General features: G+C 42.1%; 2 long non-coding RNA genes across 8 annotated transcripts; one reads left to right on the plus strand and one right to left on the minus strand.

Annotated features, from left to right (window-relative positions):
* Positions 1 to 13,127: 13,127 nt before the first annotated feature.
* On the minus strand, positions 13,128 to 19,328 carry LOC308485545. The gene is made up of 3 exons (XR_013990589.1): positions 19,220 to 19,328; positions 17,366 to 17,511; positions 13,128 to 13,883 (listed from the first exon to the last, which is right to left on the minus strand). It is a non-coding gene; the product is annotated as an uncharacterized lncRNA (long non-coding RNA).
* A 25-nt stretch (positions 19,329 to 19,353) lies between these two features.
* Positions 19,354 to 49,119, plus strand: LOC308485546. Of its 7 annotated transcripts, none has more exons than XR_013990590.1 (7): positions 19,354 to 19,657; positions 20,936 to 21,230; positions 24,725 to 24,863; positions 33,232 to 33,309; positions 34,782 to 35,029; positions 35,237 to 35,335; positions 46,870 to 49,119. It is a non-coding gene; the product is annotated as an uncharacterized lncRNA (long non-coding RNA). The 7 variants fall into 7 exon arrangements; XR_013990591.1 differs by having other exon boundaries at positions 20,939 to 21,230; positions 24,620 to 24,863; XR_013990592.1 differs by having other exon boundaries at positions 20,939 to 21,230.
* The last annotated feature ends 22,970 nt before the right edge of the window (positions 49,120 to 72,089 follow it).

The raw sequence follows: 72,089 nt of genomic DNA on the forward strand, positions 1-72,089 counted from the left end.
GAAATTGGATGGCCACAGGTTCCCCACCCGGAATAGGGTAAGCTGAAGCTGGGAGACAGTGACTTTGTCAAGAGAAGAGACTAAAGTCCTGCTCAGACAACAATTATGTGTAAAATGGAGAGGTAGGATTGGACCCACTGGTCTCATCTCTTGACCTTTGCACAGTCATCAGGTCTGATGAGCTGTGTTTCCACCAAAAAAGTTTATATTAGCATAGGATCTGTTCACAAAATCCAATCAATATGCAGTCTTGTACTCTTTGCATTGATTCTGTAAGAACATAAGAAGAACTTGCTGGATCAAGCCAATGACCCATCTATATGATTGTTTTCTGAATGGGGCTCTGGCGAATTCATTACTGAGGTGAAATTTGAATGGAAGAAGTCCTGGTTGGTGCTCTTAACCACTACATTAACTTCCTATAATTAAATAACAAGATAATCTCTGAGTATTTTCGCAGACAGCTTTCATAATTTGTACAGGCTAACAGATATAGATGTCAAATGATGTTTATCTCTTCCCCTATGGTCATGTGAATTGGCCCCTCCTGAATCCAGGGATAACTATGTAGCTGAGGTCAAAATGTTAGCCCTCGGATTGCACTGGCAGAGGCAGGCCGCAAAAAGCCAGCCATACAAGAGGGCAGAGCTGCATTTCCTCATGAGTAGGAGTGATCCTTCTGGCCTAGTTCTGGCTCTTGATGAGAGTCTACAAAGCACCAGACACACTGCAATCAGAGCACTAACATTAGCTCAGACAGGATGCATGAGTCAAGGATACTGAAGGAAATGGGGAAGATCTGCCACTTCCCAGTTGCTGACCACTATTTGCGAAAAGAAACAAGAACAGTTTAATTTGGATTTAGCAACTGAACCCTCCCCTGTGACTTACTGAAAAAGAAGAAGGGCTTAGCTGCAGAAAGGAAGACTTGTGAGATTCCGGTTGTAGCAGAAGCCTCTCCAGAACCATCCTTTTCAAATGACAGGGCCTTTTCCTGCTGCCTTTGATTTTCTGTGTCCACACTGTCAAGAAAAGAGTGTGTGCTAACCACCAAGGCTGCAGTAACAATTATGCTGTCTTCTTTCCTTTATAGCGGGCTCTTGGACTGGATTAACACCCTAGGTCAACACATAAAACCAAAAATAGAACCATTATAACAGGTCCCATTTATCTGGGTTGGCGTAGTGGCTGCATGGAGAAATAAAAAAACAAAGAGAGCTCAGCTGGTTGACCTGGGTCAGCCCCAAAAATAGATGCTTCTCTTCCAGAGCACACTTTAGCTTAAGTAAGAACACTTAACGGGGCATTTAGTGTGAAAGGATGGAGTCTGCAAGCCAATGAGCAACACAGGACATAGGCATTTTTATAACTCAGGTCCCTAAGCAATATAAAAATGTCATGTGATTTTGGGCTCCTTATACCAATAAAAGAATAATTGGGGAGGGGGAAGCAATTCCCTGGCTCCAGCCAGCGCTGGCCCAAGGCATTTTGTTGCCTGAAGTACAATCAAAATCTCTCTCTCTTCCTGACTAGGGCAAACACTTCAAAAAGGCTTACTTGCTCATTCAGGCACCAATTTCTGCCTTATCTATTACCCTCTCATGGTGCTGCCTGAAGCAAGTCACCTCATTCTACTGTACAGTCCAGGCAAAGAGGAAGACTTTGATGTAAGGTGCTGAGGTGGGTCTCAAAACAAAGCCTCCAGTAGCCAGTCTCCAGTATCAACTAGAGGCCTGTGGGAAACCCTAGAAACAGGATCTGAGCACAAGAGCACTTTACCCATTTGTGATTCCCAACAACTGGTATTCGGAGGCATACTGCCTTGTCCTCCATGGATTTTTCAAATCGTCTTTTAAAAACATCCATGTCTGTGGCCGTCACTATCACTTGTGGAAGCAAATTTGATAGTGAAAAAGTACTTTTCAAAGTACATTCAAAATTACATTCAGTTTCAAAGGACATTCCTGAGGGGGGAAGAAAATATATCCATTTTCTCCAACACCATGTATAATTTTATACACCTTTAATAACCCTCCCTGAACTCACATTTTCTCTAAACTATAAAGCCTGAAATGCACTCTTTCCTCATAGGGGAGTTGTTCCACCCTTGCTTTTTTTGCAGCTGTCACACACTGTGCTGAGATCTAAGTACACAATGTCAACAGGATCACCTCTTGTCTATATGCTTGTTGACGCTCTCAAATAACTCTAATCGGTTAGGGAGACAGGACTTTCCTTTTCAAAAGCCATGTCGGTTCTGCTTCCATCAGACTGGGTCTTCTATATGCATGGCTATTTTATCTTTAACAATACTTTTCACTGGTTCTTCCAGTACAGACATTAAGCTAACTAGCCTGTATTTTTGATGATTCCCCCTGGTGTTACCATTGGCCACTTTCCAGTCCTCAGGTATCTTTCCAGTATCCTCAGGTATCTTTGACCTAAAGGACAAAGTTACAGATTTTTGTTAGAAGACCAGAAATTTCACATTTGAGTTCTTTCAGAACTCTTGGGTAGATGCTATTCAAAAACGTCAATTTGTCAGTTTTTATTTTGTCAATAAGGCCTAGGACTTTGCCTCTTGTCACAGTTCCTTAGACTCCCTTCATGCAAAAGTTAGTTCAGGCATAGGTATGGTATCTTTTGTATATCTTTCACTGTGAAGACAGATGCAAATAATTAATTCTGCTTCTCTACAACCTTATTATTATCCTTGAGCACACCTTTGAATCTCTTGTCATAGGTAAAAAGGTAAAGGTACCCCTGCCCGTACAGGCCAGTCATGTCCGACTCTAGGGTTGTGCGCCCATCTCACTTAAGAGGTCGGGGGCCAGCGCTGTCCAGAGACACTTCCGGGTCACGTGGCCAGCGTGACGAAGCTGCTCTGGCGAGCCAGCACCAGCGCAGCACACGGAAATGCCGTTTACCTTCCTGCTATAAAGCGGTACCTATTTATCTACTTGCACTTAGGGGTGCTTTTGAACTGCTAGGTGGGCAGGAGCTGGGACCAAAGATGGGAGCTCACCCCGCCGCGGGGATTCGAACCACTGACCATACGATCGGCAAGTCCTAGGCACTGAGGTTTTACCCACAGCACCACCTCCCTAGTTGCTCTCCTGCTACTAGTGTATTTAAAACATGTTTTGTTGATCTTTACAAAATTTACTTTATGTCAGCTTGTTTATGTTGTTGGTCTTTATGTGCTCCTCAAATTCCTTTTTAGCATCCCTCATTGTCTGCTTAAATTTCTTTTGCCAAAGTTTGTGTCCTCTTTGTTCTCCTCATTTGAACAAAGAGGACACATTTTCTAAAGGATGCCTTCTTGCCTCTAACAGCTTCTTTAACTGTGCTCATAACTATATAGGCATCCTCTTGGCCCCGGTAGTACCTTTCTGATCTGCAGTATACATTCCAGAATGTGATTTTAGAAGAATTGAGAGAATGTGTTGCATGACATTACCAACACACATTATATGAACTTTGAAAATTGTGAGGCTTGTTAGGGCTATGCTGTGATTAAGAGCTATGCTGTGATTTTTGGGGATTTTTAAAAAAACCTTTTATACACAAAAAGTTTCCAAATAGCTGTTTCTGGGGGTGGGAAATGATCAGGTGAGATTCCAGCTGGTATTTTTAGATACACTGTTATATACAAAAGCTCATAATGCCAGCTTTAGGAGTAGAGCTTTAGCTTTGTGCGATGTAGCATATAATTTATATAATTTACTTTGATTTGCACTTTGTAGTGTAACCTTCTCAATCGCTAGTAGACTGTCATAGACCTTGCTCAGCTGGAGACACATTGTAGCTGCATAAATCAACAAGCTTGGAGTCAGTATGTCCCAGTCTAGTTAGGGTGATGTGTGTGCAGAAGTGAGCTTTTGTGTGTGCATCTCTCTTTGTACTGAGAATTATGTACACAATCAAATGCATCCAGGGCTGCTCTTAAAAGGCTCCATATCTTAAAATGGCAGTAGAAGCAGTTACCTGGCTTGGAGTGCTGCCTCTGCCCAACTCCATCACCAGGCAAGTCACCTAGCACCCCTGTTTGTAGGTTCACCAGAAGACATTTCTTAAACTTGGAGCTGTTCCTGTGTAGGTTTGTTTAGTGTAGAGGATCATGCAAGTGAGACTCCACTTGCATTTCAAAGTGATGCTAACCAGACAGATCTGTCACCTCACCTGCCCTTTCTCACTAGGCCTACATCCAAATGGTGACCACCTTCTTTCTTTGTAAGCTAAGCCTTCCGTAATAACTTTTGGCCACTTTGTTTGCAACAACACAGTGTTGTGAAAGAACTTATTAGGACATCTAATGTTTAGATCATTTATTGTAGAGGAACTCAGACTTGCGGGAAATGTGGAAACATTGATGTTACGTAGCAGCCAAATTCAATTGTATGATGTGATCTAACAAATCTAATCAAAGTCTTTTCAACACATACTCTCTCTAGTGAAACAAGAAAATTTCCAGAGCAAAGCAGCACAGTTTATGGAAGCACCACCTCTGCTGCCACCAGCACTTTCTCTAGTGCTGATGCACTAAACATATATGATTTTTACATTAGCCCGGAATGTTTTCTCTAATATAAAAAGGTGAGATTGAACACCAGTTGTAGGTTAGGGCTTTGACTAGGAGCCAATATGTCACAGAGGTTGACATGAAACCCTGACAAGGAATGAATGCGGCTTAAAGACTTTGACCAAATCAGTATCTTTCAGCCTGACACCCCTCACAGTATTAATTGAGCACAAAGAAATGAGTCATGCAGTAATCTAAATTATTGAGACATGGTATACTAACAGTCATACAGAGAAAAGACATAGTAATAAAGAAGTTGGACCTACAACTAAATATTGCAGTGCAGAGTGCTCCCTTTTCAGGATTCCAGCCACTCTGTTCCATCCCCAACCCCTCCCATCACAATCAATTAATCTCTCATCCCCATAGACCATGTTTGGTCCACATTGGGCTACTTTTAGGGGTGATCTGGAGGGACACAGGTTCCCCTTCCCTATTAGAGGTGTCTTTCAGAAACTGACACAAATAAGGAGTGACACCATTAGTAATTGGGTAAATGGTGTCTTTTCTACTTTGCCCATGAAATGCAGTAAGGGGAGGACAGAGCAAGGAGGGAACGGTCCTCACCTTCCTGGAATGGTGCCCAACTGTCAGAAAACATTTGCTTAAAGAGTAAGAAATGTGGGTGGTCTGCTCTTAAATAGGCAATGGAATTCACATTCATTTTATAGTGTTATGAATATAACAGACTTCTAACTGTTCCCCCAGTTCTGTACCTAAAAAAGGGAAAGTAAAATAAAAATCTGAAATTATTGGTGTTGTAATAATCTCAAGGAAGTATTCATGTCTCTAGCAGATTCAACAGTTCAGGACAATTGATAGAACTGAGTGATAAATGCACCTCCAGACATACTAGATATATGTCAAGGGGCATGTAAGTTGAGCAGTTAATGTGCATAATGACTGCCCATTGTGCACATTCTTCAGACCTCATGGAGAATGTGCACATAATCGATCCATGCAGTTACTGGTTATATATGAACATTTGCCAACATCATTTGCAGAAGAAATTATACAAAATTCTTTCATATATTGCTGCTTTCTTTTTGGAGAGTATTCTTATTGCATAGGTGAAGGGAAATTATGCACAGATTATGTTGAAGTATTCACATTTCTCAGTTTCATTGAGATGATATATATTTCTCAGAGAATGTACAAAACATTACTGATATATGGACAGAATTCAATGCTTCCTGAAGACTGTAAACACTAACTGGAGAATTTGCATATTGCCCAGAGAGTGTACAAAATACAGTCAAGATACACACATTTGCAAAGCCCAATGGAGATTACACATAATAGCCAGAGAATGTACAAAATTCAGCCAATAAATGCACACTCCTCTAGGGCTGTCGGGGTTATACATAATTATCAGAGAATGTGCAAAAATGAGTCAATATATGCTCAAGGCCTGTTGGGGATTTTGTATATTGACTGGGAAATGTGAACACGTTCCTCTTCATGGATGGACGATGTGCACATCTTTCATAAGGCCTGGTAAATGTGCACAATGGCCTGTCATAATGGGCATTAACTGCTCAACTAACTCCCCCTTTGGCATATATATTAAAAAGTTCCTGCTTTACATTTGTTTTTAAACTTGAACACTGGCACATTTTGAGTTAGCAAAATGGGAAATGTTGGCACTCTCCTGCAATCCTTTGGGAAAGCAGCCAGTTCAAACTTCCTGGAAGTGAGTTTTTCTTTCTTTCTTTTTTTCAAGTGGCTTAACATCTTGGACTAAAGACAGAATATGGCATTATGAACAAAGATGATACTTGTGTTCGAGGGAGGGGGGTGCTAAAACACTACAGATTGTGAAAGATTTGGCACTGCTAGGCATTGAAATGTTTAGCAATGGTTGCATCAAGATACAATCTCTCTTCCAGAATATTTTCATCACTGAGATGTTTTCTGGGCCAAAGGATAAAGACCTAGATAGGAAAAGTGTTTTCAAATATTGTAGTCAAACATTTATCTTTATAGACTTTTTGGAACAAAGTGCAATTTAACAGATTGCACCGATCGGACTAACTGAAAGTGCAAATATGTCCTTGTAACTTCAAATGTCCATTTAGTATCTATTTCGCACAATGGGCCTTTTTGTAATTTCCAGTAAGGTATGTGCAGTCGTAAAAAGGGCTGTACATGCCTGTTAAGAGCTGCTTTTTTTCTTTCAACAGATAAGGATCAGGTTAGCATTAGTAATGCCTGCAATCAGATAAAATTTCACTTCAAAACTTGAGCCTGACTGATCTACAAGCATTAAGTACACATAAAAGTTAATGCTAAGCAGGGTCAATATAGTGAACGGAAGGGGCATAATTACTTCCCTTGCCTTCCCAGCATCTGCCTTGCATGCAGGATGGGCTGGGAGAAGGTTTCAATCTTCTGGCTCCTTCAGAATATTAAAATGTACCAGCTAAAGGTAGCAGAGGAAAGGGGCTACTATAGCACAGAGCTATAATAGTGTACTCCCCTTCTATCAGGACTTGGAATCTGCATTATATACATGAAAGTGGAAAAGTCAAATGTAAAGATAGCACTAGTTACAATAATTTCACCTGTAAACACTCCCAATTCTATCACCCGTGCAAAGTCTAAGCATGTGATTTATAGCTGTTAAAAAATTGTGCCAGCCTAGGTTTGAAGGCACCAAATGGTTGACGGCGCAATATTGTTAAATTGTCATCTCAGTTCACTTCGTTCTTTCATGAGTGCTGACAAGATGAATCCCACTGCAGCTGTGCCTAGAACAGCGTTAGGACTAAGTTGCTTCTGCTGAATCTTGGAGGGCAGCCAGCTGGCAAGGGAGCTAATGAAGAAATGGGGCTTTGTAGGGAGCAGGGGGAAAAGAAGGCCTCTTTGCACACATGCACCCTGCTCCATGGCCTGTCAAGTGTGGGTGCTTGGCTCAAGGCTGATTTTGTCCCACTGGTGTCAAAAAGACAACTGGAGGAAGGACTAAGCATAAGGCAGATGATACCATATTGCTGTTTTTTTAAATCAGTGGTAGCCAAACATTTCCAGGATTTTTGCATTGTATTTTATTTATACAGTGGTACCTCGGGTTACTTTAAGTGGTAAATTAATGTTAAGCAAGAGGTTCCACTCTAGGTGAAAGCAGAAGGCTGGTGTTTTTCACAGCAGGAGGGGAAACTTGAGCAGTCAGTGATGGCTAGCAGTAGCAGTGGCAGGTGAAGCTAAGCTCCGCAGTGATGAACAAGCTTAGGATGTCTCTCTTGGATCAGAGAGAGGAAAGTTTACTGAACTGCACAAAGGACTGACTGAACAGCATTGCCTGTTACTTGAGTGTAATGTGTTACTTTGTATTTTGTTCCTGAAACACGTATCTTTTGTAACTAGTATTTAAGACTGTTCTGCAGTAAAGCTTTGAAACTCATTCTTTATTTCTACACAGGGTCCAGATAAGGGATTCCATTGAAAAATTCTAATAGGCTGTGCATCAGCAATGTGTCGTGTTTAAGTATCAAGGCAAATTCAAAGGGGATTTGGGGATGGGACAATAAACCTGCCTCTCAGAACCACAGAGTGCTATAGCTCACTTTTCTGTATTGATACAGGTCTGTTTTCCCCTATATGATATCTCCATGTTTCTCTAGATCCATGGGTTCTGCAAGAAATGAGGCTGTCAAAAATATTGTCTATGGTGTACTGAGGAGCTCTGGATTGTTGTTGTTAAAGCACAGCTTTGTTTTTAAAGATAAACACCTAATTAAGTTAAAAACAACAACCCTATGTTGCTCTGCTCTTAGCAGAGTCTGTAACCTGAAGCGTATGTAACCTGAAGCGTATGTAACCCAAGGTACCACTGTATATGTTTTGTAAGCTGGTTTCCACCTCCCAACTGGAGGACCACTTTGGGCACAGCTCACCATGGAAAGACAGCATAAAGCACAATAAAGATAGACTCAGACTCTTCATTCACTGCATCCACCACACCAATACTGGCTCTGTCTGTTTGTTTGTTTGTTGTAGGAGGGGAGGGGTGTTGGCCTGAGTCAAGATGCTCTCAGTGAACCCCTTCCCTGACTTGGCACACCTCCTCTTCACTGCTGCCCAGGCCCTCTCACAATGTCCAGAGAAACCTGGGCCACTTCCAGCTCTTGACACCTCTAATAATAATAATAATAATAATAATAATAATAATAATAATACCAGAGCATGTGTTTGTGGGGGATAAGGCACTAACAAAAGAGTGTGACATATTTTGCACACACACACACACACACACACACACACACGTTAAGTCTCTCTCTCTCTCTCTCTCTCTCACACACACACACACACACACAGGCTTTTCTAACCGAGGCAGTGTCAAGTTTTGGTCTAATGTGCAAAGAAATAGTTTGTGGAAGTCATCAAATGCCAAAAAATTAGTAAGTGTTCCCTTTGAGCTTGAGGCTTATTCCTTCCCACCCCCAGTCCCTTCTACTGGACCTGGTGCTGCCAATGTTGCCTATTCCTTTGCCCTCCTCCTTGGGCACATCACGAGAGCAAAGAAAGAGGAATAGTGAGGCCAAAGGGGCTTGGCAGGTCCCCAACAGTACCAACCCTTGACGATGGCCCTGAAACCACCTTTGGAAGCTTGAGACTCCTAAATCTTTTTATCCAGCAGTGATCTTTATATGTGCAAGTATTTTGTTCTGTTATTGGAACACACTGTCCTCTCTCCTCCTCCCCCCCTCCCGCCCATGACTCCCCTCTCTTAATTTTTACAAATCTCCAGAACATGATCCTGTTTTGCACAAAGTGTAAACGGCACAGTTGATCTAAGGCAACACATTTCCTGGAGAAGCCTTAACTGCACATTTCCAGGTAGCAACATCACCAGAGAGACTCAGAGTGCTAATTTGCTGGGCAGGCAATTAAATGAGAGGAAATTAACACTTAAGAGTGTGAATGATAGCAATGTGTATTGCTGAAGGGAAGAGAGGTGTAGTCAGTAGCCCAGAGACAACAGCTCCTTGTCTTCAGGGCTGCCTGCTCCTACACTTGAGTTTGGGACTGAATAAAATGAAGTGCTTTTCATTTCCACTTTATAGACAGCTAGATCCATGTCTCACTTATGGCCAATTACTTGGATTTAAGTTGAGCTTGAAGCCAATGGAACAAAAATGGGTTCATATTCTAGTGTTCAAGCTTAACAATGTTGTGGATCAAGCTATAAATTTGTAGATGTGAAACCTGTCAGTATTGATTGTGTTCAAATATCCATATGTCTCAAAAGGGTTTATTTTACCGTTTTCCAGCAGCTACCCAGGAGGTGAAAACTCTAATCCCCTTGAAATATAACACCGTTTCAGGCCAAGAAATTCATATCATTGTAGTGCTTATGTGCTTATTTAGTGGATGGGAATGTCAAAGTCTTATTTTACAGCCCCGGGCCCCCCCTCAAAAATCCATTTGAGTTTTCTCTGCCTTTTGTACATCACCAAGGGTGATGTTTGGTTGTTTTCAGATATAAGAATTTACAGGCTCTAAAGTACAATGGAGGGGTTTTTTTTGCAATGCCACCAAACAAATGGATGGATTAATTTACAGTGGAATAAAATGAAATCTTGGTGGTTACTAAGCAGGAAAAGTGGTATTTCAACTCTCCCCACAAAGCAACATGCCATAGTTTATACAGTGGCTGGTGTTCTGTTCATGCCAATTTAAGCATTAGAAAAAGCAATACATTACTATCTAGCTGGAATTAGTATTCAGTAAAAAGAGTGTGTCTGTCCAAAGAAGTTAAATAAGTTGTAAAATAGTTTAGGTGATCGCTTCTGCTTGACCAGTTACATTTAAAAGAGTTAGTTTAATGAGTTTTGAGTTTCATAGAACTCTGTCCATCAGCTCCTGAGTAAACATTAACATTCTTAGAGGAAGGAGCCTTAATTGATGCATCTCTCCCCCCCCCCTCTTTCTATGGCCATGATCAAAACAACCACTAAATGCCTAAATTAATTTCCCCCCAGATGTCCACATGTAGCAGTGCTGTTGCCAAAATTAATACAGTGGAACCTCGGTTTTCGAGTGTCTCGGAAGCAGAACATTTCAGAACCTGAACACTGAAAACCTGGAAGTAATGGCTTCCGTTTTTGAACGCGCCTCAGAAGTCGAACGGCTTCTGCCGCATGCTTTTCCATTTTCTCAATGAAAATTGCCAACAGCCCTTTGTGCCTCGATTGTCAGACGTTTCAGAAGTCGAACGGTCTTGCAGAATGGATTACGTTTGACAACCAAGGTTCCACTGTAGATGCTGTTCACACTGGTGTCCAAAAGTCCCACTCAAGTTTCTCTTCTTCACAATGAGTGGGGACAGGGAGTGTGTAGGAAAATACCTTCTGGGAATTAGGTATTGGTTTAGATGTCCCAGATCAATATGCCACCCACGCCCTCATGGGACTTCATTGCCTTTCTGTTTTTCTTTTCTTTTTTAAAAATGTATGAACCAGGGGCAAAATGTCTAAACTTCCCATTGGCACCATTGTGCAGATTGAGCACTTTTGCTTCAGCATGAATGCCGTATGTTTACAAATGAGGGAACCACAAAGAGTACTATTGCAGTCATGCTCTTTGGGTACATCCACACCACAGACTTAAACTGGTTCAACAGCCATCCCTCTTCCCAGGGAAATCTAGGAATTGTACCTCAGTGAGAGAGATAGGAGTCTCCTAACAATTCCCAGCAAACCATAGCAAACTACAGTTTCCAGGATTCTTCAAAGGGAAACCATGACTACTAAAGTAGCATACAATTGATATAAAGATATACAGTTATACCTTGGATCCCAAATGCCTTGGTACTCAGACGTTTTGGCTCCTGAACGCCACAAACCCAGAAGTGACTATTCTGGTTTGTGAACGTTCTTTGAAAGCCAAACGTCTGACAGGGCTTCTGCAGCTTCTGGTTGGCTGCAGGAGCTTCCTGCAGCCAATCAGAAGCCACACTTTGGTTTCAGAACGTTTTGGAAGTTGAACGGACTTCTGGAACAGATTCCATTTGACTTCCAAGGTATGACTGTCGTGTGGATGAGGCCTTAGATTTAATTAGAGGTATGCAAACAGTTTGCACAAATCATGACCCGAGGCTGGGTGTCTTCGAATAGTCAATACAGGAGGCAAAACAGAGTGGATTTCAAGGGAGAAGTCAAATCAGGCAAGCCACAAAGCAACAAATCTTGTGGTAGGTGGCACATCATGAGTTTTACTTCCTTTATTTTCTCCCTCCAATCCATATTTCCCTTCCTTGCTGACTCTTACCACCCTAATGATACCCTCTGTATTGCAACCAGACTGAATTAAGGAGTTTTTATGGACTATTATAAGTGTATTGTGGAGATCTCTGATATCATGTATAGTAAGTCTGAGTGCTGAAGAAAAAAATGGTATGTGACTTCTATTCCCAGTGTAGAATCCAGATTACGTGTGTGGAATCTTTGAGTTCCTTAGCACAACAAACCCAGCTGGATTGGATGAAAGGCCCATCTAGTGCAGCCTCCTGCTTCTCCAAGTGGTCAACAAGATGTCTCAAGGAAGCCCACAAGCAGGATATGAGGTCAATACTATCACCTCTAATTCCCCCCTTTTTAAAAAATGGTACTCAAAAGTAGATTGCCTATGATGATAGATGCCCCATACAGCCACCATGCAGACAAGCTACCTGCCTTGTACAAGGATTCAGTTTGCTACCATTTTCTCTTCTATCCAAGTTGAGTAAAAAAATAATAATAAAAGATTGGGGGAAAGACGCAAAATTCACCTGACTCTACTCCATAAGACAGCTTTATTTGGTAATGTAATTGAATATAAAATATTCTAAGTGCCGATTTTTTAATATCTGTACTTCCATTCTTGCAATTTTATGGTAGGCCTGTTAAAAAGGTGACCTTTGAAGTTATTAGCAGAACAAATTAAGAAGTAACATATTGATAGCTTCATCATGGATATTGATTTGCGCTCAGACATTCTTGCTTTATTGGTATGGTCCCCATGGGTGTTTCATCTGTATGATAAGTGAATAATTAAATGCTCTGCAGTTAAGAATGTTCTGTTCTGAAGTTGCTTACTTAGTCTAGGAACCTAGTGCTAACAGTACATACTACAATTGTGTTTGTGGGTTTCCCCCTTACATATTGCTGGCTTGCTGCTAGAAGCAGAGAGAGCTCTTGGCAATCCCCTTGTGGTGGCTTTTGGAAGAAGCGAAGATGTTAACAATTTGTTCACAAGATTTGCTGGGGGCCAGTTCCTGTCCTCAGTATTTTTATCCCTCCTCAATGCTGTGTAATATAAAGGGGAGGGGAGTTCTAACACACATCCAAGAATAGGAAGAAAGCGCCACTACATAAGCCTGAACATGCCTCTAAAAACATTCTCTGGATTCTGTATCTACAACCAATATTTTGGGAGTTTTTCCTTAAAAAAAAATTCATGCAGGAGTAATTAGTTATTTTCAGTGTATATTTGCAAAAGATCAACAGCTTAATAAAAAGAACAATGAATTTAGTTCCCCCCAAAGAAAGAAGCTACTCAAGAATGAAATGTATGGATGCAACATTTAACAGCCTTCGCTCACAATAAATGAAGATTGAATTTGAAGAATGGAGAGTGGATTTATAGCCTACATTTGGGCTGTGAAATGAGAATTCTTTTTATTGTTATACCAGAATACTGCTGGCCTTTCAATTACATAGATGGGAATTCATGGATGGAGAAAACTTTGGTGCATATGCCTCTCTTGGTGACAACTTTAGACATAGAGTCACAAGTGCACAATTGACTGTTGTATCTGTCCAACCATAGGGCTATAAAGTCATGCAAAATTTTGCCCAAACAAAGGATATCAGGCCTCCAAATATATACCCTATGTCTGGGACAGCTTTTTTCTGAAGGAACCAATAAATATGTACAGTACATAACTTAGTATGTGAGAATTGGTTTTTCTATTGAAATCAACAATGGGTCCTGCATAGGCACTGAATACATCCAGGCATCTGAGTGCATTTGGATCTGCATGACTGATGACAGCTGTTATTATTATTACTATCCTACAGCAACAACCATGATCAAGCAGTATTAAATAATACAACTGGAGTATTAATTGACAATCAGTAGTTCAAGGTGTAAAGATGAAGGATTCCTGCTTTTCTGGTTGCCACCAAAGATCTGCTTTCCCTTCTGAGGTTCATTAAGAAACATTAAGATAGATGCCAGCCCTGGTCTCTGCAGCCACAGCAGGTGCTGTGATTCTCAAGCAGTTTGAATTCACCCTCAGAGGATTGTTGACTGTTATCTGTGAAATTTTGAAGAAAGTACATATTTGGTACCTAAACAACAACTCATTTTTTTTCTCATGTAAAGATTCGAAACAACTACTTTCTTTACTTCCTTAAATTTAATGCAGGGTCAAGCTGATGCCATGTTAAGCACATTTTTGAAAAAGCAAACTTAACCCTGAGCACTTAATCTTTTGACAAAAAGCAGCCACTTGGGCTGTGCGTCTGGATCTAGACTGCAGCAAATGGGATGCTAACTCTCATAGAAGCTAATTCCTAGGGGCTGAGGTCCCCAATAAAATATTTGAGAGGGGTGCCCCCTCAGTTGATGGGCAGAATCTTTCTATTGAAGAATGGACCTCCATCTATTCCCATGAAAGCCAAAGGGCAAGGGATTCTAAATATGTGCATAATTTTGGTAAGGCTAGAAGCCATTTAGGGATCTCTTCACTAAGATTAGTCAGTAGCAGCAGCTGCTGAGTTACTTAAATTAACTAAGTCTAAAGCCTACAATCCCGAACTATCTTACTAGGGAGTAGGCCTGAACACAGTGAGACATCCTTTTGAGTAAACCTGCAAAAGATTTGTACTGAATTCTGAAAATAAACCCTAAACAGAAATGGTAGGAAGCCAAAAAGCCACCACCTTTGTGAAATTGGAGGAAGAAAGGAAGCTTAGGCTGTTTATAAATCACTGTTTCTACAACAAAAAAAGTTCCAGCATAACTGACAACAAGAATAAAATACAGTAATATAAATAAACTTATTAAAAACATAGACTAAAAAAAGTAGGGCAAAACTGATGCCATGTGGGTTTTCCTGGGGAGAGTATTCCATTGATGCTGTAAAGGTAAAGGACTCCTGGACAATTGAATCCAGTTGAATTTGACTATGGGGTGCTGTGCTCATTTCTACTTTCAGGTCAAGGGAACTGGCAGTTGTCCACAGACAGCTTTTCTGGGTCATGTGGCCAGCATGACTAAACCACTTCTGGTGCAAAGGGACACTGTGAAGGAGGCCAGAGTGCATGGAAACGCTGTTTAGACCACACCACCACCCACACCCCATTTTTTGATGTTGTAGCAGCCAGTGAGGCAGAATGGTGTGGGATGGCCAATCCACTACTCCTGCCACTGTGCCTGGACCACAATAACCTTCCTGCTGCCTCATCCCTACTCCTCTCACTCTCTGATACCAACAGCAACCTCCATATTGGGAAGCCAAGTAAGGAACACCACTTCACTCCACTGGCTGCCAGTACATAGATAGGGAGCTACTACACAAAAGCTCCATTTTATCATTACTACCTTCTCACCCTGCCTTGGCGATGGCAGACAGAGAGGGGCCTCTGATGACCATCTCAGAGTCCAGGCACGTTCATATGAGGAAGGAAGAGAAACAAAAAGCAAGACAAAAAAAAGTGGAATGTCAATGTCAGTCCCAGTGGGGACTCTTGGGGCTCAGAGGTACCAATAATTGCATGAAAATGTCTGATGCTGATGCCGGACCAGGTGCAAATAAACATCTGTATTCTGGTCCTGGACAGATGGTAGCACATAGTATTGTTGCATGTTTGAATTAAGCTTGGGAAAAGATTCTAATCATCAAATCAACTAGAAGAGAAAGGGGGAGGGATTAAGAATGTCAAGTCAGGAAAGTGGGTTGTGAAAAGATAAGGTACTGGACAGAGTGGGAGAGAATGAGTTGTGGGTCAACTAGCTGTATGCTCCAATCCCATTTAGTTGTCTGCATACAAGGAAACAGATGCTCACAGAATGTACATTAGTTGTATCTGGAATTTCAGATTGTGAGACATTCTGTGGCAAATGCTCCATTATATTTGAAGTATAAGATTACATCAGTTAGTTCACAGGCTAAGTGGAAGAATTATTGTCACTTGGCCAACACAGGACCCTTAGGACGCCCTTCATGTTTTTCCAGAAGTTTCTTCATTGCCTCAGAACTCTAGTTCCAGCCATGGCTCAGCTCCACCATGTTGTGAAGACCACAATGGCAGAAGAGACAGTGACCAGAGACTGACAAATTACAGGCCAGCTGAGCCAGCACCGTACTCTTATGTGGTGGTGCCCTGAAGCCAAGAAATCCCAGTTTTTGGTAACAAAGCCCTTCCATCAGATGCTGCTGCAAATTCCAACACCAGCTGCAATGAAGGGAAGACTGCAATGAAGGGAAGTAAGTCACTTTGAGAGGTTCTCATTGCAATGTACCCATGCACTTAATATTTGTAAGAGTGAGGGAACTGAAAAAAGTGAGTTCTTTTATATCATAATTTTATTTCATTCTTTATGATCCTGGTGGCCAATGAACAAAAAGTGTGTGTGTGTGTGTGTGTGTGTGTGTGTGTGTGTAAAACACAAGGCGTCTTACACAGATAAAACATAGAAGATGAATGAATTAAAATACAATTACACTAATAGAATTAAAATAGCATTAAAATCCATTAAACATAGACAATAACAATAAAAACATCACAGCATTGGCCCTTCCCTCAAATACATTCAGTTCCCAAAAGCCTGTTGTAATAGAATGGTCTTCAGCTGCTAGCAGAAGAACAAGAAGGGAGCCAGTCTAAATTCTCTAAGTAGTAAGTTCCAAAGTTTGGGGACAGCCACTGAGAAGACCCTCTCCTGCATCCTCACCAAGCATGTCTGTGAGGATGGCAGGACTGAGAGAAGGTCTCCTATCTCATAGCACAGGCAAGTTCGTGTGAGGAAATGCAGTCTTTCAGACCATCATCTATATCTATATCATTTCTTTTGCTGATTCCTATCATAGAGTTTGGTAAATAGCCAAACATTGACATTAACAGACTTCTTTCTTCACTGGAAAGAATAAAAACCTGAAACAATTTGAGCCTCTATGTCATGACATTCACCCAATTGCTCAGTTCAGTAATTATGCAGAATGGAATTAACATTCCAAGTCAAGTTCCTGTCCATTAGGATATGCTTACTGTGTGTGAATGACTAAATCTGTATACAAAGTCCTCTTTCATTTTGAGAACTGTATAAGCAAACTTTCTTGGATCCTTTTCTGAAAGAATTGACTGAGAATGATGGATAAATCCATTAGCAAACTGTGATAATGATAGCCTTACTTGGTCACATTACGAGATGTCAAACTACCATTTGCTAAGAGATGAATTGCTAAGTAAAGTGGTAACCGCCAGTAGGTTTTTAAGCAGAGGGAATTCAAATTTTAACCAGCTTCACCCCTCCTTTTAACCTGTGAAACTTGACTGCAATAGTCAACAGTGCTTTAATTTGGCCAATGTTACTAAAGGTTAAGATGTGCATTAGCTCAGTGCAGCAATTTAGAATAAAAATTGCAAGCTTGCTTGCTAGTCAGAATGAGAAATAGGAAATATTAAGTTTTAATGCAATTGCTGTTGAAGCGCCTGTGGAGGGCTCAAGCACAAATAAGGAAATTCTGGGGAAATAGGCATGAAAAATTGTTGGGTCATATATTTTGCTACTTACCATGAAGGTAGAGTTGAAGATCACAAGGGAGCTATCTTTCACTCTGTGGAGATTGAAGAGGCTGTACAATATTGTTAGGCTGACATCAGTCTTGCACCATCAAAATTTCCTTTCTCTGACTCAAATTCCCATAGCACCATGAGCATCTGTGGTGTGTGTGTGAATAATAAGAAGCCAGAATGGTCAGTTTCCCTGCTTTCATAAAAGCAAAACAGAACACCCTTCTAGCTTTTGTAGTACCTGAGAGATGAGGCCAAATGCACTACACTTCTCATCTTTTGTGCGAGAAACTAGTCTGCTCCCCATTTCAGTGTTTTACTTTGTCCCTCCCCACTAGAAAAACTCATGCAGTTGCTCATACATGGTATATTTCAAATTTAGAAGCAAGAAGTGACTATTCAGACTCTCTACACAGTTTAAATTTAAAGCATAGCTTATCTGCATTGAACTATACTAACTATGAACCCTTGCTTAAGTCCATGTGCCTTGCTGGTTCAGACCAAGGTCCTTCAAGTCTAGCAATTGCAAGAATCCTACCCAAAGAAATTACCATTAGTCCATCAGCAGTTTGTCTAAGATCAAATTACACCTCAGCTATGAATGTGTTTAGCTAGAATCAGGAGCTTACAACCTCATCCTTGATGCTACCATGGCATTCACTTACCATGGTCAAATCAGGACCATCACATGGGTATCTGTCATTTTGTCCATGTGCTACCTAGAACCATTGTGCTGAATGTTACAGTTTCAAACAGTTCCAAGTCCTGCTTTCCCTTAGCCATATCAGCATTACAATGGCTTCTATATGCTTGGGACAAGCCACAGATAAGATGCAGGTGTTGAGAAGTCTGTCCAAAGTGTTTCAGTATTCAGGTTGATCTTTATTTATGGATAGTAGAAGCAAAAATATTATGGAGCTGCTCATTTTACTCAGACTTTTAATTTGTGAAAGAAGCCCTGGAGCTTCATTGCCTTCCATCGTTGTAATATGAACCTACCTAATTTGTATGTCCTGAGCCAGGCAAAACACTTCTCTGAATATTTTGATGCAGTCCTCTCTCAACCAAAAATTCACACAATAGCATATATTAAGTGACAACAATATTACAAATGCATGAGAGGGGAAATGGCTTGCAAAAATGTGCGCTGTTAGGCAAAATTGCATACAAAAATGTATATAAGAATAAATATGGAAGAAAATTCATACAATTTTTCATCTAGACTTTTTAAAAAAGAAGAAAAAACATTCACAAACTGATATGGAAATGGGGTGCACTGAATTACAGAGTGGAAAACTGAGAAATTGGGAGAAACCAATATAGACAGATTCATTCCTCCCATCCCTACAATTTGTCGGGACTGTTAGAATTCCTGCTCCATGATTGCATTCATGGGATTGTTGTCTTTCACATGACGGTGTATGTTTTGACTCCACAAAGTGGGAAGTGACGGAGACAGGATGTTTGTGTTACTGTGTTCTGTGAAGTGGGACTATTGTCTTTTGTTCTTTCTCTTTGCTGTCTGATGCTAGAGAGACGGAGCCATGTTGCAGTGCTCCGTGTGTGTTTATATGTAAATAAAGTAGATTAGCTAACATGCTCTGAGGATCCCTAAGTGTGCCGGTGTCTGTTGGCATCGGTCACTGTGATGTTTGGGCTGAAGAAAGCTTTTGAAGCTCCCGAACAATCGACCAGGAGGGAGAGAACATGCCAGTTGGGCATGTGTCTCTACCAGGGTGCTACTCAAGTGTAGGATGAGCTCCTGACAAGGACAAGGCCCTCTTGGTCACTGACAGTGGATTGAAGGAAGGTTCTCCCCCCCTCCCCCAGTGCTCCTCCTCTTGACTGAGCTTACTGGATGGCTCTCTACATAAAGCTCTGGTAGGAAACCTCCTCAGCTTGCCACATCTCACACTTCATGAGTGGCCGCCTCAGCCACTCCCCAGTATGGAAGGGCATCCCAGTCACCCAGGCAACCTGGCCAACAATCCCCACCCAGCTGGAACCCTCATCATAACATGAGTGCGTCCCAGTCACTTTGACAACTGGTCCAGTGCTCTGTTTCACCATTTGAGGCAGCTCCTCCTGCATCATCTCCACTGTTGCCTGCCAATTAGCCTAATCCATTCCTCCTTCCAGCTTGGGTGGGGGAGCCACGACTGCCATCCTTCGCAAACACACAACCGCACAACTGACATCTGAGAGGCAAACCGTGGTGGCTTCATGAATTTGAACGTGCTCTTCCCTTGCACTGTAGATCAACCGCTGGGTTCCAGGCTGAAGGAAGAATGAGGTAGGGTTTCATCTATTTTTAAGTGTATATTCGGTGTTTTCAAGAGTGATTTCAGCCCTCATGACAGAGGGGGACTAAAACCTCTTTGGCATGAGCAGAACAGAGGGTGGGCAGGCATTGTGTAAGCTTCTCCATATGTCCCTGCCAAATCACATCAATCCTGACATGCAACATTCCTGCTGTCACCGTGCCAAGCCTTTCTTGAGCAACCATAATATGCAGCGGTTTTGTAACATATACAATTATCTTTGGGCCAGCCTCACAGAGCTACTGGTCACACAGCAACTGCCAAGAAAGCGGGGCTGGCTGCAACCACCTCACATTGACGCTAACCTTCATTTGGGAATCTCTCAGTCCTTATTTGGTTACTTCAGGACTCAGAGAGTGGATTTCTAAACTTATGGGACAGTTGTGAATCATGGAATAGATGTCATATTTAACTTTTCAAAGTAGCCGATATTTTCTCACAATGCACTGTTGTGTGTTGGCTGCAGCAATCCCACCGCCCGTGAGAGACATTAGTTTTGAGTACACATCCAATATGACTCCAAAAATACCAAGACCCTAAATAAATTTCCTCAGTGTGTTTTTTAAACAGCCCATGTCTTTAAATTGGGAAGTATTATCCATACCCTGCAAAAATAAAGAGATTTAACAGGGAAAAACCCCACCGTTGACTTCTGCATATTTTTAAGATTTAATCACTCCCTTGGTTATATGGAAGCTGGCAGACAGTTTTCACTTGCCTCATGAAAACAGCCCTTCAAAGAAAGTTGTCCTTGGCTGTGGGATGATTCAGAGCCTGACCCTGCTTTTGCTGAAGTCTGTGGCAGAACTTCTTATTGACTTCACAGAGTGGAACAAAAATCAGACTCTTGCATTAATCTCCTAAAGAGGCAAAGGATGGAATGTTATTGGGAGTCTGAGCAGGGCAAAGGTGAGGGGCTCAACCAGTGAGACCATCTGCAAAAAACCAAAAAACAAAAACCCAAAGAATTGCCATGATTCAGCAAGCTATAGTCCACAGTCTTCTTTCACACGATGCTCAAGAAAAGACCACAACAAAAACAACAGAACAAAGAGTAACAGATGATGAATTAACTTTGGGAAAGGGCATAGTTCAGTGGCCGAATATCTGCTGTGCATGCTGGGGTCCCAGTTCACTCCCTGGCATCTCTAGGCAGGGCAGCGAATGTTCCCTGTCTGAAAGCCACTACCAGTCAGTGTAGTGATTTGGTATAAAGCAACTCTCTGTGTTCTATTTGTACTTTGACCCAGCAGATCCTTTACGTTTCACCTTCATGATAGCCGCCTCAGATTGAAGAAAGAAAAGAGTTTTAATTCAGAATCCAGTTTCGTGTTTCTATCACGCACAGCCATGGTGGCTAGCCCCGCCCACACCACTACACCTGCTGTCCATGACCTCCTGCAGCGCTGAATATGCATAGGGTGCCTCCATCCCAGGAGGAAGCCTAGACCACCACAACCGCCCTCATGTGAATGTACTCTACATGGATACATCAGTAGGTGTTTGGGGCCGTTTCAGCCGCTTGCCAAATGCACAAATGGAAGGGTATGTGTCTGCATTAGTGGTAGGGGATAGGGCGAGCCCACACAGTACCACAACTGCCTCTCATGTGCTTTAATCAGTGAGGGGGTTTCATTGAACCGCACTAAAGGATGCTTATTTCATCCCTCTGCAGCCCCACACATCCATGGATTTCTTGCAGTTTCCTTTTTTAATTTTTGGTCGCTGTGCCCTCCTATGCACCACAGTACTTATTAACTATGTCTTTTGCTTATTTATTTATTTTAAGAATAATTTTTTATTAACCGACCAATCACATCAAATCAAACCAAATTACATAAATTCCAAATTACACAGCCGAATTTTAAATTTTTGTTGGGGGTACCCATATTTCAAGTTCTGAAGGGATCCAATCAACTTCTTGCTTCTTACTGCTGTTTTAATGTCCACAAATCTAACCTTATGATGTTCACAGTACTATCCAGTCCTTTCTTATTATTTTTCCACATCTCTTGTTGTTATTTTCATATATTTTTCCTTTCTCTTTGTGACCTCTGATAGTCTCCGCAAGCTGGTTAGAACAGTTTGTAATCCTGCGTGGATATTATTTTTTTTTATCCAGTAGCCATATCCAGACGTTTTCCATATAACATCACTTCCATACATCAAAACAGTCTTAGCGTCATTAATCTTCACCAATCTGCCTCCTTTCTCAAAACCTCTGAGGAGATTCACTAGGAATGCAGTCTGAAAACAAATCCGTTCTTCCTCCCGGCTGTAAATCCTTTGGCAAGATGGCGACTCCGAATTAATTGCTGCGCCATTCCCAAAAGCTCTTATTGCTTCTCGGTCTCCATAAAGCATACTTTTGGTTAAAGTTTATCTCCACACAGACCTTAATCATCCTGCTTGGGTCAGTTCAACCGATGGTTCTAATGAGGAGGGGTTCTTGTAAATCACATAGAAGGAAAGTAAAAAAGGTCCCCCCCCCATTCAGCCCCGTTGTCAACATACCCCGCCTTTGGTGTATCTTCATCGTAAAATATTCCTGTTTCTCCAGCCCATCGTCTTCTTTCGCAGAGGTCACTTAAATTAGCAGACTTCACTCCCCTTCTTCACTTGAAATATGTGCATTTGCTTCTTTTGTAATTAATTATTCCAAATTGCTGCAACTAGTGCGCGATCAGAGACAGCGTCCAGGAGAGCCGATGTCCACACGGGGGCATTCTGCCTAGGGCCCTCACCCCCTTCTTTCGAATTAGGGGGTGATTTATGGGCACAGCAGGCAAGGGCAGTGTTCCCCATTTCCTTGGGGCAACAAGGGAGGCTGCCTACTCCCATAACAGCCTCTTAATTACCCCGTGTGGGTTGGAGAGATGGCATTGACGGCCATCTTCCAATGCGCCCCCTAGTGGCCCCCATGTCTTTTGCTTATTTAGCCAAATAAAATTTTGAAAATAGAATCTGTATTATATTACTGTATGGAAAAACACGGGCAATGCAAATACAAATTTTCACAAAACAGTCATCAGTTGTTATTCAAAATGCATGGTAATCTGCGCTGATATGGTTAACAGGGCATATAAACCAGTGTCAAGGGGCTGATATTTTTTCTCTCCTTCGGATTATAGCAATAGATGTTAATTAGAAATCAATTTCAAAAAAATGTAAAATTGAAAGCATTATCATGGTCCATTGGAAAGCAAATATCCATTAGCATTGTGGCATTTGACTGTGTACTACATATATGACTCTGACAAGAGTTAACTCCTCTGATTCAGTCAGGGTCACCTGCATAGTAATAAGCACATGTGGCTGATGTGGGTGTAGATGCACATCTGGAGTGGTTGTAAGTCCTCATCTTCATTGCAATTCCCAGACAGGCCCAATGGATTGACTAGAAGCATCTTTTGATGCATGTAGAGGCATTCTGGCACCCTGCGTCACCAGCTATTGCACTGTGGCAAGCTAGATGAAAGAAAAGCTCTTGTCTTATATCTCATCAACCAATTAAATCCCTTTAAATTTGTTGGATAAGGTAAAACCCAATAGTAGCCAAATATGAGCCAAATGACCAACAGTCATATATAGGTCATAACTTTCCAAGAATGATTAGGGAACTTCTTTGTAAACGGCTGCTCGGTAGATGAGTCAAAGTGTAATTGTCACTGTTCCCAAAACTCAAAATATCTCACTGAAGGTCCATCCTGAAGTCCTACAAAAAAGAAAATGAAAAACTGCAACAAAGCGCATTCTGGCAAATGACGCTTTCAGCGAGTATCTTAGTCATCTGTTCTCTTTTCCAGACTCCCTGGCGAGCTGATCTTTTTAGCTTTGCTTTTTTAAAATACACTCTTTGCACTCTGACTGGTAATGGAAGCATCATGCAAGTAATTGAAAAATCCAGTTCTGAAGGAGCCATTAAGTGCATGTCAGTATTCCATGTCTACATCACTGAGAAGTGCAAGGAATTTACCTTTTGTAGGACTAAACTAGCTTAGCTAGATGAGCTATTCAGTTCATCAGGTTATACAAAGGGCTGATAGTTAAAGGTGGAGTTCTTTCCCATTGCTTGTGTTTTTGGTTTTGTCCTTCAGGAAGAAACCAAATTTTTGAGTAATCACTTTCCTTGCAGCCTCCACCTCTAATCCCGAACCTTTCCTAAAACTGAGGGGCAACGATCAGAAACAGAGCAGCAGACTTCTCAGAACACTGCTGCCACCACAGACTTGATCTCTCTTCTCCATCACCTTCATTTTGGGGGCTGATACTGGTTAACATTAAGAGGAAGAGAAGGCCAAAATAATGGTGTGCTTCCTTAATCCATGAATGACAACAGGGGAATTGTAAGGAAAAGTAGTGGAAGAGCTCACTTAATACTGCTTCTGCCAGCTACCTTTTAAATCTTTCCCAGCAGAGATCCATCTGTGGTACCCAAAATTAAATATCCTTTACGCTATGTCTTTTCCCTCCCCCAATAATAGAAATATTTGTTCTATGTCATCAGCACTTGTCAATCACATATAGCAGAAAAGAACACACTTTTTCCATGTATAAATACTTTAGGGTATAATATCTCTCAAGAGGCTCTCTTCTCTCTTAACTTTCTGCCTAAGGAAAGATGAATCTGTCAATTTTGGTTTTTCTCGGTTTCCATTTCCAGGCTTAGCTTCAGTTCACCACATTTCCACATCCTTTTGCTAATGTTTTGGTGTGTTTTTTTAAAGGTTGGATCTTGAGAATTTAGGCCACATTCACACCCTACATGTAAAAGTGCTGTGATATCACTTTAAACAGTCATGGCTTCCCCCAAAGAATTCTGGGAGATGCAGTTTGTTAAGGGTGCTGAGAGTTGTTGGGAGACCCCTATTCAACTCCCCAGAAAAGCAAAAAAAAATAACAAAATTTCAGAATGGTTTTTGTATGTGTTGTAGATTCTACCTGCAATTGGGGAAGCGATGTAATTCTTGGATGATGTAATAGCAGGTCATCCCACTTAGCTTTTGATAACCATCCCATATTCTGATCTAATTTACAAGAGAACAAGCACAACCCGCATAAGTACTACAGGCTGTGTCCAGAAACTGGAAGAAAACACACCACTAGGCACATAAAACACAAAGGTGGAAGAAACCTCTCAATCTAGTTGAAGATCAGCTGAGAAGTACAGAGTTACAGGTATTTAAAAAGCAAACAAGGCTGCTTTGTGGTAATGATGTTTTTCGGAAAAGCGAGATGTTTTGGGAAAACTGACATAGGGCTTTCTTTTTTTGGAAACAAGAACTGGAGCAGTTGCAAAATGCTTTACTGCTCTTTCTAAAAAGTGTGAAAACAATGTTTCTTTTCCACAGAAAATTGGGCAAAGGCTGCAACATTTCGTGCCTTAATCAGATGAGTCTGCATCTTGTAAAGGAAAAGTACAAACTTGGAAGTAAACATCCTACTGTTACAGTCACCTCTCATGCCCCATCCTTCCCTAGCAAATGTTTTTCATTCTGAACTGGTTTATTGCACCCATTCCTTTTGCTAATGAGAGCCTAGCTGTGTGTGCCTCTCATTTCGGCTTCTAGTCCATTGCCCTTCTGTTTTGCATTCCCTCAGAGGGTTGCCTGCCTTTGTCACTTAAGGCACTTACAGAAAGCTCTAACTACAGGTGTTGGAGGCATGTTTAATGCTTCCAGGTTCTGCAGTCCAGAGCTCCTGATCTGATAGATATTGATGCAAGGTATTGTGGAGCATATGCCACACCTGCCTACTCTGTGACCCTTTTGATATTTCACTCGTGTTACCCAGCCTAACTGGGCACACAGAAGGATGCCATCTGGGCACAATCATTGAAGTTGTGTATTGCATACCCTCCAACATTTCTCTGATGAAAATAGGGATGTCCTATTCCATTATTATTATTATTATTATTATTATTATACCTCGCCCATCTGACTGGGTTGCCCCAACCACTCTGGGTGGCTTCCAACATATATAAAAACATAATTAAACATTTTAAGAAACTTGCCTATACAGTGGTACCTCAGCTTACAGAAGCTTCAGGTTACAGACTCCGCTAACCCAGAAATAGTACCTTGGTTTAAGAACTTTGCTTCAGGATGAGAACAGAAATCGCGCAGCAGTGGCGTGGCGGCAGCAGGAGGCCCCATTAGCTAAAGTGGTGCTTCAGGTTAAGAACAGTTTCAGGTTAAGAACAGATCTCTGGAATGAATTAAGTTCTTAACCCGAGGTTCCACTGTACAGGGCTGCCTTCAAATGTCTTCTAAAGTTTGCATAGTTTCTTATCTCCTTGACTCAGGGGTTGCATAACTCCATACCCTTCAAAATTTCTCCAATGAAAACAGGGACATCCTAAGGAAAAGCAGGACATTCCAGGATCAAATCAGAAACTGCAATGGTTTCTGTAAATCCGGGACTGTCCTTGGAAAATAGGGACACGTGGAGGGTCTGATATTGCTATATTTTCTTTTCCTATTTAAATTGATTGGCTGCGTGTTTTTCTGCATCAAATATATTTTCATAAGCTAAAGCAATTATTCCATTCCCCTTGTGCAACACATAGGGCTGGATCTAGATCGAAGTCATATTTAAAACAGACCCATTGACATCTAGAAGTGTGTGCACATGCACCAGCCAGGACTCCCTCTCTGCCTTCTTTCTCTGCTACCCCTTTCCCATAGACATGAGTCAGTTGGACAAGTGTATAAGCTTACAACAAACGAAAACTTGAAGAGGGAATTTGTTAAACGCAGAGACTAGATTTTCTTTGGTGGGGATGTGGAATTAACAGACTGTTATTGGTATGACAGTCAAACACAAACTTCGGCATGTCGTTATGTGTTATGTTATTATGTTGCATAGGATCCACCCAGTTTCTCTGTTTGTATACGTCTAACCTATATTGAAAGACCTCTTAAATGTCATTTGAATAATGCACGGCAGCTTATTGGGGATGGAAATGAGACTGCTTCTAAATGCAGGCTAATTGAAGGTTTTAATTTGGAGGCTGAGGAAGGAGGGGTGAAGAGTAGGAGCTAAGGAACTGAGGTGTCGTAGAAGCTGTGATGCAGTTTGTTGTGTGGGCTGCCTCTTCGATCAATCCACATTCATGGTACTCTGGGGGAAAGCAGGATCTGTAACAACCAAGTGGCCATTCTAGTTCTCTTTGCACGCAAGAGAGAATTGCTTTCCACAGTCAGTGCAATCAGTGTAGTGGCCCCAAACCATGGATCTCCCTTCCAAATGAGATTAGACAGGCATTCTCCTTGCTGAACTTCGGGGGCTTAACCTTCTCCTTTTAAGGTAGTGTTGGGTTTTATGATACTTTTTATTGCCCCATTTTCTTGTTGTTATGTACACTGCTTGGAAATTAAGTGGTAACTAAGTGTTTTAAATGAATAAATAGGTTTAAAGTGTAAAAAATCTCAGGCACACTTTAGTCATCATTGCATTAAATGATTTATACTCATAGGGGCTGCAGGATTAGCCATATAATAAAAATGGACATCCTAATAAATAAATCATTTAATCCATCCTGATAAATAAAACATTTATTCGTTATTAGATTGTTTGTATGGAAGAGCCATCTCAGCCCAGTAAATGAGAAATACTGACAGCTGTAAAATTATTATTATTATTATTATTAGTTATTATTATTATTATTTGTTAAATTTGTGTACAGCCCTATACTTGCAGGTCTCAGGGTGGTTCCCAAGATAAAATCACAATATAAAAACACAAAATGCATCATCCAAAGAAAAAGAAAAAGAACCCATTAACACCTCCTTCCACCTAAGGTGGTCCTACCAAAGTCCTTTGGTTATCAATGGAACTCAAATTAGTCACGGATATTTGTCCTACTGATAGGGGTAGACTTGGGTAATCTTTCATACTATAGCACCCTGTGCAAGGCCAAAACTTGGTACCCTCAAATGAGGCTTCTCAATTTTGTGCCCCCTCACTGAGTGCCCTGTGCGGGGGAACCACCCACACCACCCTAAATCTGGTACTGCTGTTGATTTCAATAGGACATAAATGGCACAATCTCTTACTGGAGAGAGTTAATTAACTAATATGATTAGAACGATTTATCAGACAATTTATTTCATTGTCCAGCGTTTAGCAAAAACTTTATCCAGGATACTGTATATATATATTTATATTCTTTAAGTAATACTAGTTTCATACCAATATAGAAAAGTGGTCCCAAGAAAAACAGTCAGTTTGGGGGGGAGGGGAAATCACATCTCATTTTATTTCATGAACTGTCAGAGTAGCCTAATGTGCTTTTTCATATGCTTATTCTTTGCAATTCTTAAATATCATTATGGGAAACCATTAGACTTGATTTTTAGGATGGAGAAATATGTTTCAGAAGGAATAAACCTACTTCTGTCAAAATGGCATCTTCTTTACCCCAAGCCACTGATCCAAACATTCATACTTTTGCCTATTTTTTAATGTCAGATTGGATCAGAATCCCTATTTTTACAGTCTTCAGTTTGAAAATAAAGTGGTGCCTCAGGAATATTATGACGCCTTGCAGTTTTTTTTTTTTATAGACTATGTAAGAATTTTTGGTTTTTTCACTTTCAAGAGAACTTTTTGACATATCACAGTAAGCAAACTTTCCAATAATAAGCTCTGTATCCTAGCAAAAGTTCATTTTATATTGCTGATGAGCAAAACAAACCATGATGAGAAGTACATTCCGTGAAAAACAAAACAAAATGCAGTTGTATATCACCCCAGTCTGGCACAGCAAGGTCTCCTTTCTGAGAGTGTTTCATATTTAAAAATTAATACCCTTCAGGACAAGGCTTAAGAATGCAATACACATCCATAACCCTCTGTTTTGATTTCCTAAATGCATGTAGAAAATAAATACTTTAAAATGTTTAGCAAGTCTTGCAGATGAGGAACTATAATGATTTGCAATGTATATTCTGAACAATAATCAAAAAGCCAATTATTATCACATTCACATAGTGCTATACCAGCTGCACTGGCTCCCGGTGGAGTACAGGATGAGGTTTAAAGTGCTGGTTTTAACCTTTAAAGCCCTATACGGCCTAGGACCCTCGTACCTACGGGACCGCCTCTCCTGGTATGTCCCACGGAGGACCTTACGGTCTTCAAACAAAAACATCTTGGAGATCCCGGACCACAGAGAGGTTAGGCTGGCCTCAACCAGAGCCAGGGCTTTTTCAGCTGTGGCTCCAATCTGGTGGAACGCTCTGTCACAAGAGACTAGGGCCCTGCAGGACTTGACATCTTTCTGCAGGATCTGCAAGACAGAGCTGTTCCACCAGACCTTTGGAAAGGGCACAGCCTGACTCCCTCCTTTGGCAATCTTCACAGAACTCTAGCCCAATGGTTGCCATTAATCTGATTTGAACTGATTTTATAATGAAATGATTTTAGGATGTTGTATCATTTTACTGTTGTTAGCTGCTCTGAGCCCGGCTTCGGCTGGGGAGGGCGGGATATAAATAAAATTTTATTATTATTATTATTATTAGTAGTAGTAGTAGTAGTTATCTACACAGAGTTTGAATAACCCTTGTTAGCCACTAGTTTTCTTGCAGAGCACCTTTCTAATGCAAGGAGGAGGTGGGGCGCTTTGTATTCCACAACCACAGTCATCTGCCTGAAAGTTCAAAAGACACCTCTTTCTCCCTATCACTTTTGGCACTAGGTCAGCAACTGAGTAGCCTGAAGGCATTTCACAGGGAACTGGATTTGGCCCAGAAGACTCAGCTTGTTTGCTCCTTAGAACAGGAGCAGGGAACATTCCACCACCAGACTAAATTTCCTTAAAACTGAGGAATCTGTTTTCACCCGCTCTATTCTACAGTATCCCTAGAACATGGGTAGGCAAACTAGGGCCCGGGGGCCAGATCCGGCTGAATCGCCTTCTAAATCCGGCCCACGGACGGTCCAGGAATCAGCGTGTTTTTACATGAGTAGAATGTGTCCTTTTATTTGAAATGCATCTCTGGGTTATTTGTGGGCAATAGGAATTCGTTCATTTTTTTCTTTCCAAAATATAGTCTGCCCCCCCCCAAGGTCTGAGGGACAGTGGACCAGCCCCCTGCTGAAAAAGTTTGCTGACCCCTGCCCTAGAACATCTTTCCATGAGCCAGCAAATATTTGGGTAAAGGGCTTAAGGATATTTCATTCTCCTCAACTTAATGCCTTCTCTTTCCTTCACTCCTTGGCTGAAATCTATGCAAGGATGTGATCTGATTTGGATTTCACTCCTGGTACCTTCCTGCTCCCATGTGCATGAGGGCTTTCAAAGGCTTAAAGATTTTTTTTCTATTCAATTAGCTGTGTACTTTAACTAATAAACTAACCAATTATTCCATTAAAAAAGCTCGATACTAAAGAGGCTCATTCCTGCCATAGGCCTCACACTCCAGAATCTCATTCCTGTGTAGCCCAAAGAGAACTCTGCTGTACACAAACATACAGATCTAGATCTAGATATTACAATTTATTATCCCCTCCCCTCTAATTAATATCAAAACACAATAGTAAACAATAGTAAAAGCAGTTCAAAACAATTTAAGATTTCAAAAAAGTGGGTTGTAAAAATCTCAAGTGTCAAAAGCCAGGTGAACAGATAGGTCTTCAACGTTTGCTGAATGCTGCATAGGGAAGGTGTCAGATGTGGGGAGAGAGTTTCCCCACTTAGGCGCTGCCACAGTGTATTACCTCAAAATGTAAGTGTGTATACTATAATTGTGTATATTGTATGCACACTGTATAGGACTGCCGAGCATTCAGGCATGGGGAATACAGTGGTACCTCAGGTTAAGAACTTAATTCATTCTGGAGGTCCATTCTTAACCTGAAACCGTTCTTAACCTGAGGTACCACTTTAGCTAATGGGACCTCCCACTGCCGCTGTGCTGCCGCCGTGTGATTTCTGTTCTCATCCTGAAGCAACGTTCTTAAGCCGAGGTACTACTTCTGGGTTAGCGGAGTCTGTAACCTGAAGCGTCTGTAACCTGAAGCATCTGTAACCCAAAGTACCACTGTATTATAATGCCAGCACTTTTGTTCCATTTTCTAATGCTTCTCTCCCACGGCAGTAGCTGTTGTGTTATGAGACTGTGACTTTTTGAGCAACGTACCGGCATGTCAGACAAAATTCCATTCACAGCTGAGGGTTCTGTGTGACACAGCAACAGATGTCACTGGACAATGTCGCTACTTCCCCACCCTTTCTGTAGATGTCTGCTTCTGTTCTCCTATGATCCCCCTCCATGAAAACAGCAGGAAATAAATATATGCCAGTATATATGCCCCAAATTTCATCACTTTACTCCCACAATCTTCCAGGTTAAGGGGAATGCAAATGGATTCGCCCCCATCACCAAACAACACTAAAAGGAGTGCTAAACATGTGCTATATTCCATTAGTTTTATGGAAGTGGCTTTTACATCATGTAATTAACAGTTAGGAAAACACTGGGGAAATGGAATAAATGGATGTGTGAATGCAGCCTAAGTCCCATTCTGCAGTGTTCATTGGGCAGTGCTTAAGCATGGTTTTCCTTTCCTGGCTTGTTTTGCTATAATTCTATTCCTGTTCTGTGCTTCACATTCTCACTTCAGTACAAATGTTAACCTCTATTAAATATATTAGGTTATATTTCATTATATCGATTGTTTCCCCTACAAGTTCTTCATGCATTTATAACACAGATTTTTAAAAAATATAAAAACCACCCTCATATTATCTGATGCTCACTCCCATAAGAATAATTCTGACACACCTAATTAAATCCTGTAAACTACTTTTTATGCATCTTTCCAGCTTACGCAGGCCCTTTCTCACTGTGGACATGATTTATGACCCCCCTCCATTCCCCTTATAATTAAAAAAAAAATCTATTTTTGTCCATTTCTATTCTAGGCATCATTCAGTTGCAGATAAATTTTATATTCTCCTCATGAGTACAGCTGTGAGAAGAGTTTACTGTATTTAAATAATGCCAAAAACATTGGCTTTAATTTACATAGTTAATGCCAAGGTCATGTTTTACTGCTGTGTGTGAATGTGAGCTATTTCCAGAGTCATTACTATTGGTTAGGTGTGGCTATGGCCAAAAAACACTGACAGAAGATCAGTGCAAATGTTGATTAACAGTTCCAATGAGAAAAAAATATGATTTCTCACACACATAATTGACTTGTGCTATGTGCAGTGAGCACTTGATAAATACATTTTCTTCTCAATTTGTCACTATAAGAATTGTGGGACTGGAGTTATCCTGTCCTCCTGGCCTGGATGTTGTCTCCAGCTCTGCTCTTTGATCCAAGTGTTGGGTGGGAGAGGCAAGAGTGCTTCAGGGATGGGACTGCTTTTTCTCAAGGGCCTAAGAAGACATCCTAGATCTAGTACAGCATCATGTTCTCACAGTGGCCAACCAAGTTACCTGAGGGAAACCTGCAAGCAGGCAATTTCTACTCCTGCAGTTTCAAGTGACTAATATTCAAGAAATACTGCCTCAGACTGTGGGGACAGAGCAGCCATGGGCTTTAAGCAATATAATTAAGAACTTGTGCTTAAGCTTGCTTTCTCCCTCTTCTCTCCTATTCCTTTTTCCTTAAGTGCCATGTATTTTTTAATATTCTGAGTCTGATGGCAAGAACCACCTCAGAAATGATTTTTGCACATTACTCTGAGAACTCCCCCACTTTTTTTTACTACAAGGTAAAATGGTAAAGGACCCCTGGACGGTTAAGTCCAGTCAAAGGCAATTATGGTAGTGTGGCGCTCATCTTGCTTTCAGGCCGAGGGAGCTAGTGTTTGTCCACAGACAGCTTTCCGGATCATGTGGCCAGCATGACTAAAGCGCTTCTGGCGCAACAGAACACTGTGATGCACAGAAATGCCGTTTACCTTCCCTCCACAGTGGTACCTATTGATCTACTTGCACTGGGATGCTTTCAAACTGCTAGGTTGGCAGGAGCTGGGACAGAGCAATGGGAGCTCACCCTATCAAGGGGATTCGAATCGCTGACCTTCTGATTGGCAAGCCCAAGAGGCTCAATGGTTTAGATCACAGCACCACCCGTGTCCTTTACCTTTACTATAAGCTAAAGTATAAATGCTGTAAAGGAATAAATAAATTTTAAAAAGTGAGCAGCCTCAGCCTCAAAATTCTATGCTTGCACAAGCCTAGGTAGAAAAAATGGGACTTTCATAGGAGCCCAGGAAGTTGCCTTATGCTGAGTCAAACTAGTGGTCTATTCAACTCAATATTGTCTACACCGATGGGTACGGTTGCTCCAGAGTTTAAGGAAGAAGTATTCTCCAATGCTTTCATTCTCTGAGTAGCTTTATAAGCAGAAAATATTTAAATGAGACATATTTTCTATTTTACAATTGCAACCCTAAAGTGCACCAGCTATGGTAGGATATCAACAACAATGTCCTATGCCCCACTAGAATAACCTCTATGAGGCCATAGGATTGCAGCCTTGTCGTATTTATATTGTTCTATATTGTTCTAACTTTTTGTAGTTGTTGTAAAAGGGAAGCAAAGAGATTTTTCCACACTGAGAAGAACATTGGCTAATCCAAGAAGTCTAAAGAATTCAGGCAAGCCTTAAATGAGATTACTCTGAGACGCTGCTTAAGATGGGTTAAGAGACAGGCGTGCACGCCAGCAAGCCTCTACAAACATTTTAGCGCATGTATCCAATAAGTATTTCCTAACTGGAGAGTAAATAGCTTAATTTGTTTCCCGGCAGTGTTTTCATAATGTCAAACGACATCACTATTTCCCTTTGAAAAATCTCTGGGAAGAGGGTTGGTGCATTCAGATAAATTGAAGCATGTTGAGCTCTGCTTGCTGCACGCTTGAGGGAAAATAAACACACGTAACTTAATGCACACACAAAACGTCCCTCTCCTCATTTTGCCTCTGCCAATAAATTTGTGAAGTGCCAAATCAGTAAAACAATCACTCAATAGCACTGAGTAGTTTAGTCATCCATATTGCAGGGGTGGAAATACATACAGTATTTTAGGGTAGAAGCTAGGAATATGGATGTTTTGAAATGCTGCAATAAGCCCAATTTGGATGGTGGAGGAAGGAGTGACAATTTGAGAGCGGAAAAGTAATTTTTGGTCTCAATTGGCTGTGGATAATCTCTGTAGCAGGGCTAATTCTGTCACAATTGTTCCAAAATAGCGTAACTGGCTAGAACGGGAACCCCCAATGTGGCACCCTCAGATACTCCCATAGTGCCCACCAAAAACCCCTGCCCCTTCCAATTTTGTTTAAAAATTTGGAGTGGTTTTGCCTAGATTTGACATATTTCAAAAAGTGAAAATCTTGACACAAAAGTTGAGTTGTTGAGCTTTTTTGGGCAAAGTTGCTGATTGTTTTGGGGTTTTTTGGGTTTTGCCAAAAGTTGTTGAGTTTTTTGCCAAAATCTACACTTCCTACATAGGTTGCTATACGTCCGGATTTTCCCGGAAATTTCAGTAATTTCCACCCAGACACTGTTTCTGACTGCCGTATTCCAGCTATGTCTGGGATGTATAGCAACCCTAGGTTTCTTGAAGGGGAGGGAGTGTTGGCTGCTGTTTGATTGTCAGTTTTATTTGTTTTGAGGTACATGCCAGTGTTTTACTTGTATTTTTGGAGGGGGGGGCAGCATTCTGAGCATTGCCAGTTATTCTTCTGTGCAATGGATATTTTGTGGTGCCCGTAACTTAGATTTCCTAATGTTCTACCAAGGCAAAAAATATTGGGGAACCTGGACTAGAGAGTTGGATTTTGACTGGAGATGCTTGTATTCAAATACTTGCTGAGCTTTGAAGCTCACTTGGTAACACCTCAGTAAGGTAGTGTCTCTTAGCCCAACCTACTCTGTAGGTAGGGAGCCTGTGTGGCTGATTTTACAGTGGACAGCTCTCTATTAGAAAGGCTGTCTAGTCCATGTCCAGCTTAAAGATAAAGAACAATTGGATAAAACAGTTGCTGGGTAATCAAAACATGCTACTCTGAAATTCATAAAGGAAAAGGGGTAATTCATTTATTTATTTATAGTATTTCTATTCAGCTTTTCAGGCAGTCCTGATATTTCAGTATCATTGGAAATGAAGACAAGTCCAGTTGGTTGGATCTTCCGCACCAATATCAATTCCTTCTCTCTAGTTTGTCATCTACATAGCTGTTTCAAAAAGCACAAAGCAAGATCATTTATTTATACCATTCTGAATCCCGTGCTTTAAGAAAACCTTAAGATAGTGGATATGAAAATGAAGCAAAGAAGAAGGAGAATTGCAGGAATTATTATAAACATAAAAGGTAGTCCTGAGTTTAATTTCTCTCTCTGGTTGATTCATCTAAAATGGTGTGTGTGTGTTTGTGTGTATGCATGTGTGGATATTCCATGAACATCTGTGAAATTCGAAAAGATTCTGAAAGTCCTCTTCAAAGTATTGCTGGGAATTAGTGGCTTGAATTCTTTTTTTAAAAAAAACCGTTTTCATCCTTTTGCATCTGTTCAAACAGCTGTGGATGTGGTGAGTCGGAAAGGGTGAGGCAAGTCATCAGCTGTCCTTCTGAAGAACAAAGACAAGCTGCCTTGCTAGGATGTGGTTCTGTTAAAAGGTAGTTGTCATCTTCCCACTGGCATGAGATTTGAGGAACCCAAAGTCACCCTGAAGCCAGATTTCCTGTGTCACAGAGCTCAGGTCTAAAATCAGTACTTACTACTGAGTCACAAGGCTGGTATATGTATGTGAGCAAAACAATCATTTGGGTCTGGCTCATAATTACTTACATTGCTTGAGGAACAGGAAGGTTAGGTAGGGTACCCTAAATTTCTCCAGTCCACAGAGTCATGGCTGTGTTGCCTAACATGCATAGCTTCACCAACTTCATCTCTAGGAATGCAACATAAGAAGAGGCCTGCTAGATCAGACCAAAGGAGCATCTATTCCGGCATTCTATTTTCACTGCCTATGAGAAACCCACAAGAAGGACATGGGAGTGACAGCATCAGAAGCCTAAGTAGCTTCTGATACTGGAGACAATATTTTGGCCAGCCCTTCATTATACAAGTACATAAATCAATTTCAGCAGACTAAAGAATGGGTAAAACAACATGTCCATAACACCAATGGCTTCAAGTTACAAGAAAGGAGATTCCAACTAAACATACAGAAAACAATTTTCTGAAAGTCAGAGCATCTGTCAGGGATGCTTTAGCTGAGATTCCTGCATTGCAGGCGGTTGGACTAGATGACCCTTGGGGTCCCTTGGAACGCTACAGTTTTATAATTCTATTAAACACCATAAATAAATACAAAATAATCACCAGTTACTGTCTCATCTAAAGGAGAAAGCATGCTAAACAAGAGAATAAGATTGTTGCTTAAATGAGTCTTCAAGAGACATCTGAAGGTTAACAGTGAGGATACCTGCTGAATCTCTGCTGGAAGAATGTTCCACAACACCAGATCAATTACATGAAATGCCTTCCTTGAGGCTGTACACACAAGTCACCTAGACTCAGGTTTCCCAGTTCATCCATTTGCAACAGGCAACTGACCCTGGCAGTAGAGACCTAGACAGATTTGCTGTCAACCCTACCAAATCTGCTTTCTGAAAAACTCAGTCCTATAACTGGTAAAAAATAAAATAAAAAAGGTAAAGGTAAAGGGCCCCTGGATGGTTAAGTCCTCTCAAAGGCAACTATGGGGTGTGCTGAGGGAGCTGGCATTTGTCCACAGAGAGCTTTCTGAATCATGTGGCCAGCATGACTAAACCACTTCTGGTGCAATAGAATACCATGACAGAAGCCAGAAGGCACATAAACATTGTTTACTTTCCCGCCGCAGCGGTACCTATGGGACCGCCTCTCCTGGTATGTCCCACAGAAGAACTTACGGTCTGCAAATAAAAACACCCTGAAGATCCCAGGTCACAGAGATGTTAGGCTGGCCACAACTAGAGCCAGGGCTTTCTCGGCCGCGGCTCCAATCTGGTGGAACGCTCTGTCACAAGAGACTAGGGCCCTGCGGGACCTGACATCTTTCCGCAGGGCCTGTAAGACAGAGCTGTTCCACCAGTCCTTTGGTCAGGCCGCAGCCTGACCCCCCTCCTCTGGCAATCTGCACAGAATTTTGCTTAGTGGTTGCCATCAATTTGATTTTAATTAATTTTTATAATGAAAGGTTTTTAGAATGTTGGATTATTTTGATTGTTGTTAGCCGCCCTGAGCCCAGCTTCAGCTGGGGAGGGCGGGGTATAAATAAAATTTATTATTATTATTATTATTATTATTATTATTATTATTATTATTATCTACTTGCACTGGTATGCTTTCAAACTGCTAGGTTGACAGAAGCTGGGACAGAGCAACGGGAGCTCACCACGTTGCAGGGATTCGAACCACTGACCTTGCAATCGGTAAGCCCAAGAGGCTCAGTGGTTTAGACCACAGTGCCACCCACGTCCTAATAATAATAATAATAATAATAATAATAATAATAATAATAATAATTTATTTATTCCCTGCACATCTGGCTGGGTTTCCCCATCCACTCTGGGCGGCTCCCAATCAAATATTTAAAACACAATACAGTTTTATGTATTTCTATAGCTGAAATACATCTATTTGGCTTAGTGATTGATCGCATTATGATGGCGATGCTCCTTTGTCTAGGCAACTATATGACCAGATGCATATTTATACAATTTGTATAATGGCTAGAATGGCAGATTTTAAATACATAATTAATTCTTATACTCCAGTGCTGGAATGGTCCATTAACTTTATTTTTTATGTTTCGCTTAAGAGAACTGTTGGTTCTAGTTTCTGCCCCCCCCCCGGGGGGGGGTTCTTTCTAAGCCAGTTAACAAAGAACTTAGAAACCAGAGGGTCTTTTTCTTTCTTAATGTCTGGAATCCAGTAAGGAATTGCATGACTTTGGAATAACTTTGGGGGGGGGGGCACCCTTCCACAGTTCATGGATAAGCCTATAAATGGCTTCCAGTCATAATGGCTGTATCAGCTTGGCTGGGTTCTTAAATCTGGGGGGTCTTTTTCATGGTCCCACTGCTGGGGAAGACACACAAGATAGGGGCATCTCTGTAGTGGATGGCTCTATGTAGGCCTTAAAACTGATAATGGAATCATAGAATTGTAGAGTTGGGAGGGTCATCAAGTCCAACCCCCTGCAATGCAGGAATCTCAGCTAAAGCATCCATGACAGGTGGCCATCCAGCCTCTGCTTAAAAACCTCCAAGGAAGGAAAGTCCCCCACCTCCCGAGGGAAACTGTTCCACTGTCAAGCAGCTCTTACTGTCAGAAAGTTCTTCCTGATGTTTAGTCAGAATCTCCTTTCTAGGAACCTAAATTCATTGGTTTGGATCCTACCCTCTGGAGCTGGAGAAAACAAGCTTGATCCATCTTCCATGTGACAGCCCTTGAGATATTTGAAGTTGGCTATCATATCTCTCAGTTTCCTATTTTCCAGGCTAAACATCCCCAGCTCCTTCAACCCCTGTGCACCACTTTGATGTTATTGGATGGTATATAACTATTAATAAATAAATGTAAAATTAATTTTGAAAGGTCTTGCCCATCCCCATCAGTGGTGGTGGGGTATTCTGATCATTACAAATATGCTTTAGAAGTTTGCTGCCATGATGTTCCTAGTCATACATTATTTGAAAGGGCTCATTGTTATCCTTTCTCTTCCTTTCTTTTTTCCATTCTTTGGCCTGCCCTCCTGTTCTCTGATGTCCTGAGGATGGACACTTGCCAAGTCGTTCCTTCCAAACACATTAGTTTGTATCATTCATCATGCAACATGCCACAAAGCTGATAGCCCAAGTATGAAAGGCAAACAATGTCAGGGTGTTCACAGGGTAGAAACTACACTTCTTAAAACGAATCCATGTTCTTTTTTAACCCTCTCAAAAGCAGTACGTTTGTTGCCATAGTAATGCTTCCTAATCTGTCCAAAATGTATTCTTAGGATGACACCCAGTGGCCAGGTCAATTAACAACACTACATTTTCTTTAGTTCATTCTTTTCTTGCTGCCAATAATTGTATATATGTAGAGATATGTCAGACCTTCCAGATAAAATTCCACTTCAACTATCAGCCAGCATCAAGTTTTCTCTGAAATGCTGAAGGCTCCATTTTCTCTAGATTCTTTTTTTAAGAAAAGAGACTGAGCTTGATTATATTTAAGAAAAAACAAATCACAAGAAAATTCACACACACACACAAACAAACAAACAACAATATTCTAACCAAACGCATGCAGAAAATAATCTTGCTAGTTCTTCTACAAAAGCAAGCATGCTGCAGCAGCAGTGCACTAAGCTATGTCAAGGAAGAGTCCTTCTACATCACCAGCAGCAGACAAGTGAAAACAAGCAGTCATTTTTAATTCGATGCTGTTAAAGGGTTTGTATGGCTTCCACCCATTTCTATCCTCCTAGATTTTCATGGTCAATTTTTGGGGGGTGGCATAATTAGGAAGGTAAGAATAATTCCACACTTACATTATTGTAGACTATGGTATCCTTTTGATGGAAGAAAGCACAATGCTACGGTTTAAAAATAGAGCCTTGTAATATTCCTTGTGTTATTCTAGCAGATCTAGGTGACTGCATGTTCAGTGAGAGGAGCATTCTATCTTATTACTTATAGATCCCTCTCCTCTCACCTTTGCCATAGGCATGGCAAGAGTAGTGATATTTTTACTGAAAGGATCTACTGCCAGCATACATTTTGTGGAAGGTAAGAATGGGGCTTCTGTGTATAAATAGCTGTGCTCTCACATACCGTTCCACATAAATTCTTCACCATCAGCTTATGTGGAAGACCCATTCTCACTTTCCACCAAATGCATGGAGTTTGAGAGCAGGGCTAGCATATAAAATCTCTCTCCTTCTCCACTCACTGCATGAGTAGCACTGCCAAGAAACCCATCCATATAAGAAGGGAATCCCTCAATTGCAGCTTCTACCTCAATAGTCTACACTTCTTGTTAACCAAAAATTACCTTAATTATGAGAATCTAAAGTGTCACTCTCTTTTAGGGTCCCCCAAAGTAGAGTACAGATTCCAGGTTGTGGTGTGGAGGCACATGAGGTCACCATCTTGTTGAAACTAAGCAGGTCTGGGTCTCGTCCTTATCTGGATGAGTGACACCCTGGGAACCATATGTATACTACCTTGGCCTCTGATGGAAGAATGGCAGTATATACATATAATAAAAGAAGCACATGCACTCTGATCATTTTTAATCACTTGACAGCATGGTTGCATAGTAGTGTTTCTGTTTTGTGAAACGTGTTGCAAGTGAATTTCTGAAAAGGGAGGGAGGTGGAGAAAATCCTTAAGGAGGAAAGTGTGTGTCCTTTAGAATTTCCCTGAATTTTATTGCAGCTTTCTTCTTGGAAACCAAGATAGATTTCATTGTAAAGGAATCAATGCCAACCTTCTCTCTGTATTGATTTCCAAAGGTTAAGTCTGAATGACAAGATTAATTTTAAACTTACTGAATGTAGCAAAGAAGAGTCTCAGCTCTGCCATCTCTCTCCCTCTTCTGGTTGGCTTGGGCTACAATTTGGATTTTTTTTAAAAAAAGAGCTTTGTAATTGGTCTCTTACTGCTTTCCCCCTTCAGCATCCATATGCAGATCAGTATCTTCATATTTATCAATCCCAGTTTTATCGTGTCCATCTTCAAGGGAGTTCTGGGCAGTAGACATGGGTCACCCAGCCACCATTTAAGCTTCACACTTTCAACAGCCCTTTGGAATAAGTTCAGTGTAAAGTGAATCCTTGGTCCAGGACCACACATAAAGCTTCAGAGGTATGAACCCTGATTTTCCCAGTCCAATACTGACATTCTGTCTACTGCGACCACCTATGCTGGTTCAGTACAATTTGCTGCCTGAAGCAGAACTCAAACTACACTGATTCTTGCCTGTACTGTCGGCTTTACCCCACAGCACAAGGCAGGCCCTGTACTAGGGTCAGAGGTTGATGTGAACCTCTCTAGTTTGCACTTTCTAAAACAATATGTGACTCCAAATGAAGCCATCCTTCAAGATGTTGGGAATCAAGCCTTTATCAGGAGAAACTGGCCACTCTCCAGGCACCCGGCTTGATCTCCTGTTGACCTCCCTGTCTGCATTCCCCAGCAGGATCCAGGCAGAGGTCGCGATAGGCGATCCTTCTCAGAGTGAGAAGAACACACCCCCTCTTTCCTGCCCCCCCAGGCAGGGGAAAGAGATAGACAGAAACGTATTTACATTCCTTTATTTCTGTCTTTGCAGCGTTACAAAAATCATGACTGCTCTCTTCAAGCTCCAGCAGTCGAGAGACAAACTCCTCCTGTACAGCTCATATTACACTCTGAGCTAATTCCGGTGCCCTCTGCACTGTGAATTGACTGTCCCTCTGTTTCCCACGGAACAGTCCCAACATTCCCATTATGTTTTGCTTTCAAGCTACCAGCTCACGGCCGCATTGCTTCTATATCGTAACATACTCCCCCATATGAATCAATGTGCGCTGTGAGCAAAGCGTGATCCAGAGAAGAAAACAAATAGTTGTTATATATATAACACTCCCCTGTTGTTTCAGTTCCACCCTTGGAACTACCCGCCACTGGTTTCCCCAGTGTACCTCTCTGGTTGTCTGACTTCCAAGGAATGAGTGCATCTGCATTACCTTGGCTAGGGAATGTAGTGTTACGCTTAGCAACTCTCTGTTGTGTCTTTGTCTCTGACTTAGACACAGCTTCAACCTGTCTTGAGTTGTCAACAATAGTAACACATGCAACAGCTGAGTTAGCAAACTCTTTTGAATACCTCTTGGGTGGTACGCCCTTTGTAACTCTCTCGGACCTGCGTATAAGGTGCTGATCCTCTCTGCTCACTGGTTCAGTCTCAGGACTCTTTGGAGAACCAGTTCCAATAGTAAACAGTGGTTCATCCTTCACCTGTGAAGGTCTATCCATTGTGTGAGATTTCCTCTCAATGACTGTGTCAACTGAGCTCTTTGAGCTATCACTGTCACTCTCAGTACCACTGTAATCAGTAAAATCATCATCATCATCTGAATTGTCCTCAGTGGGAAATGTGTGAACAATTACTCTCTCCTGTTCAGGAGCACTCTCTAGAAATTTTGTGAGAACCACCTGACCAGATTCAGACAAATTTACTCTGTAGAGACCCTTTTCATAACCCACAAAAATGCCTCTAGCATTCTTTACTCCACCTGGAGCTTCAGTCTTCACATGAGACCCAAAAACCTTAAAATGGGCAACAGAAGGTTTTCTGTGGAACAGCTTCTCAAAAGGAGAACATCCTAAACCTTTTGAAACTTTTCTCACCCAACTGTAACAAAAACACAATATCGATTCTGCCCAGTACTCATGTGGCAAATGTGAACTCAGCAATTGCGCCTTCATCCCATTTTGCAATTCTTTGTTCACTTGCACACAGATACTTCTGTTCCATGCTTCTGCAGAAACAGCAGTCTTGTGCCTTATCCCTTTCTTATCCAGGAAATCCTGAAAATCCTGTAAAAGAAAAACTGGCTTTTCATCTGTGAAAAGACAATCAATGTTAGCATCGTGAACATTTTTAACCTTGTCACAAAACTCTTTAAACCTTTCTAAGGCTTCTTGTGGTTTCTGCAATATATATACCCACACATAATGAGAGAAATAATCCACACACACAAGATAATATCTTGCATTGCCTCTAGACGGTGCTAGAGGACCAATCACATCAGCATACACTCGCTGAAAAGCTTTGGTTACTTGCGTCGTCTTCTGGACGTTTTTCTTCATACCTGCAAGAGAAATCATGTTAGACTCAAATGCATTACAACTTATGCAATCACTTTGATCAAAAGTCAACAAATACAGTCCATCTTTCTCTCTGGCGGAAAGATACAGCTCTCCATCTTTGAAGATTTTGCAGCTTTCTCTATCATAGGACAAAGTCAGTCCTTTCTTTGTGATCTGCGAAACACTCAGCAGATTGAACTTTAAATCAGGAACCAAATACACATTGTTAATAGTCAAGTTCAGACTCTCAAGATACACAGTTCCAAACCCGGTCGCTTTCAGCTCCTGGCCATTGGCCTGTTTCACAGTGAAGCTTTGCTTCTTAAACGTTGAAAACAGATCTCGCCGCGACGTCATGTGTTGCGTCGCTCCAGTGTCCAAAATAAAAGCGTTTTCCACTTCTGGTGTGGCTTTTAGTGACATCAAAGCCATAGCTGGTTCCACTTGGGACTTGGTACGACTTTTGCCTGACACCTCAGGCTTTGCAGAGCTTCCCCTAGCTCCTTTCTGCTGACGTGGCCTCTTACAGTTCCGCTGAAGATGCCCAGTCTGTCCACAATTGTAACAATGGACAACGTTCAAAGCAACAGCCTGTTCTTCACTAGCAATAGCAGTAGGGGTGTCAGAACTCCGAGCTTCTCTCCCCCTGTCTTTGACATCTATTGCAGCAAGTCTGTCTTTCTCATTGAGAATCACGGCACAAATTCTCTCCGTCGAAAGATCTGCGGCAGGTAGAGAACCAAGCTGACTTGCAACCATTTTATAAGTCCGATTAAGGCTGTTAATAATCATGAAGCAGAATATCTCTTCCTGTAGAGGGAAATTGCGTTGCGCCATCTGCTGGCGTAAGAATTTCATCTCTGTCAGACGCGCTTGCACATCTCCATCAGGCGCTAGCCTTAGATTGGTTAGCTTTTCAAAATGCAGCAACGCTGAAGAACCAGCATCTCTTTGACGTATTCTACGCAGCGTTTGCCAAATCTCACGCACGTATTCCAAATCCTGAATATGCACGAGTTGATCATCTGAAATACACAGAATTATGGCCGTCCTGGCTCTCACATTCTGTGAATTCCAACCTGGCGTTGGTGCAGCAGGGATGGGGTTATCAATCACCCCCAAAATCCTCTGATTCTGAAGCAGGGCTTTCATCTTTACAGACCATGAGGAATAATTGTCATTAGTCAGTGGAGGTGGGTAAGGTAAGCCTCCCCCCTTCTTGGTATCCATTTTGAATCCAAGCCTCAGCTCTCACTCTCGAGCCTGTAAAATTCCAAGAGTCTATTGGCTGTTTACTGCCTCACTTGGCAGCTAAACGCAGGCTGTTTTGAAAGTCCCTCCAAGAGCAGTGAGATAATAGACAAAACAAACGCTGTTTTCTCAGTGTTTTTCCAGCCTCTCACGGTGCCAGCCTTACTTCCGTGTTGGCTAGTAACTTTCCACTTTACTGAGGTTTCGTTGCTTAGCAACTGGACATTCCAGGCTTGAGCAGCAACCCTTATCAATCCCAGGAATGCGAAGTATGCAGGGTTTCTTTTCCGTGCTCTTTTCAGCCAAAAGCAGGCACTCAGTGAACCGAAGAATGCTTCAATTCGCGTTCACTCTCACAGCCATAAAATCACCATACCTTGAGGGAATCCGTTGCTCAGCAAAAACACCTCCTCCGGTGCTCAGCCGTCCTTGTAGCTTCCATCCGCCCGCTACCACATTCTTTCTTTATCTCCTTGCAGAGGATGAAGTACGATCCATCAACCTCTCTTTCAGCTGTCATGGATCAAAACCATCCTCTGCTACCAGATGTTGGGAATCAAGCCTTTATCAGGAGAAACTGGCCACTCTCCAGGCACCCGGCTTGATCTCCTGTTGACCTCCCTGTCTGCATTCCCCAGCAGGATCCAGGCAGAGGTCGCGATAGGCGATCCTTCTCAGAGTGAGAAGAACACCCCCCCTCTTTCCTGTCCCCCCAGGCAGGGGAAAGAGATAGACAGAAACGTATTTACATTCCTTTATTTCTGTCTTTGCAGCGTTACAAAAACCATGACTGCTCTCTTCAAGCTCCAGCAGTCGAGAGACAAACTCCTCCTGTACTTCCTGTACAGCTCATATTACACTCTGAGCTAATTCCGGTGCCCTCTGCACTGTGAATTGACTGTCCCTCTGTTTCCCACGGAACAGTCCCAACATTCCCATTATGTTTTGCTTTCAAGCTACCAGCTCGCGGCCGCATTGCTTCTATATCGTAACACAAAATTCACACTTCTCTGAATTTTGTGTAGCAGTTCTTCAACCATATAATCTGCACAAAAAATTGTACATTAGGAGAAAGTGTAAAATGCATACATTTGTGGGAAATAGCATATAAAATGCATAGTATATGGGGAAATTGCTTGCAAAGATGTGTATATTTGAGGGAAAATTGCACAAAAATGCCAGCAAATTTTCATGATGAGTTTTGAAATAAATAAATCATAAACTAATGCATCCTTACCCTGTCCCACACATGAGGAGTCACTTGCATATCAACTTTCTATATGCCCAAAATTAGTACAGTGTAGTAAGTAACAGCAGATCTAACTTCAGCTTTGAATTATTATTATTATTATTTATTATTATTATTATTATTGAATTTATATTCCACCCTATACCCAGAAGTCTCAGGGTGGTTCACAGAACAAAATCAAAATATGAAACCACAAAATATATAATCAAAATAAAAACAACAACCCAATACCCCACAATCCACATTTTAAAAGGGCATAGGATGTCAATCAAATCAACCAAAGGCCTGGTTAAAAAGGAACGTTTTTGCCTGGTGCCTAAAGGTGTATAATGAAGGCACCAGGTGAACTTCCCCGGGGAGAGCATTCCACAGATGGGGAGCCACTGCAGAGAAGGCTTGTTATCATGTTGCCACCCTCCGAACCTCTTGAGGAGGAGGCATACAAAGAAGGGTTTCAGAAGATGATATCAGGGTCCGAGTAGGTTCATATGGAAGAAGTGGTCCTTGAGGTATTGCAGTCCTGAGCTGTTTAAGTCTTTATAGGACAAAACCAGTACTTTGAATTGGGCCTGGAAACTAATTGGTAGCCAGTGCAGTCAGACAAGGATCGGTGTAATATTCTCAAACCGTCTTGCTCTGGTGAGCAACCTGGCCATTGAATTCTGCACTAGCTGAAGTTTCCGAACCGTCTTCAGAGCCAAAAAAAGATGAAAAACAAAACTATAAAACAGGCACATAAAATAAAGACTGTCAACTTTATCAGAGCATCATAGTTCCATATTTGCCAGGCATGTGACAACTGTATATGTCATAAAGAAATGCCAAATAATTTAAAAAGTGTCTGGAGGTTCTAGTCCTTGTCAAAATCTCAAATTATGTGTGACGTTCAACATTATTGCTCTATTCCAGAGTGATTATTTTTTGTGAAGAAGGAAAGCTATCTCCAAGCACCCAAATCCATGTGTGGGAGAAAGTTTTTATGAAAACACAGAAAGGATGAATAGGAACCTGAAGGTCATCCAGACCAATGCTCAATAACTTGAGGAGGAACTAACCAGTCCTAGTTGATTAGCTCATTTCACCCATCTGCTTAAGTGTGACAAGAAGGAAGATGATGCTCCCCGAAATCTTCATACAGATGCTGAACAGGCTTGGGGGTAGAATAGAAGCTTGTGGTACCCTACAGCTTAACAACCAGGGTGCCAAGGCATAATCAACTAATGACACCCTCTGCAACTGACCCCACAGGTAGAAGCGGAGCTTCTATAATACATTGTGTGTCCTCCCCCTCCCATCTTATGGAACTGGTCCATCTTCTATATTATCAAAGCTGCTGAGCCGTTGTGTTTTACACACACACACACACACACACTTAAAAGACTGTCCTCTTTCTCTTGTGAAATAATAAAAGTGTGTGTGATGAATGGCCTAAAAAGGAACATACAAATGTGATGAGAATATAGAGAAAGAAAGAAAGAAATTGGTTGGTAAGCCTTCTAAATGTTTTCTCCATAAGTATTCAAAGAACTACTTAACCTGGTGCTCAGGTCAGCTGAGAGAGAGGGAGAGAAAGGGAGAGAGACTGTCTACATAAAAAAAAAAAAAATACATACAAATGGTTTATTGAATAAAATGAATTAGTTCATTCATAGATCTTGAACTTCATACCTTTGGCTGGTAGACAAATCCTGTAATGCTTTGCCAACTATAGAATACAACTTAAAATAGGAGAGAATTCCCTGTATTTTAAACTCACACTTGCTCTTTAACTCACCCCCTTCCTGTAACCTTTTTACGTCAATTTCTTTTTCAGTATTTTACAAGGATCTGTGCATGAATGATGCTCCTGATTTGCAATTAGAGACAAGCCAAACTCCAAGGAAACCAATTAAGGAAAGAATATGCTGCACAATGTATTATAACGCATTATGAAAGACAGAATTTTCCACTAAGAATACAGAAGTCATTGGCGGCAGAGTAAAATGTGCACCTTAAAAGCAAAATATCTCTAATTAGCGGTTCTGAAAGTTTAGTACAATGCCCTGTTTCAACACCTAGCTTTTTACTGCAAAAATGCAGTGTACGATTAAAAAGAATTCTTAGAATGGATGCTATAATTGCAGTATCCAGTTTTTTTGCCAAGAATGTAAGGTCCCACATATTCATCAGTTGTCTTGCTGACAATTTCATTTCCCAGGAGGTGGAAAAAGTAACAAGGGAATCATCTCTCTTGGGCCTGAGAGGAGGAGGAAGTAGATGACTGGGAACCTTGGGGGGAAGTGATCGTGTCCTCTTGGGTTTCATGATACAGAGGCAAGGGAAAGCTGAATGTAGTTGGACATGCACTCTGGACTTTAAGAAAGCTGGTTTCAAAAAGCTTAAAGAAATACTGGGTAAGATGGCACGGTCAGAAATATTCAAAGAGAAGGGAATCCAAGAGGAATGGGCTTCTTAGAGGTGAAATATTGAAGGCACAAAGGCAGATAAGTCCAACAAGAAAGAAAAGTGGCAGGCATCTCAAAAAACCAAACAAAACCTGGTGTGGCTGTATAAGGAACTTACAGATGAGATGAGATGTAAGAAGGGCATGCATAAGAAATGGAGAAAAGGGGAAATAACAAAGGAAGAGTATACATGAATACCTAACAGTTGAAGGGAGGTCAGGTGGGCCAAACTTCATAATGAACATGGGCTGTATATTTTGACAGAGCATGTATGTTATGCAATGGCTGGTCCCTGCAGACTAGAAGCAAGCAAATGTGACCCCCAGCTTCAAAAGGGGTGGGGGATGACCCAGGGGACACCAACTGGTGAACTTGACATTGATACCAGGAAAGCTCCTAGAACAGATAATTCAACACTGGGTCTGTGAGCACATAGAAAAGGATGCTGTGGTTTATCAAAAACAACTCATGCCAGACAAATCTCATTTTCTTTTTCGATGGGCTTACAAGCTTGGTGGATCAGGGGAATGCTGTGGACATAGTGTATCTTGATTTAAGTAAAGCTTTTGACAAAGCCCCCCATGATTTTCTTGTGAGGAAACTGGTAAAATGTGGGTTGAACAAGGTAACTGTTAGGTGGATTTATAGCTGGTTGACTGACTGAACTCTGACTGGGAGTCTGCAGAATGAAGATTGGTCTCAAAGTACAACAAATAAACATTGCACCAATTGGGAGATTTCCAACCAATGGTGATGGCCTGGGTTTATCAAACTTTCTTAAAAGTTTCAATATTCTTGAGTGCATGCATCATTGGCAAAAGAGGGCTCTGTGTTCTGAATAGTTGACTCCAGTCCTTTATGTGATTCATTATGAAAAGTAGAGAGGAAAGTACTTTACTATCAGATGAGAATTGCCATTAAGACTATTTGGAGTCAGCTAATTATATATTTCTGCAGAAGCTGCATCAATAGTTTTCAAGAGCCCCTGTTGCTTTTGAGAGGTGACGGAATGAGTCTAAATGTCTCTGCTCTAAAAATTATTTTGTATTAATTTTTAATTTTCAAATTTAAAGAAGTAAAGAAAGAGGAAAATTATTAAAGAGAGAAAAAGAAAAGAAAAATTATATATATATGAATAATACTGGATGATATCTGTGGGCCTCTTCTAAGCCTGTAATTTGGTATATGAGAAGTTTAAAATCCAGTAGAAGAAGCTGCTGATCCAGTCAGACCAATTGGTTGTTGGGCTAATGGCCTAGGCTGCCCAGTGAAGCATCGTATTTTGCATGACTAAAAGAGTGGCCCATGTTTCCATAGTGACAACTGAATGATGGTGCTCTCCAGGAGGGACAGGCATTCCCCACCACTTCTCTTGACTTTGTGCCATGTCATCCTAGGATGGAGAACAATAGGTCAAGTGGGGGTTAGTTTTTGGCTGATGATGAGAGGTAGAGACACAGAGTCTTGTCTTGCACTGTGCTGGACTCCACCTATGGTTTGGGGATCTCCTGGAAACCTAATGGGGGAAACAAGATCTGATAAAGTGTTAGTGGTTTGATCCCTTCCATCCTATGCTCAAGTTGTATATATGTATAAATAAAAACATATATGTTACAGTCTCCATTGACTTTCATTCCAAGATAGCTGGGTAAGTACTGGAACCCCCTGGATAATATAAGCCCTCCTTATGTCCAAATAGGTATCTAACATGATATTGACATCTATATGTTCAAATGTAGTCAGGGCAATGAGGTTCTTCGAGATATTCAAGGGTTTTAAAAAACTTTTTATATTGGTATTATTTTCCCCACAATGCACCAGAATGATATCATGACCAAGGCACAGATGGCAGCAAAAACCACTGCAAAAAAGAAAGAACAACACATGCAGGTAGCAAATTGAATATTATTTCTTTGATAATAAACAACTAGGGAACAAACTAAGTACTTTAAAAAAAAATCATGCCCACAGCCATAATCCATTCGAAAGTCCTGAGATAAATAGGTAATTGAAGTAATTCTCAACTGTATGAAGATTGCACATGTCCACCTGTTTTGTGAAATTGATCATTTAGCTCCTCAATTTTTTCAAGATCCTACAACATGAGATAGGATTTGGCAGTATGATCACTGAATATTTCCCTGCTGTGTACATCATAACCATTTAAAGAGATGCATCCAAGAACTAGTAAGATATTGATGTTCTCTAGACAGTCTATGGCCCGGCATTTTGATTCTGGAGAGCAAAAATATTCAGGTGAAATATGCTTAGGAGATACTACCTATACAATGAGTATTTCTCATAGATAAATATTTGAGTTTAAAGAGCTACTTGAAAATCAATAGCCGCCTTAGCACCTCTTTTAACAGCAGTTGTTTGTATTCCCTAATTTTCCTTAACTAGCAATTGTGCATCATGACACATATTTTTATGTAATAAAAGAACACAAAGTAGGAATACAGACATTTTAGCTGATCCATATAAACTTGGGTGCTAACCAGACTAACAGCTTGATCCTCTGCAAGTGCTCTTAGGCTTGTTGATTTCCATTATTTTAAGTGTAGCCACTCTGCACAGAATTCCTATGTACAAGTCACCATAAACTATATACGTACAGGATAACTTCTAAAAATGTGTGATGGGAAGAGAATTTACTGTTCCACAACAATTTTATTCCCCAAATCAAAGTCCCCTTTTCTTTTCTCAGACTTGGAAATATTCCCCATGTACTTAACAATTCATTTTTGACAGCCTTTATTTTCATTTTTTGCCCTCTAGAGTACAGAAGCACATTGTTCTGAATTCCTCTTTCACCTTTTTCATCACTCAGATCTTTCGCAGACATATATTTAACATGTTTTTGTATCATACTGTATGCACCAAAGGGCTTTAAACTTTAAAGGCATGCCAAGGGAAAGTTACAGTGTGAACATTGTTAAGTTTCTCCACATCCAGACAGCATGCTAGAATAACAGGCTGCAACCTTAGCTACTGTACGTAAGCCACTGCAGAAAGAGACTTTTTAAAAACATGTTTTCACCTTGTCTTCATTTTCCAGACAGCCAATCACATAGCACTCCTTAGAGCCTGGATCTTTATAGGAAACACATGGGGAAGCCAAAATCATAGTATGATTAAGCATTCGGCTGCAACGCCATCTTCAGTTCAACCCAACTCTACCAGTATTGAGCAGGGGGAAATGGCATGGAAGTAAACATATCTGCCCTGGTATTGTTATTGAGCAACATCCAAACATTTCATTACATTGAAGGTCAAATATTTCCCCAAGCTATTATAATGCTGCCCTGAATTTTAAAATTGTGTTTATTGCAATATTTTTTTTTGCCAGTATATCCGCTGAGCACATCAAAACTTAGCTACAGAATTCTGTGCATAAATGAAATAACAGACTGATACACAAGGCACAAAGAAGGGTATTTTCTTCTTTCATCTCAGTGTCTGTATGAGGTTGATCCAAATCTAGTGATAACTCTCCGTTTGGGGACAATAAGGGAAAAGGGCAAATGTGATACTGGAAGACCTGTTAGCAACATTATAGGCATCTAAAAAAATGATATCTATCTAAAATATGATAAACCAAACAAAAATGGATACCAGCAGACCTAATCTGAGGGATATGAAGAATTAGGATCCAGCATATTGTGTGGTTAAAGTAGGGTTAGGAAACTGGATTCTTAGGCAGTCAGATTAGGAGTGGGGTCACCCAAGTTCAAATCCTTCAAACAAGGAAAAAATGGGGCAGTGAGGAGAATGTACACAGTCTTGAGGGTCTTGGAGGGAAGGGAGTGCAGAAATACAGGGTACCTCGGGTTACAAACACCTCGGGTTACAGACTCCGCTAACCTGGAAGTAGTACTTCGGGTTAAGAAATTTACCTCAAGATGAGAACAGAAATTGCACGTCGGTGGCGCGGTGGCAGCGGGAGGCCCCATTAGCTAAACTGGTACCTCAGGTTAAGAATGGTTTCAGGTTAAGAACGGACCTCCAGAATGAATTAAGTTCGTAACCAGAGGTACCACTGTATAACTAATCATTTCACCACTGTTTTTATTATCATGTGTGAGCACACTTCCTTTACATATCAAGTGGGGCCACAAATATTTGTACTGCCCAATGCCCATTATTGCTTGTTACAGGACTGCATTAATTTCACTTAGTGGAACTAGTGGCAGGTATTAAACCTGTTCTGGAAGCTGCTACAAAACTGATGTCCATTTTCATTTCCCCTGGACTCACAGCTTTGTATCAATACATGGATAAATTTATTTATTTATCAGTTGATTTCATCTATATTCCACCTTTTCCTCCAAAGAGCTCAAATGGAATAAATGGTCCTTCCCCAGATACTTTTACACTCACAAAAACCCTGTGAGTATGGTCAGGCTAAAGATAGTAACTTGCCCAAGAGCAACCTATGAGCTCCCTAGCTGAGTGGGAATTTGAATTTGGATCTCTCCCAATTCTAGTGTGGCATTCTAACCACTGTGCCATATGGATGAAGTTCTTTGTCACCTTTCTTGTTTCCTGCCTCCACTTTCTAACTCTTGTTGATATTAATGTTTGCAGTTTATATAGTGCTTTAAAAAAAGTCTACCTAGCCATTTGCAATGACAATATAATTAAATCTATGTTCTTTAGTCAAAATTGGAGAATAAAAATAATAAAAAAAATGAAATCATACATCTCATTTAGTGTCTGGATTGCTCACTGGGGCAATGATATCTATAAAATATAATTATTTATTGGGGAGCTCATCACATTCCTTCTCTGTAGCTTTTGGCTTTCTCATCCAAATGGGTCCTAAAGGACCTTTCAAAGCCCTGTTCATTATCCTTGGATTTTCTTCATTGTGATATATGTATCCGAGTACTGAAAAATATAGAGAGACTGAATGGGGGGGGGGGGGGAATTCTCTCAAAATACTACAGAATGATCCAATAAGATTGCTTGCTAGTATCGTTAGCACATAAAATTGGGGTGGGGGTGGGGAATTCATACAACATATAGTTAGCTGAATTCATTCCCACACAATGGTGAGCTCTGCCAGTCTTAAAAGATGAATTAGTTAAACTCATGAAAGATGTCTATAATTGGCTATTAGACATGAAAGCTAAAAAATATCCATTTATATTGTTATTCATATGCTAACAGAATTTTTATTAATTGAATTATAGGGCTGCAGCTCTGTATTATACATACCTGAAAATAACAGCCATTGAACTGAACAGAGCTTACACTGAAGTTGATATGTATAGTATTGCATTGTAGGAGATCACAAATAAGAGGGGATGCCATCCTTCCCTTTGCCTCAGGCAGCAAAATGTCTTGGGCTGCCCTGTGAATGGGGTGGCATATGGATTCACAGTCTTGGGTTGCTTACTGATCTATTCTTGCACTGGAGACCAGCGGTGGAGGAAGCTGCTCGGGCGCCTGGGGCGGTGTGCCCAGGGGAGGGGCAAGCCTCCCATAGGAGTGGGGTGCACTGCGGGGCCTCTGGAGTCTGGCTGCCTCCTCCCACTTAGCCGCCCTACAACTGGGGGGGGGGAGACATCAAGCAGACTGTTTGGGCAGCGCAGAGCCTGCGCTCGCCCAAGCCACCACGTCTCTTCCAGGAGAGACGCCTGGCTTGGGCACGCTACAGGCCCTGTGGTGAGTGCTGCCTGGTATTTTGCCACCCCCCTCAGTGGTGACACTCGGGACAGACCGCACCCACTGCACCCACCGCACCCCCCTTCCTCCACCCCTGCCGGGGACACCATGGCACATAACACTTTCTACCACCTCAAGGTAGTGCACCAGCTGTTGCCCCTTCAGGATAGCCTGACCACATCCATTCACTACTGAACTCTAAACGAGGCTGCAGTAATGAATTGAAGACTGCTTGGGAGATGCAAGTTAGTTCAAAATAGAACAACCCGGCTTCTCACTGGGACCAGACATAAATAATTCTGTTGTGACCACTCACTAGCTCCTACTTCATTTCCACACACAAGGCTTGGGATCTGTGCAACAAAACACATTTTTCCACGTCAGTCTGCACACTTTGGTTATCTAGGACATCTATTTTCAGAATCCCCATGGTGTCTACAGTAAGGCAGCTTGGGAATGGACCCTCTTAGCTGCAATGCCTCTGCCACTTGGGCGGGTGGTAGCATTCGATAGTAAAACATTTTCAAATTGCTTTTGTGGTGCATTGTATGGCACAACTACTATTGGCTGTTCAAGATATGCCCTAATTCTACAGTAATACAGAAAAACCACAAAGAAGAGGCTAAGGGAAGAGCATCCATCCATCATAATTGCAGTCCCCATGTGAATAAACCTCACCCTCCTTTGTTGCTTCTTCAGGCTTTGGATAAATTAAGAGAATTTTCAAAGGTGTATTTGTACAAGTATTTCATATAGAAACTTTACATTTGCTTTCTTCAGTTCCAAGACACAGTGTTCACAGATGTTGCAAAGCTTTTGGCTGGTTGTTCTGTATCTCAAATTAAACATGCTATGGATGAAAAATAAGGTCTGGTCCAACAAGCAAAAAACACAAGTAACTTCATTTGTGCAGAGTAGGAAGACTTCTCTTTGGGTTTTAATTTGATTTAATTTGTTTTTTGCTTTTGCTATTCTAAAGATTTATTAGTTTTCTTTAAAAAGGAGAAGAAAAGTTTGTTATGTTGTAAGGGATACAACAAAGCCCCATAAGAGGACTAATAATAATAATAATAATAATAATATCAACAATTTTAAGCAGAAATAGCTTCTGTGTAGGGAAAAGCATATTGACTATATACAGATCATAATGTTTCACAATTGGAGGCATATCTGTTTAGCCCTGTGCTAGCCCTGGACCTGAGGGTGGAGCAGGTGGGTGAATCTGGATGGGAGTGTCCAGCTTTGTGGATCCTTATCCACAAAGAGTGTTTCTTTCCATTTCTGTTATTTACCTTAAGTTTACTTGGCCATCACAGTTGGTGATAGATAGGAAGGATAGAATCCCAGGGAGCAGCTGAAGCAGGGAAAGAGGGAGGCCAAGAAGCAGAGACTGGTAAAGAGTCACGAGTGTCTCCTCCTCCTGCCACGACAAGCTCCCCTCCTCACTTGTCTCCCAGAACCAGAAGACACATGAAAAGGGTGGAGGATAGATTGACTGTGCACAGACACGGTCTCTGATTGCTTGGTAAAAAAAAAAAAAAAAACTGTGGAGAGGAGGAGACCTAGGCTGCTGTAGAGAGGCAGGGACCTGCAGTTTCAGCAACCGCTTCATGGGGAAAATATCTGCTGGGGATGAGTTGCTGTGCTCATTAGGCCTGACACTCTGACAAGTCTGTGAAAAGGGTGTTTTAGCTAATAAAGAGATAACTCCAACTTGCATGGTGTGGTTTACTACCAGCTCACTCCTGAAGTGGTATATGTAGAGTTGAAGTGGTGGGTATGGAGACAATGTGACAGGAGATCCTAGGGATCCGCTGTGTAGTTAATTTGCACATGAATGCCATACCTAAGATTGAGATGGTTCTTACATCCCATCAACTGCTGTACTAAAGTCGGGTTGGGGTTCTAATTTGAATGAGATAAATACCTTTTCCAGGTGACCCATGCCAGTATTCTAACACCACATCCGGCAAGGCAAAGCAACACAATACTAACAACAGTGAATGACAATTGATTGAAGTGTTTTCCCCTTGCCTGCTGCAAGGATTTATAATTCTTATGTGTCAGCATTTGTGTACAATGTACTAAATCCAAACGGAACGTGTAGTCCATAAAATGCTTGGCAGCTTTCAAAGTATTCCACCAGTACGGGGAAACACTTTATTAGAGGTTTACACTTCTGTACTTGGCATGCGTTTCTTGCAGTTCTGTGAATCTGCTTTATTCAGAATGAAGTTTCCATGCTAGAACGCTGGTTACTGTGTAGGTGAAATTAAAACTCAAAATTCCATGGATATCCAGACTTGAAAAATCAGAAATGCATTGTTCCTTGCTTTCTGCCTTCCTTCCCTTCTTTGACCTTAGGTGCAATCAGCAAAAATGAGTGTTAACATTTTTCCAGACTGTACCATCTCAGACAGCAGGGTGGGTCCATATATGAGTGATCTGACATAAAAAAAGAACAAAACAGCATCTCAGAACATAGAAATCAACTGGTCTATGAGCAGGCCATGCTAAATCCTCCTTGTAAGTTTTTTTTTTATGATAAGCTATCCTTCCCCATAAGGGACATGGGCGGCACTGTGGGTTAAACCACAGAGCCTAGGGCTTGCTGATCAGAAGGTTGGCGGTTCAAATCCCCGTGACAGGTTGAGCTCCCATTGCTCAATCCTTGCTCCTGCCAACCTGGCAGTTCGAAAGCACGTCAAAGTGCAAGTAGATAAATAGGTACTGCTCTGATGGGAAAGTAAAGGGTGTTTCCGTGTGCTGCTCTGGTTTGCGAGAAGCGGCTTAGTCATGCTGGCCACATGACCTGGAAGCTGTACGCCGGCTCCCTCAGCCAATAAAGCGAGATGAGCACTGCAACCCCAGACTTTACCTTTTTACCAATCCTTCCCCATACATTCTCTCCCCACCCCCTCCCACCCACCCACACATGCCTCTCTGGAGGTCCAGGTAACCCTCTTGGGTAGTTTGAGGTGGGGTATGGATGGAAGCATCTTGCGCAAGCAGCAGATGGAATCTATTTTTTTCTCCCCCAGATCTAAGCATCTCAAATGTGAGTGCTTCAGTTGGAGGCCACACAAGAAAAATATGATTATCTTGAAAATAAAAGTTCTAGCGCTTTTTTGTTTTAAATTTCTGGAAAAGTTGCCAGGTTTGTTTGGGGTTTTTTTTAATTCTTTTCAAGAACAGACTAATCTACTTTTCCTGAAATAAATGAGAAATCCAGTTTGAAAAGAATTTTTTTGTAAGGTTGAACACATTTGGATTTATTAAACATTTTGTAAAGCTTATTAAAATCTCCTTATCTTGGGTTGCAGAGCAAACCAGCTCCCTTTGTTACTTAATTGCCGCAGATATCAATAAAGGAGCTCACTAGGTATCATAGGCTGTGAGAATGAGTGATTAGGTTAGTCTAGGTCAGTGCTCCTTATCCTTTAGAATCTGACATTCCAGGGTTGCTTTTTCAAGAGCTGTTCTCTCTGTCCCGGCTATTGTTGTATTTTAATAATTATTGCATGATAAGCTGCTCTTCAATAGAGCTCAGCTGTGTGTTCAAATGAAATGAAAATGATAGTGGCATTGTAGTTAAATGGAGCAGAGCACACACTGTAATAACACACCCACATTATGTGTGTGTGTTATTACAGTATGTGCTCTGCTCCATATATATGTACATACATACTTTCTAGTAGTTTTGACTCTAGAAACCTTCCAATTTTTATTGCAATGCCTTCACAAGAGGGACCGGATTCTGTAGTTCTCAGAGTGTTGGATATGGACGTGGGCCTCCTGAGTTCAAATTCAGCTGCGAGGTATACTAATAACATCAGCAAATCACTCTGTCTAACCAACTTCACTGGTTTGTTGTGAAGCTTAGCTGCTGCTTCAAAGCCTTTGGAGAAATGTTGGGATTGTGCCCCTACTGCAGAGCAGGGCAGGCGGGCAAGACTGAAGTGAGATTCAAAATGGCTATGATGTTTATAGGACATGATTTGGTATGAGATGCAGGATGGATCCAGATGCCAGACACCCTGGTTGCTGACCAATTTCACCATTCAGTCATCATTTTCGGGAAAAGATAGATGAGATAGCAGGAATCCCAAGCTTAACTGAGAACCAGTATCATGGCCAACTTTCGTGTGCGGCAGATATGCCAACCCCAGAACGGTACTGGGCCATGAAGCACCACCCCCAGATCACAGAATCAAGGGACCATCAGGATCATCTAGTCCTTGAAGTAGATCTTCCAAAGGGACCCCACCCCTGCTTCCTCCTGCTATGGATTCAATCCAATGCCTCCAGAGCCTTCAGTGAGAAGCTGTGATGGGAATATATAACTATAAAATTAAGTGGAAGGTAAAATCCTGTACAACTGAAGACAGTCTTGAATGCCAGAAGAAAACCTTCCTAGAGCCATCAACTAGTGACTAACCTCTGACCCTATCAAGGTAAGGCATCATACGTATATGCTTGTCTTATTACAAACAACAACAACAACCCTGGAACCTGATGGTGGAAGATGGCTAAGAAATCTTTTAAATCAAGTGGGTGAGGAAGTCAGTGATGGCTATGCCATGTGACTGTTCCAGGCATCTCCCTTAAAGCCTGGAAGCAAACCAGAGGGAAGAAGTTCTCTCTGTAGTTCTCACCAAGTCACCTGCTCTCTACCAGGCCCCAGGCTTCAGCTTGGGCAAGTGGTGAGCAACTTTAGTGCACCACCAGCTGCACAAAGGAAAGATATCATCGCTCTCTCCCTATTCCCCAGGTGACAAGAACAATGACGCCACCATCTCCGCAATCAGTGAACTCCAAGGACTACTAATCACTTAAGACCTCACTGTTTTGTAACTTTGAGACATAACTGCTGCAATGTTGTTGAATGAATTTGTCATTAGACATGATGTGATTTAACATGATGAAGACTGCAGCATCTGTTTAGGATGTATGTATCATAATTCATCTTCCTTTAAGATTTACCGAGAACAGTTTCTATGTATGAGCTGTGAACACTGGGGCAAAGAGATATGTTGTTGGGTTTTGCTCTAAGCTTTGGCGTCCTTTTTTCTGGAAGTCTGGAAGATACATTAAACATTTTAAAAAGAATATTTAAGCAAGCATTTAGTGTGTGTATAGTTATTTTATTATTCCATGGCTTGTTTCAACCTTCTGTGCCAAGCTAATATTAGAAGAGAACACTTAGAGTTTGATCCTAACTGTGTTTACTGGGAAGTAAGTTCAATTGATTTCAACCAGATTTGTTGCCAACAGGATTTGCTGCCTAGGATTGAAGCCAGAGGATAATAATATTGTGGCAGAACATGAACTGATCAACAAATGTGATTTGTGACTTCAAAACATTTGCAAGCTCTCTTTGAGTCAGAGCAACATTACATTTAGAATAATAAATTAAAGACTCCATTGAACATGCACTGCTTTTTTGGACAAGAGTGTTGTGTGGGTTTTTGGTGATGGTCAAAGAAGGAGCCCAATAAAAATTGAGAACAAGGAATGTAATTAGTGTGGTTGAAACTGTTGAGGTAAGTAACATTCCCCTCCAAGGCAGGGAGATCTGTGCATAATAGCAGTGAAATGTTTCATGAGTAAATGTAATTCATCCATTACCAGACTCTTGCTGTTTTCATATTGGTAATGATACTATATATTGTGATATTCATTATAACTACAGCGTTTACAAATCCTCTTCTCACAATAAATCATTTAGAAGTCATAAAATCCCCATGCCTTTTCTTATTTCTCTTGAAGGGCGATGTATTAATAATGTTTTCCCTTATGTAGGATAAAAGAGCAGACAATTTGGTTCTGTTTCCATTGTGCCCCCAAAATTTCATTCATTTTCCTTTCCTTGATCAGTATTCAGAACTGAAGCCATCTTCACTTTCCAAATTAGTTCAGCAGAAATATTAATCAGATCCACAGTGAAAACAGAACTTGAACTAACATGATTCCTTTCCCCCTTGTGTTTTAAGAAATGATTACTCGGGGGCGGGGCAGGGGGCGGTATGTTTCACTGAAGATATTTGAAACTGCATGATTATATTTACTTATTTGTACCTTGATTTCCTGTAATATGTGTATACCACCTTTCCAATAGCAAATCTGATCCCACAACAATAACAACAAACATTTCCACTAATCTAATCATAGCAAGCATATATATGCTTGCTGGTGTTTTTCTCATGATTCAGTTCAATAAAAATCCAAAATAATTTATTTGCAATGGTGACTGAGCACAGCCCATTGCTACTTAAATAGAACTAAAAAAGATTAGTTTTGATCTCAAGCCAAGGAGAGCTATGTGTGGAATTCTGCATGACTGAGGGTTGCTACAATATCTTCAAGTTTGGGAAATGATCTATATTGCCTCTATTCCACGTCTCCTTTGTGCTGATACAACATCCCTTGACATTAAATAAAGCAAGCCCATCTCTTACTGCAGACAGTTTCATATGTGCACACTGGAGCCATTTGACTATCCTACTTGATATGAGTTTCCGCCTGTACACACACCCCTTACTTAAAATGCTCTGCTCCTGAGATTTTGTTCACTCTGAAATGTGTGGATCCTTTGAGAGCTTTCCAAGTGTAGCTCAAAAAGGATCAAGCTCTTGCAAGCATTCACTTTAAATGCCTGCTATGTTTTTGTCCACTTTCACTGTTGCCCTGAGGTATACTTCCCTTCCAACTTACCTGGGGTGCAAAGAAAGTGTACCACTCTCTAGTAGAACATATTCTCTTGTGAGAAACTAGTTTGGGGTCCTGGGTCTTATCAGCATTACATATGTGCAAAACATCTTCTCTCATCAGGGATGAACTGGAGTAAGATTTAGTCCCCATCGCTGTTTCTGGGAAGAGAATATTACTACTACTACTACTACTACCACTACTACCCCACCCATTTCCCTAATAGGGACTTAAGGCAGCTTACAGATAAAATGGGAACAGCTAAAACATTTGTGGGGGGTGGGGACCATTAAAAAACAATGAAAACAATCATAGTGGCAGGAAGGGGGAGCTCTAGTGCCTCCCCCTGTTGTCCCCCTCCCCCCGTTTGTGCCTGATGTTTTTACATTGGTATTGCAGAGGTATTAATTCATGTCAGTTGTGTGGGGGTAGATGCACAGACACAGCATTTCATATCCACATTTGCAGTGTGTGTAATGCAAGAATTTCCTTCAGTATTATTTATGGTTTTTAAAAATCTGCCTAGTTTCTGCCTTTTGCCTAGAAATCAACTATCTTTTGACAAGTTATCTGGAGTAAATATATTATTCTGAAAGGGCATTTTGTCAACTAGCTTGATAGATATCTTCCATCCAGCCCCTAAAGGTATGTGTGTGAGAGTTTTATCTCCAACTTATTCTGTTGCAGAAAGAAAGAAAAAAGCCTTTGATATCAGTTGCTATGTAGAGATTTTTTTTTTTAAAAAAAGTCAAATAAATAAATAATTCAAAACTTTCCAAAAGAACTATGACCTGCTTTAAACATTCATTATTCTTTAAATACTCATTCATAGGTAGAATCCATGCTCTGCAAAAAAAAAAAGAGAATGATTGTTTATTCTTCAGGGCACCACAGCCTGCTTTTCCCATTCCTCCTTTGAACTGCTTTGAACACCATTTCCACTGGGCATGCCAACTTTTCACATTTTGTGAGCCAAGGCCTCCTGATTTCAAAGCCAGTTTGCATTAACATGGAAGTTCAATTTATATTTTATTCCTCAAGGATTATAATGATGAAATTGGACTCTGTTACATTAAGACTTAAAAAACAATCCAATCCTGAGGTTTTGATCAATGATCACTGTCGGTTTCTGTGCTTATTTTCTTTAATCCTACATGAGTGCCAAAGCTTTTCCTCAATGAATTCAGAGATCCAGGGCTGAGAAAGTCCCTTTCATTTTATTTCCCCCCAATTATCTACATATCCAGATTCTGTAAATATATAGGCCCCCAATTCAGCTCTAGTCAAAGCCTTTCAGTAATGGATTGGATTCAGATGCATACATACTCTTATTTTCATCAGTGCAGTTTTCAATGAGCATCACAATGTGGATGCTAATGCCACTGAGACTGTAGCATGGAAACCTCCTTCTACTTGTGAATCTCCCTCAACAAGGTGTCCAAAGCTCTGCTGGGTGTTGTCATCATGCAAGTGTGACTTCATGCTAGCTGCATATGTCCATGCACGGAGCCCACAACCCATTATTATGCTGCTCCTATCCTTGGATGAAACAGGTTGTTCATGATTACTGGTCAGTCTAGCTCAGGACTGTCTATACTGCTTAGCAACAGTCTCCAGGATTTCAGACAAGGGTCTCCATCTGGTGGGTCTCCCTGGTGATGCCAGGGATGTAAACTGAGACCTTCTGCATGTGCTTTTCCATTGAGCTACAGCCTCTCCCTTGGGATGTCTATATATATAGCAAGGCAAAGGAGTGCCAAGATGTCTCTGGTCAATGCAGCAGGAAGATTGTCAGTTTGACTGGAAGAGGTCCTGATGGGACCTCAGAATCTAGCCCTGGTTCTAGCAAATTGCTCCAGTGAAGTACAGCATCAGAATCAGGTCTTACATAAAAAGCAGGCCCTGCAGACCTAGTGAGGATGCAACTCTTTCAAATAAGGAGTTTCTCCTTAAAAGGTTCATGCTTGGACTCAGCATCTTGGCACTTGGAGACCACATGCAGCATTAGTGAGCAGGGTAGCTGACAGGTTGGGGAAGCCAGACTCCTTCTCCTGGGGTTTGAGTCCAGAGGCACCATCCGCACATGTTCCTCTCCAAACCAGGCTGCTGATTTGAGTATGCTACATGGCTTCTTCATCCTGAAGCACCACTTTAGCTAATGGGGCCTCCCGCTGCTGCCACACCGCCAGAGCACGATTTCTGTTCTCACCCTGAAGCAAAGTTCTTAACCCAAGGTACTATTTTTGGGTTAGCAGAGTCTGTAACCTGAAGCATCTGTAACCTGAGGCGTCTGTAACCCAAGGTACCACTGTACCAAACTTAGTATGAACAGTGGCTGCCCATTGTCTTCAAATAGAAGAATTTCTTTGTATCCATGCACTTGTCGTTTTGAACAAAAAACATCCTTTTGCATTCAAAATAGCTGTATGAAATGTGAGATTTATTAGGATAATGCAAACTGGTGTTCCAAAACTCCGCTTCTTCTTTATTATGAACTAAGTTAGCCATCTATACTTGCATAAGGGGAACCTTAACTGGGTTATTTTGTAGCTTGCAAGGGGTGATTTCCCTCTCTATAAAATTAATCCAACTGCAGTTGTTGCACTGAGAACCAATAAATGTATAACATCACAGAGAAAAAACAAAAGTCGAAGGTATGGTTTTGACAACAGCAGGGATATTGAAAAAGTACAAAGATTAATTTTAACATTCTTTTGGTGAACTTATAAACAATGGATTTGTGCCATTATATAATACCCAGATAACCTTCATTTTTAGTAGCAGTTGCTAGGATCCCATTCTGTTTCCTAGCAACATAAATTTAACCTACTTTCTAAATCCATGGCTCAAACGAATGGGAATCAGTATAAGTTTTGCACAGGGCAATCATAGCAGTCTCATCAGTACAAGAACACCTTGAAAACAACACATTGGAAGTATTGTCTGGAAATATTTCTTAAAACTTAATGGATATCTGAAATTGCATTTTACAAAAGAGAAATGAGCTCTCTACAATCACAGTGCCTTTCCTAGTGTTTTGGGTGTTAGATTAATTTATGACCCTGTACATCAATCATACAACCTAATTTCAGCTGTTGCTGAAAAGGCAAACACAAATGAAATTGAAAATGCAGAAGTTTGCAAGGATGCTACAGAGATAGCCATTGCTGTTATCTCTGGCAGTGCTGATCTCCTTTGGAGGAAGGGGAAGGGGAAGAAGATGTCTGCAAGGAATGCTGTTGCAGTCTGACAAGTGATTATCTGTGCTCTAAACAGACTCTCCCCCCACTCAGCATCCCACTGTACATGTGGAGTCACCCTTGCCAGATCAGTGTGTAAAGCTTTTGCCATTCTCAGCCTTCCACAAAAACGTAGAGAAAATGTTCAGAAGTGTGTTAAAGGCACTCTATGTTAAATATTAAACGCCACAAAACCAAGGCATGCTTTGAAGACAAATAAAGCATGCCAAAGATCAGCTTTTCTGTTAAGAAGAGAGCTTTCACTTTGTAAGCGGGAGGGAAGGGAATAGGTGTATGATAGGAATAAAATTTACTAGCCAATCCAGTACTGCTGTAAGAAATGAAACCTCACAGTTCAGATATAATCATATAAAAATGTGCATGCTTCTTGTTATTTTTAGAGTAGCACCACCTGGATTCATTGTCAATTTTTTTTAAAAGTCCTCACTCAATCCTATCCAATTATGTCAGCTGCATGAAGATGGGTTTGCCACTAAATTCTCCAAACTGTCATAAATCCATGTTAAGATAGTGTGGTGAAGTTAAAATGGCATCATCATGCTGTTACACCCTTGTAACCTTAAGATAGTGGTGACTAACTGTTTTAATGGGTCTGCTCTATTATCTCTTCTTAGTCATTGTCTGGTGTGCTGCTATGCCACACAAAAAAATGCTGGATTGCAAGGGGGGGGGGGAGAGAGATGGAGAACTGGGTACTGGCAGTGGAGGGAAGGAGTCAGCATCTGAATGCTGCATGGGGGCGGGGGCAGGGGCAGAGCCTGAGGAAAGCAGCAAACAGGAAACAGCAGACTGCGGAAAGCAAGCATTCAAAAAGGACAGGAGCAGGCAGAGTGCTGAGGCAAGTGAAAAGCCAACCACAAACTAAAACACACCAAGGAAGGCTGAAGACACTGCAATGCAAAGTTAGGTCAGACTACAAAGCGGGACTAGCCAGGATGTCAGGGAAGTTATCCCAAGCTGGGCTCCAAAGTCAAAGGAGGGGCAAACATTGAAGGCATCTGTCAGGACTGCCTCAGTACATTTTGCCTGCCTGAAGTGAAGGACAAGATGGTTTTCTCTCCCCAGGCACATGCAGAAGCCAATTTGACAGGTAGTTGAATCTTACTCCAATACTAGTGAAAGGAAAGTGTCTTCCACTGCACTTGAGGGCAGTAGGCTACAGGGGGTATCAGGCAGGTCATATGGCACTCACGCTATCTCATCATAGGGCCTTTCCTGGCACCTGTCATTCTTCTTTGGCTTAGACCAACTCCAAGCTAGAGAAGAATCTCTCTCCCTCCCCCCCCCCCCCAGGCATTTTGCTGCTTTGAGGCAAATGACAAGATACTACTTCCTCCAGTTATCTTATTTTGAAACTGGTGATGGGATAGCATCCTCCTCTGAACCTGAGGTAGCAGACCAGATTAGGGGGCCAAGGACAGGCAGAGAGGCAACAGAAGGGAATTGGCATAGGCAGTGGTTCAGAAGGAACAGCCAGGGGCTGCTGTTATTGCCCCTCCAGTTTCTGCTGCCTGAGGCACTCTTCTCACCCTACCTAATAACAAGACTGGCCCTGCATCTCCATCTTGTGAACTTTTTGTAGCATCCTCTGATGGTTAGCTTAATTCGAGAAAAAATAAACCAAGTTCTATTTGGAAATGATCCTTAACAAATGTATGTGGCATGGTATTGAGGAAGCTGAATTTAAAACTGACCACTTATGAGCTTGCTTCAAGAGAGGTGAATTTAGAATGGATATGTGGGAAACAGGAGATGCTTAACCATTTCCCCACCCACCAACTTTCAGCTCCAAATCTCATCTCTTGTGGCCTGTGGATATTACCCCTGCAGGGTTCCAGATGCATGTTTACAAGGACAAATCAGATAACTTTATGTGAACACCAAGAAATGTTTTTTCCCCTTAAACATATTTAAAATAGGATTGCATATCCATTTAACCATTTTTGCAGGAACCACTTAAATACATTGAAGAGCAGATTTCAGATGCTGAAAGTGAAAGATAACAGCCATGTCTGAGTCAAGATTATCCTTTGTGATACTCAAAGATTCTTATTTCCATGGCAACGCTTCCACCATTCTATTGAGATAACAGCCTTTACAGTCAGAACGAGCTTTTATGAAAGGAAATCTGGAGAAGACTTGAGCATTAAAATATGAACACACAAGTAACAGAAACAAATGTACTTTAAGTAAACTGAAAGATAAAATTGCATTGATGTTTTCATCCTTTCCTGTTACTCTTCTGTGAGGTTCATAATGCAGGCTTCAGAATAAATCTGTAGAACAGGAATGGGAAAGTTGTAGTTCAGCAGCATCTGAAGGGTCACAAATCCCATCATCCCTTACCATTGGCTATATGTTGGGGGCTGATGGGAGTTAAACAATATCAGGAGGGCTGCAGGTTCCCCATCTCTGCTTTCAAGTCCAGCATTGCCATGGTACAGCTTTAAAGAATCACATCATGTCACAATTTCAAGGCATTTTTGTCCTGGTTGTGGAGCATATGTTGGATGGAACAGGAGCTACCACCATCATTGTCACTAGCTAAACAGCTGGCACAGTTATTGCTGCCTCTAGGGTCTACATGACAGGCAAGGACTTCCAGAAATAGCATCATGTGAAAATTACTGGCAAATATGTCTTGACAACACTATGTGGAATCTTTAAAGGCTGTGATTAGTGGTAGCATCAGTTTCATACCAGTATTTATGGTTGTACTATAGCAAGCTTCTCATTGTGCCTCATACCCTCCCAGACTCTTGCAAATAAATTCCTTCTCCATTTCATTTTGGGTCCCTTGTTGTGCTATGTAATTCTTTGCCTGCTGGGGAACATTTTGTTCACTGCTGCTCATCTGTTTTGTTTATCTGATTGTTGTGCATGTGTACATATACGTGTGTGTGTGATTATGGCTTTGGAGGCGTGGTGCCAGGAATTTCTAGACCTTTCCAGACCTGTGATCTATGACATAAACCATACGGAACATAATTCCTAGAACACAGGTTGACCTTTTCATGCTTCCTCAAATCTCCTTCAACCAAGAAGGGCAGATTCATCCTGTTTGGGACAGAGTCATTTTTCCTCTGAAGGACCAGATTCGTAGTTTCAGAGTAATGCTGGCTTGTCACTGGAATCCCAAGTGACCTGCATGATGCACAGTGTTTTCTAAAAGTTGCAATTTGACCTGGTCACAGATACCTTGGACACTGTCATCCATACGCTGGTAACCTCCAGATTAAAATGCAGCAATGTGCTGCCTATGGGGCGGCCTTTGCAGACTTCCTGGAAATCTCCGTTAGTACAAAATCCAGCAACTAACTTGTGCTGGTTATATAGATTACAGGTCTCTAACGATGACACTGATTGCTGTCCATTTCCAGGCCCAGGTCAAAATGCTGGTGATTGCCTAAACATCTTTGGTTCTGGGTACCTGGAGGACTATATTCTATCACACAAGCCTATACAAACTTTGCAGCCATCCCTCCATATCGGTGCCACAACCATCTGAAGTTAGATAGACGGTATTTTCAGTCATGCTATCTTGTCTGTGGACTAAATACCCTTCCCAGAAAATAAAATGCATTAAAGATTTCTATCATTGCTACACTCTAGATAATGGTTTTACCAATACTGCCTACGTTTGGCTCTCTTGCAACACGCCTGTCATTTATTAATGATCAGGAAATCCAACTATGTCAGATAAGACCGCTAAAGTTTGAAAAAGAAAACTGAAGAAAATACCAGTTTATATCAGTTGCTGGAAACCACGGGGGGGGGGGGGAGCTTCTGTGCTCGAATTCTGCTTGCAGGTTTCCCACAGGCATCTGACTGACCACTGTAAGAACAGGTTGCTGGGCTGAATGGGCCACTGGCCTGATCCTGAAGGCTCTGCTTATGTTCTTTAAACTGAGACAATTGTATAGCTGTATAACAATCTCTACCCAAACCCAGACTTAAATGCATCCCCCCCACTTACATTAATGATATGTTTTATAAAATGCTTTAGATCTGACACTGATATAATTTTTTCTAAGAAGCATTGACAGCAGCTATATTTCTTTACCTGCACAAATACAATTCATAAAGGTTTGTCAGAAAAGCATTACTGTCCCATTACACGTCCTTAATCTTAGTCACATGCCGCATATAACCTGCAGATGTTGCCTGCTACCCACAGAATTAAAGCAAAGATTTATGTTAATGTAATGAATAATACAATTTTTTTATTTATTTGGGGTTTTTTTGAAACAGAACTTCCTCAAGCAATCATCAATGTCAAACTAAGGGCAAGATGAGGAGTTCACACACAGACTTTCGCTTCTGGTTTGAAGAGAATTGCTTTCTGATTCGGTGTGACTCACGTGGGAGCACAAACCCAAAAGACACGTATCCTGGTTTTCATTTGAGACCTGTTGGAGGGGATGAAAGTCTCCACCACAGATTTTGAAAGGGCTAGTACTAAGAGAAGTCACCCCTGTGATTCCTTGGGCCCAAACCACTGTAAACTTTAAATATTGGTTTTAGTACCTTGAATTAGCTCTGGTACCTTACAGGCAGCCTGTGCAGTGCATTGTGGTATTGCATCTTGTTTTGTTTCTGCTTTCTTTTTCTTTGGCAATCACTTGTAGCCGAGTAAGATTGTCTTCCATGAATATGGTTTTAATGGTGTGTCTGTGACTGTGGAGGCCAATTCTGGATCCACATGTCCTCCCACAGTGGGACATTAAGTTTCTGGGCGGGAGTTGATCGTGGTGAGGATTTGCCAAATGTGCCTTCCTCTTATAATAATAATAATAATAATAATAATAATAATAATAATAATTTATTATTTATACCCCGCCCATCTGGCTGGGCTTCCCCGGCCACTCTGGGCGGCTTCCAAAAGAATATTAAAATACTATAATACATCAAACATTAAAAGCTTCCCGAAACAGGGCTGCCTTCAGATGTCTTCTAAAAGCCTGGTAGTTGTTGTTCTCTTTGACATCTGGTGGGAGGGTGTTCCACAGGGAAGGCGCCACTTCCGAGAAGGCCCTCTGCCTGGTTCCCTGTAACTTGGCTTCTCGCAGTGAGGGAACCGCCAGAAGGCCCTCGGTGCTGGACCTCAGTGTCCGGGTAGAACGATGGGGTGGAGACGCTCCTTCAGATATACTAGACCAAGGCCGTTTAGGGCTTTAAAGGTCAGCACCAACACTTTGAATTGTGCTCGGAAACGTACTGGGAGCCAATGTAGGTCTTTCAAGACCGGTGTTATGTGGTCTCTGCGGCCGCTCCCAGTCACCAGTCTAGCTGCCGCGTTCTGGATTAGTTGTAGTTTCCGGGTCACCTTCAAAGGTAGCCCCATGTAGAGCGCATTGCAGTAATCCAAGCGGGAGATAACCAGAGCATGCACCACTCTGGCGAGGCAGTCCGCAGGCAGATAGGGTCTCAGCCTGCGTACCCGATGGAGCTAGTAAACAGCTGCCCTGGACACAGATTTGACCTGTGCCTCCATGGACAGCTGTGAGTCCAAAATGACTCCCAGGCTGCGCACCTTGTCCTTCAGGGGCACAGTTACCCCATTCAGGACCAGGGAATCCTCCACACCTGCCCGCCTCCTGTCCCCCCAAAACAGTACTTCTGTCTTGTCAGGATTCAACCTCAATCTGTTAGCCGCCATCCAACCGCCTCCAGGCACTCACACAGGACCTTCACTGCCTTCACTGGTTCTGATTTGAAAGAGAGGTAGAGCTGGGTATCATCCGCATACTGATGAACACCCAGCCCAAATCCCCTGATGATCTCTCCCAGCGGCTTCATGTAGATGTTGAAAAGCATGGGGGAGAGGACAGAACCCTGAGGCACCCCACAAGTGAGGGCCCAGGGGTCTGAACACTCATCCCCCACCACCACTTTCTGAACACGGCCCAGGAGGAAGGAGCGGAACCACTGTATAACAGTGCCCCCAGCTCCCAGCCCCTCAAGACGGTCCAGAAGGATGTTATGGTCGATGGTATCAAACGCCACTGAGAGATCCAGCAGAACTAGGAAACAGCTCTCACCTTTGTCCCTAGCCCGCTGGAGATCATCAACCAGTGCGACCAAGGCAGTTTCAGTCCCATGATGAGGCCTGAATCCCGACTGGAAGGGATCCAAATGGTCCGCTTCTTCCAGGCGTGCCTGGAGTTGTTCAGCAACCACTCGCTCAATCACCTTGCCCAAAAATGGAAGATTTGAGACTGGGCGATAGTTGGCTATCGTGGCCACATCTAAAGATGTTTTTTTAAGAAGCGGTTTAATAACCGCCTCTTTCACGGGTCTGGGAAGGCTCCCTCACGGAGGGAAGCATTCACCACCCCACGAAGCCCATCGCCCAGTCCTTCCCGGCTAGCTTTTATAAGCCAGGATGGGCAAGGATCAAGGAGGCAAGTGGTTAGTTTCACTCGTCCAAGCAGCCTGTCCACATCCTCGGGGGTAACAGATTGGAAATGATCCCACACAACTTGACTAGACAGGACTCTAGCACTCTCCCGCCCCGGCCCTGCTCCCACGGTGGAGTCTACCTCTTCTCGAATCTGAGCGACTTTATCTGCAAAAAACTTTGCAAAGTCATTGCAGGAGATCATGTGGCCCCTACTGATGGAGCAGGTGGTTCCGCTAAATTGCGAACCACCTGAAAGAGTCTCCTGCTGCTGTTTTCCGCAGATGCAATAGAGGCGGTGAAGAAAGTCTTCTTCGCCGTCGCTATCGCCACTTGGTAGGCTCGACATTGAGCTCTAACCCGTGTCCGGTCAGATTCAGAATGGGTTATCCGCCACCGGCGCTCTAGCCGTCTCAACGATTGTTTCATTGCCCTCAGATCCATGGAAAACCACGGGGCTGTCCGGACTCCATGCAATCGGAGAGGGCGCTTTGGAGCCAAACAGTCAATAGCCCTGGTTAACTCCACATTCCAGCGGGCCACCAGGGAATCAGCTGAAAGGCATCAACATGGGATAAAACATCCCCTACCACTCTCTGGAAACCATTTGGATCCATTAAGTGGCGGGGCGGACCATCTGAATTGGTCCCGCCTCCCTGCAGAGGGGAAGGGTCACGGAGAAGTCCAGTTGCACCAGGAAGTGATCTGACCATGGCACTTCTTTGGTTTCGCTTTTACTTAGTGTCAGATCACCAACATCCATAGAGGTGAACACCAGGTCTAAGACATGCCCGTGGCTATGAGTTGGGCCAGACTTATTCAGGGACAGCCCCATGGAGGCCATGCTTTCCACGAAGTCCCGAGCGGCCCCTTGTAAGGTCGTGTCGGCATAGATGTTAAAATCCCCTAGGACAACCAAACTAGGTGTCTCCAGGAGGACATCCGCCACGACCTGAAGCAGCTCGGGCAGGGAATCCTTGGTGCAGCGGGGAGGTCGGTACACCAATAGGAATCCTGTACTGCCCCTATTGCCCAACTTCCAGAACATGCACTCAGAGAACTGGGTCTTTCCAATAGGACGCCTGGTGCAAACTAATGACTTCCTAAAAATCACTGTAACCCCCCCTCCCCGCCCACAAGGCCTGGGTTGCTGTGCGTAAGAGAAACCTGGTGGACAAGCAGCGGCAAGGACGGGCCCATCTGCTTCATCCAACCAGGTCTCTGTCACACATGCCAGGTCAAATCCTCCATCCACAATCAGGTCGTGGATGGCAGAGGTTTTATTCATCATTGACCTGGCATTGCACAGCAACACTTTCAGGTCATGTGGGTTTCCCTTGTTGATTCCAGTATCCTTCCGGTCAGGACCAGACCTGGAGGCAGGGATAGTCCTCAAACAACGACTAAGCCTGCTTCCTCGGTAATGACATGGTCTGATCTTAGCGTAACTCCTCCTCCTACCCGTGATCACTGAGATCGGTTGTCCGAGTGCATCCCCCCCTGTGGAACCTGCCCCAGCCATTTTGTTTGCTGGGACCCACTCCCAGGCAGCCCTGACCCCTCCCCTTAAAATCAAATTAAAGCCTATACAAAAAACAAACTAACAGAACAATAAAAGTATAAAAACAAAAAACAAAGTTACAAACACAACATAATTAAATTAAACAAATTCCCACACCCAACTAAACACCCACCCCACCCCACACACCCGAGGCCTCCCTGGAGCCCCATAAGCTGCGGAGGCGAGTATGGGGCCCGCCCCCAGGCCCAAGGTGGAAAATGGGCTTCAAGGGGGAGCGGTCCTCCCCAAGACTCATAGGCAGAGCGGCAGCAGCGATGTCCCGAGGCCTCCTTGGAGCCTTATGTGCTGTGGTGGAGTATGGGGCCCGCCCCCAGGCCCAAGGTGGAAAATGGGCTTCAGGGGGGAGCGGTCCTCCCCAAGACTCATAGGCAGAGCGGCAGCAGCGATGTCCCGAGGCCTCCTTGGAGCCTTATATGCTGTGATGGAGTATGGGGCCCGCCCCCAGGCCCAAGGTGGAAAAAGGGCTTCAGGGGGGAGTGGTCCTCCCCAAGACTCATGGCAGAGCGGCAGCAGCAATGTCCCGAGGCCTCCTTGGAGCCTTATATGCTGTGGTGGAGTATGGGGCCCGCCCCCAGGCCCAAGGTGGAAAAAGGGCTTCAGGGGGGAGCGGTCCTCCCCAAGACTCACGGCAGAGCGGCAGCAGCAATGTCCCGAGGCCTCCTTGGAGCCTTATATGCTGTGGTGGAGTATGGGGCCCGCCCCCAGGCCCAAGGTGGAAAAAGGGCTTCAGGGGGGAGCGGTCCTCCCCAAGACTCACCGGCAAAGCAACAGCAGCAATGTTCCGGGCCTCCTTGGAGCCTTATATGCTGTGGTGGAGTATGGGGCCCGCCCCCAGGCCCAAGGTGGAAAAAGGGCTTCAGGGGGGAGCGGTCCTCCCCAAGACTCACCGGCAAAGCAACAGCAGCAATGTCCCGGGCCTCCTTGGAGCCTTATATGCTGTGGTGGAGTATGGGGCCCGCCCCCAGGCCC

Source organism: Podarcis pityusensis (genome assembly GCF_964106645.2).
Source record: "Podarcis pityusensis genome assembly, chromosome: 9".
Lineage (NCBI taxonomy): Eukaryota > Metazoa > Chordata > Lepidosauria > Squamata > Lacertidae > Podarcis > Podarcis pityusensis.